The sequence below is a fragment of the Apodemus sylvaticus genome, chromosome 4 (genome assembly GCF_947179515.1).
Source record: "Apodemus sylvaticus chromosome 4, mApoSyl1.1, whole genome shotgun sequence".
Taxonomy (NCBI): Eukaryota; Metazoa; Chordata; class Mammalia; order Rodentia; family Muridae; genus Apodemus; species Apodemus sylvaticus.
This window is the reverse complement of record NC_067475.1, coordinates 15845655-15917743: the sequence shown is the minus strand read 5'-3', so window position 1 is coordinate 15917743 and position 72089 is coordinate 15845655. Positions and strand designations below refer to the sequence as shown.

The window sequence follows — 72089 nt, the reverse complement described above, 5'->3', positions numbered from 1 at the left end:
CAAGGAACAAAGGCCGGAGATAACCCAGTGGAAGAGTGGGGGCTGCCAGCTGGCTCAATGCTGAGGGGGAAAGGACCCAATCCCAATAGCTGTGGGGAGATGGGAGGGCTTTAGCAAAGCTAAACTATGGTTTGCATTAGTTACTGATCTTCCTGTTGTGGTAAGTAACCTGCGCTCTTTCCAGATAGCAGCGTGGGACAGGAGGATATGGAAGGCATATTTAGAATCTGTATAGACATTGAGGGATTGTCTCTGTGCCAGTTGAAAGGCACGGGTGAGAGCTATCAGCTCAGCCTGTTGATTAGTGGTGTGTACAGGAAGGGCCTGTGCCTCTACCACCTCGGTGTCTGACACTATGGCATAGCCAGCTTTTCTAGTCCCTTCATATAGAAAGGAGCTTCCACCTGTGTACCAAGTATAAATGGCTTAAGGCAATGTGCCCTCCTGTATGTGTGAAGGATGAAGTAATAGTTGCTCTAAAGTCTCAGTGCAGGAATGAGACAGGGAATGGTTGGTATTAGGTCGGGGAAGAAGAGTAGAAATATTAAGAGGTGGACATGATTGGAAGGTGAGCGTGGAATCCTCTATTAGCGCTACCTGGAGAGAAAGAACTCTGGAGGGAGGTAGAGTCTGCAGCCTTTGTAAGTTAGGAGCTGTGACAGGTTATGAGAAGAGAGCACAGTTATAGGAGACCCCAAGCTTAGTTTCTTTGATTCTCAAATAAGGAGTTCAGCAGCTGCTAAGGCACGAATACAAGGTGCCCATCCCTGGATGGTTAAATCTAGTCTTTCTGACAAGTATGCTACAGGTGCAAAAGAAGGTCCCAGTTGGTGACCTAAGACTCCAAGGGCAAATCCCTCCTTTTCAGTTACATAGAAGGAAAAAGGGCAAGTCAGGTCAGGGGGATGTAAAGCTGTGGCCTTAAGGAGAACCTGTTGGAGCCTCTGAAAGGACTTGGTAACAGATTTGAGAAGAGATTTGTGGGTGGGGCGTAACGCTGCCTCATATAAGGGTCGAGAAAGGAGGGAAAAGGAAGAAACCCAGGAACGTAAAAAGCTAGCCATTCCTAAGAATGATAAAATCTCTTCCTTTTTAGAAGGAACAGTTAAAGACTGAATCAGATTCTTTCTATCTAAGGTAATAGCATTGTGGGTTGGGGTAATTGTTAATCCCAAATAGGTAACCTGAGGAGTGGACAGTTGAACTTTAGAAGGTGAGACCCTGTAGCCTCGACTGGAAAGAAAATTTAGAAGAGCAGAGGTGCCTGCTTGGCTAATTTCTAGAGATGGGCTACAGACAAGACAGCATCTACATAAAGAAGAATTTTAGATCTAGCGAGAGATAAAGAGAGTAAGTCAGAAGCTAGAGCTTAGCGAAATAGGTGTGGGCTTTCTCAGAATCCCTGAGGCAGAACAGTCCAGGTAAGTAGGGTAGAAAAGTGGGTGTCAGGATCCATCCAGGTAAAGGCAAATATGTTCTGTGACTCGGTGTCAAGAGGAATAGAAAAAAAATGTGTCCTTTAGATCTAGGACTGAGAAATGAGAAGTTCCTGAGGGTATAGTAGAAAGAAGTGTGTAAGGATTAGCTACAACAGGATGGAGAGGAACCACTGCAGCATTAATGTGCCTGAGGTCTTGAACTAGGTGATAGGTACCATTAGGTTTCTTAACTGCTAGCATGGAACTGGTGGTACCTGAGCCTTGGAAGGCCAGGGGCCTGGGCTGGTAGCTGGAGCTGGTCAGAAAGCCTTTGCCAGCATGTGGTGTTTTTGTTTTCGGGCTTTTTCATCTCTCCCATGGTAAACCTTGAAGGCCAGCACCAAGACTTCCACCTGTGGCATTAGGAGCCAAGTGCCTAAGTTTAGCTCTTATGTCGGGGTAGCTCTGGGAAAAGAAATAAGTCATTAAAAGTTGTGTACTTTCCTGATTCTCAGGATCTAGATTGGTGTATTGTAACAAAGCCTTCGTGAGGCATTCTAAAAACTGAGATGGATTTTCCTGTTTGTCCTGAACAACTGCTTGGTGTTTTTCAAAATTTACTGGCTTTAAGGCTGCCTTTCTGAGACCAGCCAGAAGGCATGTAACAAACCTGTCTCTGGCTAAAATACCACCTGTGGAATTGTAATTCCATTGAGGGTCCTGATCAGGCACTGTCTCAGATCCAATTGGATAGGTTCTGTCTGGTGAATTTCGTCTGCATGTGTTCTTGACTCTTCCCAAACTCACCTGCGTTCATCAGGAAGTAAATTGTTAGTAAGAATCATCTGAATATCATGGAAAGTCAAGCTGTAAGATTGAGTAATGTACTGAAATTCTTTAATAAAGTTAGAGGAATTAGAAGTATAAGAACCCATTCTACTTTCTATTTGAGAAAGTTCACTCAATGAGAAAGGAACATGTACTCTAACCAGACCATCAATTCCAGCCACTTCCCTCAGAGGAAGGACTGGCGCTGGGTCAGGTGTCCTCGGAGGAGAAGAACTTGGGGGTTTGGCTGTAGCCTTAGAATGCATAATCGGAGGGCTAAAGGTTGGCACCAGTTCAGGGCATTTGGAGTGACCTGTAGCTGGCGCAGAGGGAGAGGAGGGATCTGAGGAGGTCGGATTGGTAGACTCGGGGACCTGGTGAGGAGAGACCAAGGCTGTAGTTTGGGATTTGGCAGTCCCAATAGACCTGCCGCAGTTGGGTGGTGGCTCATCAGCAGGATCAAAAGTAGCACCATCCAGCGGAGCATGGGTAGGTTTCATGGCTAGGAGAAGCTGGGATGGGGAGCAGGCAGCGCAGAGAGAAAATTTAGAGTGAAGATAGATAAAAGCTTGAACATATAGAACTTGGTCCCATTTACTAGATTGCTGACAGTATGTATTAAGATCCCTTAAAACAATTGGATCTAGGGTGCCATTAGGTGGCCATTTGGAATTATTGTCTAACTTATATTGAGTCCAGACCTTATTACAGAAGTTTATTAGTTTTGACCACCTCAAACTGGGCGTTAGTTTCAGAGATTTGAGATTTTCCCAGAAGACATCCCAGTGGAGTGCCTGGAGGAACGGCCGAAGACAATTTATTGCCCATTGCGTGGGTGGGAAAAAAGAAGTAAAAAAAAGAAAAAAGAAGTTGCTAGATATATTTCAGCATCCTGAAAGAAATTAGTAACAAAATGCAGCTAAGCTAAAGGGCCTAGGCCATCGCGAAGGCCTTTAGGAGCTGAAATGTTCTCAGAACATGGGAGGAAGTGCCCCGCCTGGGCTAGGACTTTGTCTACAGCTGTAAAAGCTAATGGGGGATTTTAGGGTCACTTCTGGATTGGGGTATACCCGGGGGTTTAAATGTCCTATCATGAGTGTTAGCTGGAGAGGCAAATCTTAGCTCCAGAAAAGGTTGGCCAGATCCCTTCTGCAGCTAAAATTCCCCCCAGCTAACAGCTAACAGCTAACAGAAGCTCCTTACCAATAAGCTGCTGCGTGTTTGTTAAAGATGTGCAATCTGATAGCTGGGAGTGTGGAACTCTTTGGTTGGGTGGCCTAGAGACAACCCATGTGGCAAGCCATAGCGCACAGCTCATGTGATGAAACCTGTGAGTCTCAGGCTGCAAAGTCCACTAGTAGCGGCAACAACGGCAGCTGTGGCGGTGGCATAGTGCAAGCGATGGTGTGTGTGTCGGGGGGACAGTTGTGGCAGCCAGTGTCTGTAGAGGCTGTAGGCAAAATCTCCTGGCTGGGCTCACCAAAATGTTGGTTTTTCTATGCAGGTTGTCTGCCTACACCACAGCACACCTGTCTGCCTGCCTCGTGGGCCATGGGGATGTGGTGGAGATGTAGGCCACAATGAGATACACCAGGCCAAACAGTTCCACGTGGGACTTTATTTAAGATGGGGAAAGGGGTAGCAGGCAGGAAGAAGGAAGGAAAAGAAAGAGAGGGGGGAGAAATGCTACCCAGTTATATACAGGTGATGACATAAATTACAGGTAAAGGTGGGCCATTGAGTTCTGGGTATATGGCGGCTGTTGCCTTGGCAACAGGCCTATACACTGTTCTAATTGTTGCCTATATGATATCACAGGCCTCGCAGGTCTCGGTACCAACACCTGCAGTTCTTTTGGACTTGAACAATTATGGGCCAGAGTTTTGAATGTGGGATGGCAACCCCATCCCTCACTTTCTTTCTGCTGGAGGTAGGCTTTAAAAGTTCCCTCTCCACACTGTAGGGCATTTCATCCCTTTGAGTCCTGAGTCCCTCATCTCCCAGGTCTCAGGACTTCCACCTCCTACCTCCCAATGTAGTCAGTTTCCATTCTTTCTGCTGGTTTTCAGGGCTTCAGTTTTTAGACCTAAAATATTCCATTCTAGGTGCTTCATTGGTATTTCATGTGAAGAACACCAAGTTCTTTTTTATGTTTATTTTTTCAAACAACATATTTCAAACTATATATTTGATCATATTTTCCCCCCATGCCTAGTTCCTTCCAGACTCTCCTCACCTCCCACACCTCCCTACTTTGTCTCTCCTCCCCTTTCTCAAAACCTGAAAATCAAAACAAAGGTTGTCAACACCTAAAACAGATCCTATGGTTTTTTTTTTTAACAAATAAAATTTATTTTAAAATATACAACTCAGTATTGACATTTTTTAAGTCATCAAAATAATTTATAATTGTTAAATGCCTCTTAAATATACATGATATATTCTGAAACTGTAATATGCCCTCAACCAGTTAGTAAATTCTATTTGGAACATTAAACATGATAGAAGTAGAAAAAAAATATCTTAGGAAGTCTTCTGTAGCCGCCCATGGCTACGTTCAAACTGGGTACCTGGAAAGAGAAGTTGAGGATAGACTCAAAGGCAGCAAAAAAGAGACAGACCAGGACAACCCAATTGCTGATCGAGGTCCAAAGTTTAATGGGTGACTGAGAATTTAAGGTTTGGGGGCAAGACCCTTCCCCGCAAGGTTTGAGAGTCTGCTCAGCGGGCATGGGCTCCAGTGGCACAAGGCAGGGTAGCCTGCTTAATTCAGGAAACTGTAGATCTGGTAGAACAATGGACTTCACCTTGGTCCAAGCGTTCCACCCTTAGGTTGGGGAGGGTTGTGGCTAACTGAGGTCTGGAAATCCCTGCTCAGAGGGCTGGGGAGGGGGAAGAGGGCACAATTCCTCCCTTTTGATTTATTAAAAAATGACTGGACAAGGGCAAAAGATTTACTTATGCTCCATACTTCAGCCTAGAAATTATGGTGGCTGGCAGCCCCGCCTGACTTAGGTCAGAATTCCAGACTTTCTCTTACCTGTCTTTGGAAACAGGTACAACTTGTTTGTATTTATTTGCACAAACACAGCCTATAGGATTTATTATAAATAAACATGAGCTATAAGCACAAGTTCCTGGCTTAGGTTGATGAAACTTGTATAGAATTCAGTTGACCATTACTGACTGACAGGCCTTCATAGCACACCTTTTCCCCAATACAGACCAAGCCACAAAAGGACCTAAAAATATGTACCCAGTCGATTTCTTCATAGCGCTGAAAAATTGTCATGATGATCTGCTGAGCTTTGCTTGAATGAAAACACTCAACCTGCTTGAAATACAAAATAAGAAATTAAGAGGAAAACCGAATTAACTTGTCTCTGGAAGGCCCAAGGTTTTCAATTTAGTTGCAAATTAGCAGCACTCAGACACAAAACCTGGCCTCCCAGTGTGGGGGAAGTGGCTTTGGGAATCAATAGATACTTTTTTTTCTTTTTCTTTCTTTTTCAGGTAAGTGCCTGATTAGCTGGCTGATAAAGTTTTTAGCCATCCTTTAGTGAATTGGAATCTTACTAGAAGATACAGGATCTGTGTCCAGTCGATGAACCAATCTTTCTTGCAGCCACTGGGCTCTGTCTTCTTTTTGTGAAAAAAATCAAACAGAACCTCTTCCCCAAATTAAAACAGGGGTTGGACCATTCCATGTATTAGTTAAAAGGTCATGTCATTTAACCATGGCATAAGAATTAGAAGTGACTGGATGCCAGTGGTGACTGCTGCAGACTGACTTTTAGCATCAGTTTGTAAAAAAAAAATCAAAACAAATGAGACAAAAGCAAGATGTGCTTTTGATCTTGGAGGGTATAATTCCCTGTCTTTTGTTTTTAAAAGTCAATTTTCAAGTGTGTGATGTACACGCTCAACAATTCCTTGGACCATTGGGCTATAAGGAATTCCAGTTTTATTTTCAATACCAAATTCTTTACAGAATGATATAAAGTTGTTGCCAGTATAAACTGTCCCATTATCTGTTTTAATGACTTTAGGCAATCTCATGGTATTGAAGGCTTGTAAACAATGATCAATTACATTTCTAGAGGCCTCTCGCATATGCAGAGAAGCAAAAAGGAATCTTGAATAAGTATCAATACTAACATGTATATATTTTAATTTTCCAAATTCTGCATAGTGAGTTACATCCATTTGCCAAACATGATTGGGCATAAGCCACGTGGATTAACCCCTAAATGAGGAACTGGAGATAAGGTAAGGCAGTTAGGGCATTGTTTTACAATCATTCTTGCTTGCTCCTTAGTGAACTTATTTCAGAGTCTTAAGGTGTGGCTAGAAAGATGAAACTTGTTATGATCATTTCTAGCCAATTCAACAGGATCTGAAACTAAAGCCACTCCTATTAGAGCTCTATCAATGCAATCATTGCCTTCAGCTAAAGGTCCAGGAAGACCAGAGTGAACTTGTATATGGCCAATATAAAAGGGATTTTTTTCTAGCAAAAATAATGTTTTGCAATTGTGAAAACAAAGATCCTGCTGGCATATTAAAATTAAATGTGCCACAAGTTTCCAATAGAGGAACAAACTCGGCAACATACAAACTATCAGTAAAAAAGATTAAAAGTACTATTTACAGATTGAAAATCATTTTATACTGCTGTCAGCTCTACTAAGTGAGCTGAGAGCCCAGGGGTCTCTATGACTACCTGTTGATTATTTATATCTAGCTCTTCCTTTAGAGGATCAGTCTGTGAAAATTAAAAGAGCATTATGCAGTCATATGCTGTCATCAACCTATCTCAAGGATAATGGTTATCTATAGCTCCTTCAAGTCCTATTTGAACAATCAACCAATCTGTACGATGCTGCTTCAGCCAAGTATCTTGATCTATGTTAAAAGGCTGAATAATGATATCTGGTTCTTTGCCAAGATAAGTCAGTGCGTGCTTCCGTTCAAATATAATCATCTGGCCTACTGTTTCATAATATGGCAGGATAATACATTTAGGAGATACCCTCAAATGAGTTCATATAAGAGGAGCCTTTTGCCATAATAATCCTGTAGGCACATGAGTTGTATTAAAAATCAAGAGATGTAAAGGCAAAGAATAATCTATATAGGTAACAAATTAGTTTTCAATAGCTCTTTCTACTTGCTGTAAGGCCAGCAGACCTTCTGGGGTTAAAGATCTAGGGGATGTAAGATCAGCATTTCCTTTTAGAATATCAAATAAAGGTCATAATTCCCTGGAGCAAGCTTTAAATAGGGGTGAAGCCAATTAATATCACCCAACAACCATTGAAAATCATTTAAAGTTTTTAAACTATCCCTGCAAATAATTATCTTCTGGGAAAAAATGGCTTGATCTGTAAGCCTGAAACCCAAATAATTATAAGGATCCTGAGTTTGTACTTTCTCTAGAGCCATTTGCAGTCCTTTTTCAGCTAAAGCCTGTTGTAAATCTAACATAACATAAAAGCAGATCCTGAGGGTCCCCCCCTCCCGCTATCAAGATATCATCTGTGTAATGGACAAGGTATAGCTCTGGCCATTGCTGTCTTACAGGCTGAATGGCCTGTGCCACAAACTTTTGACATAAGGTAGGACTGTTGGCCATGCCCTGAGGAAGAACTGTCCATTGGTATCTTTTCATAGGTTCCATGAAATTAATAGAAGGAACACTGAAAGCATATCTTTCGCAATCCTCAGGGTACAAAGGAATAGTAAAGAAACAATTTTTCAAATCCACCACTGTTTTATAATATCCCCTAGGAATAGCCACTGGAGATGGAAGCCCAAGTTGTAAACCTCCCATAGGTACCATGGTTTCATTAACCCCTCTTAGATCTTGTAACAATCTCCATTTACATGATGTTTTTTTCTTGATAACAAATATTGGTGTATTCCATGGGGACTGAGCGTCTCTTAAACGTCCTGCCTCTAATTGCTCCTGCACTAGCTAAAAGGCGGCTTCTATTTTTTTCTTTAGATAAAGATCTCTGATGAACCCACACTGGATTATCATTAAGCCATTGAATTTTATCAGCATAGGATGCAGGCAAGATAGTGGCTATTACGGAAAATGCCCCAAACCTCTAGTGTTAGGGTTAGGCTTAGGACTTTCAAACCTTTTAATGCCTTGCCTTTCTTTTCCTAGTCCCTGACCAGACAAAAATCCTTGTTCTAGCATTTGCCTAGCCACTATCTCATTAGGACTACACTTTATAAGATTCATCTGTGACAAGAGATCTCTTCCCCAAAGGGCAATGGGCAAATCTGGTGTAACATAAGCCTGAATTTGTCCTGAATTGCCCTCTTCATCTTTCCAAGTAAGAAGTTTAGCACTTTTCTTTGGATTATTGGCATAACTGATCCTTGGAGGTGAGTGAGTGTTTCTGAAAAGAGCCAAATTGAAGGCCAATCATGTCCTATAATAATTGTCACATCAGCTCCAGTATCTATCAATCCTTCAAAGCTTTTCCCCTCAATTGTTAATGTAAGGTTAGCTCTTTTACTAGTAATAGATTGAACCCAATACTCACCAGAGGAACCAAGGCCACTCTGTCCTCTCTTACTCGTAACAAATCTAGAAGGTAGCAGATGCAAGGGAACTAAGACAAGTTGAGCAATTCTTTGGTTAGCAGGTACAGTTATAACAGCACGAGGGGAAGCAGCCATAATTTTAATTTCTCCCTTGTAATCATTATCTATGATACCTGGATAAATCTACAGCCCTCTTACAATAGTACTGCTTCATCCTAAAAGCAACCCCCAAGTTTCTGCAGACAAAGGTCCAAAGACTCCTGTAGTCAGAGACTGAACTCCCATTTCTGGAGTTAATACAACATGGGAGGCACAACAGAGTCCTGTACTTCCTAGAGTTGCCTTGATAACTTCAAAAATGGATTTCCCTGGCCTGGCATCAGCTTCATGGCCCCATAAGCTGCTTACTGTGGGGATCTGGGGGCCTGAGGCTGGTCCCTCTGCCTGTTTTCTGACAAGGAATGGCCCTGAATGGTCTTAGATTTACAATCTGTAGCCCAGTGATTACCCTTCCTACATTTAGAACAGACTCCTGGGGTATAACTTGACTGCTCACTTACAGCACCTATGTTCTTAGGACAATCACATTTAAAGAAAGAGACAACTGGGTTCTGATGATGCCAAGTTGCCTTGGTTTCTGTTGCTTATGTTTTTGTACTTGCCTCTCACATCTGTATATCTCTGGTGTTAGCTGGTCTTGCTATCTCTGAGTGTGGCTTGTCCCTCCTTAAAGTCTATGTGTCAGAACTCCTGGGAGACCAGTTTTCTCTGGGAAGAATTTCAGCACAGGTTGAGCTCTAGAGTGCAGATAGAAATGGGAAGGATCCTGTCCCTGGTTATTCCTTGATTCCTGTGCTCTGATGACTCTGGTTGGGTTCCTCTTGGACCAGGGATTTGAACAGAAGTGGTGGTCTCCCCTGTGCTCTCAGGTGTGTCAGCACTCTTGGGAGACCAGCTCTTTCCTGGTAGGATTTGGGTATGGAGAGTTAACACAGGGTCAACTCTGGGGTCAGATGGAAATCTGAAGGTGGGACTACATTTCTATTCGAAGATTTTAGGGACAGACTGACATGGTATAATGGAAAGGAGGAGAACATGATCCTCTTAAGAAATACTTATTTTATGTGTAAGTGTGTGCCTAAGTGCGTGTGTGTGTGTGTGTGTGTGTGTGTGTGTGTGTGTGTATGTATATATATATATGCAGTGTGTGTGTGTATTTGTGTGTGTGTGTGTGTGTGAGTGTGTGTGTGTGTGTGTGTGTGTGCAGTAGCCCTTGGAAGAGGATGTGGAGGTAAGACTTGTTCAGTGACTGAATGTGAGAGGTGAAGAAATGGGCAGGAGAAAGGGTTGCCTGTGCTCTCTGACTTGAGTGGCAGGAGAGTGAGATGGCTTTCTTACACTGAGTCAGGAATTTATAAGGTATGGAAGAAGACAGTGAGTTCAGTGTTTTAGAATTATAGCATTTTGCCTCCAACATTAACAAACCAAACGAAATCACTACCCAAACAACTTTCTATAACGTATCCCTAAATTATGTGTCTACATTTGGTAGGAAAAAAACAACAAGCCAATCAATCATTTGCACATCACATTATGTTGTTCAATTATTTCTGGAACAGGTGGTTCTAATTTTATGGAACTAGGGTGAGAAAGGACAGCATGACTATGGAGTATGCTGTGGTGCCATGCTTTGCCAAGGCATAGCCAGGGACTTCTCCGTGAGGGGATGAGGGGATCTTGCTCTTGTTCATAAACACAGGGAGCAGAGAAGAAGCTGTGGCTCTTGTGACCTCAGGACCCCTCACCTCTCCCCCAGAGCCTTAGCTTCAGGAGCACAGAGATGGCCTCTGTATACAATGACACATTTGTTTACGATCTTAATGGGATGCATTTTAGTAAAGAAAGAATGAAGAGCAAGTAAACAGACACAATATGGGCATATAATTGTTCCAATCATTTTGATGATTGCAGCATAGACCAGTAGAGATTCAAAGTAAAATATGATTGATGGACGTTCAATTTGTAGAGGCAAGTATTACAGAAACATAGTATTTATATTATGTTATATTTATTATATTATATATTATATTACATTATTATAGTATTTTTAAATGCAATTTATGTTTGAGAAAAAACAGGGGAGAATTTGTCTTTATGATTCTGGGACACTTGCTGACATAGTAATTTCCAGCTCTATCCATTCTTCTGAAATGTCATGATTTTATTTGTCTTTATTGCTGGTTATATATAATTTGGTGTACAAATGCACCACATTTTCCTTACCTGCCCATCTGCGAATGGACATTAAGCCATTGCCAATAGTGCTGCAATTAACATGGCTGTACAAGAACCTCTAAGATAGGACATTTAGACTTTCTGGTGGCTGTAGACCCAGGAGTGATTCACCTGGGTCACATGGCCTTCATGGTTTAAATTCACCAATATGAATTCCCACAAAACATGAGTGATGGTCCCTCTGTCTTCACATCCTCACCAGCATTTGGTGTTGTGTAAAGTAAGCCATAATTGAGCTAATTTGGTCTCATGAAAGGATTGTAAGAATGACCTGCAGTGTGTAAATCTACTCTTCTCAACCTCCTTTCTTTCTCTCCTTAACTCCTTTCTATCAATATTGTTGAGATCACCTAGGTTGTCCCTCTGAGTGATGGATTCAAACATATCTTGCTTTTTTCTGAAAAAGTCAATAGTGTATTGCTTCAACAATTCTTTCTTAATATGATTGAAATGTTGGTTGGGATTGAAGAGAAAAGAGGTATTTATGTTAAATTGAAATATAAACAGGTGGTATCTGATCTTTTAAAAACAGTATTTTCCTGGGCCCAGAATGAAGACACTTGCTTCCAAGTATGACAAGAGGAGTTTGGTTCCTAGGACCCACATGATGGAAGGAGAGAACCCATTTCCACATGATTGCACATACATACATATATGCATATATACATGCACACATATATGTATGCATATATACACACACATACACGCATACATACATACACATGCACACACACAAAATAAATTAAAATAATTAAAATAGTAACTTCTGTATCCATGGATTAAAGCAAGTATGACCTTCATTATTATAATGTAGATTTAGGGCATTTGAATTACTATTATGCCATCAATTTATATTGATAATAACAAGACAAAATTCCTTTATTCTTGTTGATTTTCTCTTTTTTTCAATTGTATCTTAGCTACTTAAATAGACACTTTGAATTTCTTCAGGTAATTTGAAGTATCATTTCAGAGAACTTCTGCATCAAAGAAAAACACAACTAGAGATCAATATAAAATCAGTTTTATTAATCATATGTGAAATGAATAAAATTATAAACATTAATATTGGTAGGTTTTCACAGAATACTTAAAATACTCTTTTAAACCCTCTTGAAATTAATTTTGAGTTAAGGATCATATGGGATATACTTTAAAAACTCAGAAATATCTTTTTATTTATATGCTTTTCAAAATGTTGTTGCAGCTCCTGATGAGGACCTTTTGTTCTTTATGATACAAACAGTGGTACCTACATAATACAGACTAGCACAATGGAGCCCACCACAGACAGCACAATAGTGGAAGTACTAACTCCAAAGCGTGGACTTTCATCAGGGATGGGCTCAGCCTGAGGGGTGAACAGTGCCACTTGTGCGATGTTGGACAGTCTTGAGTGCTGGTTGCTTTTATCGACACTTTCAATGGCAATGAATATGTAGGTTGCATTTTCTTCTGAGATATTGTCTGGTTTAAAGGCAAAGGTTTCCTTGGAGTTGGCTTCTTGTGGTTTAAGGTTAGTTGTATCAACCAGAAGAGAATTATTAAAATTGTCTCTGAGGTCAATGATATTTTCGCTTGTTCTTATGATATACTGTTGAACTAAGAAATACGTTACAAGTGGGTTAGTTACTGCATCACACCATATCAAATGTCTTTTTAGTTGTCCTCACAAAATTTAGTCATGCTCACATCAAAAGTCTTATTCACTTTTCTGTAAAAGCTGAGTTCTGACATACATTTATTTATTTATTTATTTATTTATTTATTTATTTATCTATCTATTTATTATTTATTTATTTGGTTTTTTTAGGACAGGGTTTCTTTATATAGCTCTGGCTGTCCTGGAACCTACTCTATAGTCCAGGCTGACCTCAAACTCAGAAAACTGCCTGCCTCTGCCTCTCAAGTGCTGGGATTAAAGGCATGTGCCACCACTTCCAGGTTGAGTTCTGACTTTTAAAGATAGCCATGCATGAAAAACAAGACCTGTATCATAAACTGTAACACCTCAGATCCTCACACTCCGGCTTGGCTAAGGTGTCAGTCACCAGTGCTCTCCTCTGGCTGACTGTCTGCTCTTGCACCACCCTGGACATATCTCACTTCGGACAAACCCACAGGGCCCTTGTTCTTACCTGTTCCCACATCATAATCATCTCCTGGGGCCGTCCATGTCAGACTGATCTCTTCCCCTTCCAGTGTGGCCTGGAGGTCTGTGATTTGACTTGGTGGGTACAGATCAGGCAATGGGCCATTTGGAACATTGGACATCACAAAGGCGCCTCCAGATGCTGTCCTGCTGAAATTCTCCAGGACTGGCTGAGTAGCTTCAGTTGTTTCAGGTCTGGGTGGGTTGCCTTGAACTTGTCCTGCATTTAAAATTCTCTAGTTAAATCAGATGGAACTGTTTACTTTTTAGAACCCAGGCAGTCAGCTTCCTGACCCGTCTTGTCTTTCCTTTTTATTCTCTTTTCCTTCCTACAGTTGCATTTTTATGGTGTGCTTCAATTGCAATCCTTCTATTCGTGGGAAAATTCATCCTCCAGGATGATATCTAATCAAATTGCACAATCACTTGCTTTGAACTGAAAACTACACCAAATGAGGATGTTATGCAAATTGTTACATGAATTTACAAAGCAAAACAAATCTAAAATTAGAGGCAGGCATGAAACCTAGGCTAGCCTCAAATGGACTTTTGTAGCCAAGGATAACCTTGAAATCCTTATCCTCCTTCCTGTCTCTGTCCCCTAAGTGCTGGGATCTCAGGTGTGTGCCACCATGTCTCTTAAGAAAAGTATTGCTTCTACCCCTCCTGATAAGGAGTAAGGAAAGCAAAGTTTAAACATGGAAGCCTGTGTAACTCTGAGGACAGACTGCCCCACTGGCTGGCACTTCTGTTTCTAGCACAGTGCCATTTCCTTTGTCTGGAGATGAAAGGAAGACCCATTGTTGCTGACAGTCTAAGGATGTTCCACACTAAAAAATTCTAGCTGATAGCTTTTCAGCATCTATTGTTTGCCAGATTGGGTTAATGTAGAGACAACTGTATAAAGATCTGTGTCTAGAAATGGGGGGAATTGTATTTTGAACTGTAAAATGTGTGGAGCCGCTACCCTATGAAATCATGAATATAATTCACTGGGTTTCTGACACTCACCGTCTACTACCCAGCCTGGTATGTACGCCGCTCTGCTTGATGGATGCCGCAGACTTCTCCTGGCAGAGTTTGTTCCTCCATCTGCACGGACTTTTAAGCTATATGTCCCATTTGTTGAATAAGCTGTGAAGTACCTGGAGTAGACTCCATCATCCTTGAAAGCATCAGCCCCTTGTTAAAACATAAAGAAATGAATGACACTCATTGTAACAGATGAGAAGTTGGTGTGTGTTGTCACACATGCATGGCCTTATACACAGTCTGTTCCTGTGCTTACAATTTCATATTTGAATGGAGTATATATATCCATCAGTTTCTTCCCAAATAATAAGTTATTGAATCGTGTACTCTCAACTCACTTTAGCACGTATGTATTGGCACTCATATAACACATTTACTCACACAGATAATTGTGTATGTGTCATAAATATTTTATCTCTCTGTGCCGAAGCAACTTATGAAGAGGTAGTAAGACTCTTCTTACCATTTCTCTTTCAATTGAATGACTTCCAGTTCCCTACATTAATCCTCCTGCTTTTTCTTCTGTTTATATAAGTGAGGCACTTCCTGTCACAAATGTACCTTCATATAAGATTTAACTATCATTATTCCTTTTAGACAACTAAATTAACTTATTTTGATTTATAATCTTTTCTTTCCTTTCCCCTTCTTCCCCTTCCCCTTCTTCCCCTTCCCCTTCCCCTTCTTCCCCTTCCCCTTCCCCTTCTTCCCCTTTCCCTTCCCCTTCCCCTTCTTCCCCTTCCCCTTCTTCCCCTTCCCCTTCCCCTTCTTCCCCTTCCCCTTCTTCCCCTTCCCCCTTCTTCCCCTTCCCCTTCTTCCCCTCCCCCTTCTTCCCCTTCCCCTTCTTCCCCTTCCCCCTTCTTCCCCTTCCCCTTCTTCCCCTTCCCCCTTCTTCCCCTTCCCCCTTCTTCCCCTTCCCTTCCCCTTCCCCTTCTTCCCCTTCCCCTTCTTCCCCTTCCCCTTCCCCTTCTCCTTCTCCTTTTCCTTTTCCTTTTCCTTTTCCTTTCCCTTCCTTTCCATCTCTGTCTTCTGAATGAGCCCGCCTTAGCTGGAGTCAGGCAATGCCTGTCAAGATTAGAAGCATAATTTTGGCAGTAGTTGGCTTAAACAGAATGCTTACATCTGCAAGATGCTTATTAAGCTCTTGGACGTTACCAGATTGCATTTCCCAATGGTTTTGCTATTTTTTGCTAATCTGTGTTAACTCTTCATCCTGTTGTACCCACAGCGCCAGGAACACATGACACACTTGGAACTAGAAACAAATAGACTTATTCTTAAAAGTCTGTGAATTACCTGCACCGTTGTCCAGCAGGACCAGCTCTTCTGTCTTTCCACTGTTTGATTCTACTGTAGCTGTCACTCTGGCTCCAATGATGGGTGTGTACCCTTGTAGCACTTCTGCATACACAATCATTGGGCTGGGGTAACTGTTAGCGTCCCTGTTTACTTTCGCATTTACAGTGATTGGTGGCACAGAAGAACTTGCTGGCCGAGAGGTTACTGTAATTGTTAGTATCTCTTCCTTTATTTTGGCTTCCAGGTTGTAAGTCCAAACACCCACCTAAATTTTCAATGAAACATGCAGCAAGCATTTAGAGTCCAATGACATGTTTTTTTTCCACTATGTGATTTTAAAATACAGCAAGGAAGTAAAAAAAGAAGAAGAAGAAATTGGGTTGAGTGGTCTTGAAAGGACTTGATTCCTCAGGTACTGAAGCTGAGAAAGTTGGACCTGATGTTATGCATATTTGTATTTCTTGATATCTCAATTGGAAAACAAAGTTTTGATAAGTCTGCCTTTGTTTTGACCTTATTCTTTGGTCTCAGTGTCATAAATTCCATGACTCTGGCAGACAGAATTGGAAGAAATGGCACGCCAGGTCACCAGGACTCTCCACATTTCTTCCTCCCTGTTCTCAGATGCCTTCCCTTTTCTATCAACTGGAGGCTTCTTTTCCCCTTATCATGCACCACAGCTCTCAGGATCACACAGGGAAGGGAAGGTCAGCCATTTTACTTTCATTTTGAAGATGGTAGAATTGCTGTACTCACATTTATGATGTGCTTAGACACTCTTTGGAAAAATATCTTTAGGGGGAAATGAAAATGCTAGTGGCTTACCTGAGCTGTTCCTGGGATACTGAGATAGGCCATTTTGGAAGCCATGTCCATTGTGAAATTTGTGATTTCTGTTCCTTTGGGATCCCTGAGATAAATGTCAGGGGCTTGTTTACTCCAGGTGACAAGAAAGAATGTGTCCTTTCCCACAGTGCTGTCAATCGCTACAGTGTCATTCAGCCAGAGACTGTCATTCAGGATGGCCCCCTTGCTTTCAAGCTGTTTAAATGTAAAGAAACAGTAAAAAACAAGAAAAGCAGAAAAAAACGTAATGACTACAGAAGAAAACAGCTTTATTACTATTTTTTCTCTAGAAAATTCATCATATTTGATCTGAAAACAGTCTTACATATGCTGAACTGACTTAGCTCTCTCTCTTCCCTCCTTCCCTCCCCACCAATAGATTTGCCATCATCCTGAAGGCTTCTTGGAATGTGACAGTTGCCAGGTTGGTAATGCAGACTCTGAAGAAAGGACAGGGTATGACAGGAGCTTTAAAGTGGAAGCATCAGTTGAGGAGTTGGGTCTGTGACCCTGCTATACTTCAGTAGTTTTTTGGAAAATGCTGCTGCTGACTGTTGGCTGTAAAGGATGCTAAGACCCACAAATTAATGGGGGAGGGGGGAGGGAGGGAGAGTGTTTTAACTAGAATAGAGTAAAGGCTCCCACAGTGAAGCACAGACAGGCCTGTAGCTGGGACGCAGCTCAGTGGCAGTATGCTTGCCTAGTGTGTTAGAGCTCTAGCTTCAGTCCCTAGGGAGGCATGAAAGACAATCGATAACACCCTCTTGAGGAGATTGCAAGTGCAGAGTGTAGGTACCCAAGGCCTGCAAAGCTTGTGACGTCATACAAGCGACATACAAGCAATGTATAGGTCTGTTGCCAAGGCAACAGCTGCTGTTTACCCAGAATTCCATAGCCTATCTTTACCTGTAATTACATCACCACCTGTATATAACCAGGCAGCGCTCTTTCCCCCTCCTCTCTTTTTTCTCTTCCCTCTTTCTCCCCTTCCTTCCCGCCCGCTACTCCTTCCCTATCTTAAATAAAGTCCCGCATGGAATTATCTGGCCTAGAGTGTCTCATTGCACCTCATGGCTCCACCTCATCCCCGCGAGTGAGCACAGCGAGCAGACGCAGCGAGCAGACAGGACTTTTGAGCGCAGAAACCAACACAGTAATCTTACAGGATTAAGAGTGAAGCTTTGGATATGGAGTCCATTCCAAAAAGGGAAAACTGATGTTGAATGCGAGAATCCTGAGAAGAGAGAAAGCTAGCTATAGGGTCTCTTCTGGGAGGAGCCACAGAGTGGCTATTCATCTCTGCTGAGAGTTCTTAGCTGAGAAGAGTTAATATGCTAAATAATTTTTTAAAATTTACAAAATTGCATGTTTGTCATGTAACCATGATATTTTGAATCACTACAAATGGCCTAAATCAAACTAATTACACAAGGGTTTCCTCACTACTCATCTTTTTATGTTACAGCAGCCATACTTAAATCCACTTTCTCATCAATTACCTTAAATATGATAAAATGCTATTAAATTGTAGTTGTCACTATGTTTATGCAATACATCTCTGGGACTCGATTATTATTTAATTGAAAGTTTGTGTCTATAGCCTCTTTCTTGCACATCTTACCAGCTGATGCTAATTATGGCATTATAGTTTTATCTTTACTTGTGAGTACAGCTGTTTTGAATTTGAGGTTTACATGAGATCGTGAACCTGATCTTTCTGTGCTCAGTTTATTTCACCTAGCAGGAAGGCCAAGGCATTCCAGCTTTAATTATGTGGGTGCTTCCTGGGGGTGCCATTTTTAGGAGCACGGGAATGAATGGGATACATTTCTACTGTCCCCTAGATGTCAACCCTCCAAAGCCTTCAGTCCTGATAGGAACAAGGCAATTCTTTAAAGTATCACACTAAACTCACAGTCCTGGCTTAAGCTGGCAAGTGTCTCATTGGATGCAGGGAACTTTTGGATGGGAATAACACTTTTTGACACTTCATCAGCAAAGTCTCAGAAAAGAAGGTCACGTTGGTCCCACAACGGCATTAGGAGAAATAGTTGAGGGGAGTAGATTTTCCTTTGTATTCCAGATGCCATCCCTAAGCCCAGCTGCTTCTCTTCAATTCAGATGACTGGACCATGCTTCTAACTGGTCACTATTTAACTCCTAATTCCACCCATAAAGCATATGATTACAGATCAACTTTGAATATTTGTGTTTTTTCTCTCTATTTCAGAACTTACCATAAATAGCTCAAATGAGAAAAACAGAATTTATTTCGACTCCTTCTACTCATTAAAAACCAAACTGAAACATACAAGCCAACACTGATAGTCTTGATTATCTCTACATATAAATGTTTCATTTCTGGCTGGTTTTTTGTAATCTACTCTTACACCTTTCCTTGATTATGGTAAAAGCAACCACAAATCCTTCAAGGACAGGAAGATGCTGACCTGAAGTGACTTCTGGGTGACATCAGCATTTTCAGAAGCCAGGGCCCCAAAAGCATTAATGAGTCCATTGTTCTGGGCTTCATCTGAAGAACTGACAAACTTTCCACCTAAAATATGAATGAATAGGCTATGTTCTTTTGTAGGACAAAAGCACTTACCATAATTTAATGATTAACAAGGTAACAGTTAACATAAACTCAAAATTGCCATATGGACTAAATTAATTTGTCAGAAAGCCTTTAAGGTCATCATTACAATGTTAGTTTAGGTTAATTCATCATAACTACAAAGCAAAAACCACCTTATTATCTTAGTATGGTAACCTCAGTTGCATGAGGTACTTCATCTGGTCATAGATATGCAATGTACTACATTCTGCATATTTAAGTTCATGGATTTTTTTGTATAGCCCTTTAGGGGAATTATGAACTCTTATCGACATCATTTAGATTTTTTTCAGAAGAAAATAGCTTAGAGGCAGAAAACTGGAAAGATGAAAGAATTGTTTTATCAAGGTATCTTGACAATGCCTGCATATTGGGTAGAATATTTGTGACAGAAATAAACTGTAAAATGACATTTATTTGGAATAGTAGGAGCTTGGAACAGTAGGAGCTTGCATAGCTAGCCACAAAAAACAAACAAACAAAAACCCCAAACAAAAAACAAACATGCAAAAAAAAACCCCAGGTATATATATTTAGTAAAATGAAAGCCAAACTAATATAATTATTGACAGATGTATGTTATGTTTGAGAAGGCATGTAAATAGTTTTCATATCAGTATATTAAAATAAGTTACCATAGTAAATTAAGTTAAATAAGTCACCATAGTTAATGTTAAATAAGTTACCATAATTTGTATTTTCTCATTGTCCTTTAGTCCTGGAAAATCCAAGACTTAGTTCAAGGACTGTCTTGGGAGCCATTTGATTTTGTATACCTCCTTTTCCCTTCCTTCCTTCATACAACATTCTGGGTGTAAGTCTTAATTTTATTCTCTACTCTTCCTGTTATGAAGGAATGTGATCTCTGTGTTTGGATTGGCTGTTTTATATGCTTTTCCCAGTCAAATGGACAAAGAATGTGTTGAGAACAGAGGTTGGGTCTATTTGACTCTGCTCTCCAATCCCTGGCCTGGCTCTTGCAAAGTTGAGCTTAGAAGAAGCAGTTGAATGTCAGCTCTACAATTATATAGAACAATTGAAAGTCTCTAATGTATAGATCACGTTTTACCTGTTAAAGTCGTCATGCTTATTATAGCTAAATCATAGGAGGGTCCCAAGGCAATGAAGTGAACTACGGCCCCGCTGTCTTTCACCTCGTCAATACAGTTTCTGACTGTGCTGTCCTCCCCATCACTCAGCAGCAAGATCTCAGTCCCATCTGTCTGGTATCCTCCATCTTTAAACACCTGCAAGCATATTCATAATACTGTTATCATACTAGATCAGCTGTCCTGATGGAAAGTTACAAAACAGAAACTATACAAATGTGTAGGATAGAGATAATTACTATTTAAGAATTATAGAGTTTATGCTCATAATCTTTGAAGAATGTAAACTATTTTTCTGTCTCCCTCCCCAATACAGGGGATGTTTGTTCAATTGACAGATGGGTGGGATCAGGAATTAGAAAAAATCCACATGGACTAAATAACATCTGACCCCAGAAAACCCAGGCAAACAGATACCTAAAATATGGATTGCATTGTCTTCACTTGTTATTCTCTGACAAACCAATCAGTTTATACAAAGTCAGTTGTATATACAGCCAGTTGCAGTGAGCCACCACACCAGCAGTAACAGGTAATGGACTCCAAGTTAGAAAACCCTTGAATACTTAGATAACAGGGGGTTAATGGTCTAAGCATGTTGAAGTTGCAGATGAGACAGAGTCTCATTGATCTCATGGTGGCCTCAGATGGTCTAGCCAAAGATGATCTTGAAATTTTCATCCTTTTGGCTTTTCTAAGTGCTAATATATATATATGTATATATGTATATACATATACATACATATATGTGTTAAAGTTATTTTTTCCTGTGTGTATAGTCTAATTAGTTTTTTTTAAATTAGGAGACAAGTAAGAACAGTAGAACTTCATTTTGTCCTAAAAACACATCAAAGACCAAAATCCATGGCAGTGGGATTTTTCACCTGAAATGCAGTTCTGATTCCGGAGCAGATGGACGTCCCTCCACTGGCACTAGGAGGTAAGGTTTCCAAGAGCTGATTTCTGTCTGTGTCATTGTGGATCTGGATCAACTCACTCTTAACAGTGGCCTTGCTTTCGAAGTGTACCATCCCTACCCAGGACCTATTTTCAATTATCTGGCTTAGAAAGTATTTTGCAGCTTGGTTCATTCGATTAAGGCGATCATAAAGCTGAATGAAAAGTAATAAGAAAAGAAATGAGTGGTTTTCAACTGGAAGATGAGAGCAGATCTCATAAAACTGTGCTTGGGGCTTATTGACAAGACATGGACAACTATTATTTTGTACTATAGAAGAAACCAATTATAATGTTAACTGGCAAATTAACAAATGTGGTTATATGTAACATAGGACACATGAAGAAGTTCATAACTTTCTACCTGAGGCTGCTCCCAGAGGCTAAATAACCAAGTTAAAGGTGGGACTTGGATTGAAGCTAAGGCAAAGATTCACATCTTAGCACCACATTCGCCCCATAATCACTCCTGATAAGATAAAATCCTAGCTCAGGAGATTTGAGACCTCAACCAGCCTCTCTTTATCTCCAAACATGGCTGAGCTGTGTAGCTCAGCAAGGAGCCTGCTGAGCTCCTGTTAACTCTGAGAGGCCCGCCTACCCTGCCCCTTCTACTTCTAGCCTTTTCCCTGCTTCTCTATCAGTGGGGCAACTGACCTGACTTCCTGGTAACTCACTGGTAACCATGTCTCTTTTAACTAGATGACAGCTCAGGATGTACACATCACACATATATTTCCTCTAGATCCTCCCTGCATCCCCAAACTGGTTTGCAAACTTCTTGAACCAGCTCTGAACACTCCTACATATCTACAATTTTGCTCTGCCTGCTCATCTATCACTTTTTCTTATTTTTATTACAATTCTTTGGTATGGTGAGTGTGTGGGTGTACAAGGATACTTGTACCACAGCACACATGTCATGGTATATGTAGAGAGGTGAGAGGACAACTACAGGCACTCAGTGATTGCCTTGTACCATTTCAATTCCAGAGTTTGAACTCAAGGTGTTAGAGTTAGCAGAAAATGCCTTTGCATGTGACACAATCTCTTCTGCCTCTATCATCATCATCATCAATTATTATTATTATTATTATTATTATTATTTATTACTATTAGTGTGTGTGTGTGTGTGTGTGTGTGTGTGTGTGTGTGTGTGTCTGTGTGTGTTTGTCATGGTGTCCATCTGGATATAAGAAGATAGTTTTGAGGAGTCAGTTCTTTTCTGATTCTTGAACTCGTATTGATAGAATATTTTAACCTGCTGAGCCATCACACCAGTTCTACTTAGCCTTTATACATGGATCTCCCAGGACCCTCTCTGTGGTGGTCTATTCATCTCTCAACCTGCAGTCTCTTCTCTCCTCAGTGATATTTCTGAGGCTACCTGTGTGCAGTCCTTTTGAACGTTCTTCTGTCTCTCATGAAATTCCATGTCACTGTGGCTCACCTCCTCAGTCCCTCTCATCCTTTGCCCTTTCAATAAACACCTTCCCTTACTTGCTGACACTTTAGTTTCTGTCAGCACGTCTGTCCCACCCCACAGTTCTGTCACTGAGTGCTTTGTCATATTACTGGTGCTTGCTTCTGGCTCATATACATTTTAGCAGCTATATTGGTCACACATATATTATGAACTCTGGATCAGATGAGGTTCTAGTTCTGAGTAGAACTCAGTCTGGTTGGGGGAGGCACAGGCAGTATCAATAAAATATACAGAACAAGGGATACGCAACAGGCAGTTTTGGAATTGGCAAAGGGTGAGCTCCTATACTGCACTCCTAGAGCCCAGCCCTTCTCTTGGTGAAAATGAGTGTCTCTACTAAATTGTGGAGGACAGGAATGATTTACACAGGTAGGTGATGCTGAGACAGAGAGAAAAACATTTCTGGACTATAATGATATCTGCTTTCTTGGTTTGTCTCATGAGACAGTGTCTTACTATGCAACCCAACTGATTTTGAATGTTCCTAGTCTCCCAAATGCTAGGATTACAAGAACATACTTCCATTGCTCATCCTAAATAAACTATAAACTTCTCAAGTACATTTATAGACTCAAAAGCAAAACAAACAAATGAACACGAGCCCATGAACTCACAGTCATACTCCCAGACACATCGAGAACTAGGCACACAATTCGTTCCCCGATCCTCAGCAGGGAGAAGAAGGGTGGAGAGGGTGTCCCCTCCATGGGCGTGCTGTTCTTAAAATCCTCAGAACTGCTGATTACATCCCACGTGCTTCTGTAATCGCACTTCAAATTATGTAGAGTTGGAGCCTCTCGATTATGGTTTTCTTCTTTACAGAATTCAGTCACCTACAAGTGTAGTAAAGTGTAGAAAATTACTATTTCATGTATTAAAAAATGATCTGGAATGCAAAGTGAAAGTATGTCCAGTGTTAGAAAGTAGAAATAATTATGCTGGTGTAGCAAAGTGCCTGTAGTTAATACTTTGCTATGAATGTATGTAACAATAGTTATCAAAGAAAAAGTGGCTGTTGAGAGTCAGGGGCATGTGACTGGCCTGAAGGAGGTTATCTGGGAGGGTTTGATTTTAATGAACAACATATTTTTTTTAAAAAAATTAAAGGAAAATAAGTATAGTGCTTAGCAAATGTGCATGCTCGAGTAAAATACTGTTAGCACTAAAGTAAATTTATCATTATTATAGTTAACAATAATTATCCAGCTATTAATAGACAGTAATGTTAATAATATATAATAGAGGATTAATACTTACTGGGTGTCGATCAATGTTCAATGACCTCTACATTAACATATTTAATGCTCATGTCATGCTTAGCATCCACTATATCTCAGGTAGAGTGCTTGCCTAGCAATGTGTAGTTTCTTACTTTTATTTCCATCATCATTGTGGTCGTTATCATCATCATCATCATCATCATCATCATGATTATTTTAAAGTTAATGATATTAGACAAATCCTCTGATTATAGATTCTGAACACAGTGACTGGTATACTTACAGAATCGATACTTTGCATGAACATTATGGATGCCTTTTCTGATTGAACTTTATCAGGGAAGAACTGACAATCCTTTTCATATAACTTCGTGGTGGAGTTAGTTCTGCAACTTCTGGTTATACAGCTGCCACCTTGGCATGTCTGGACTCTGTTCACGCCCATGATACCTGTGGAGCACCTGCAAATATGGAAGTAAATCTAAGAGACAGCTCAGTCATTCATTTGAACAGTGCTCCTGTTCTCTCTGAGCTTTGTGGCGTGGTACTTCTTGTGTAGATGCCATGACCTTCCTGCACTGCTGGCAAAGGTCAAGAGGGCCAATCAAAGCAACCATTTGTTTTTCCGGAAACTGTAATGAAAGAAAAAGTTCAAGAGGTATCTCCAGTCACTCACAGTAGGACTCTCAGCTGGGATGAAAGCTGTGGGTGAGTCTTTTCCTTAGACATTCCCGCAGTTGGCCTTGTACTAACTCTCTGCAGGCACCTCTTTGACAGAGTCTGTGGTCTGCGGTGCAGTCTTCTTTATCAGGAAGACATCCTTGAAGATATCTCTTCAAGGATGAGATGCCCCATAACTACATGTGCTTTGACTATCTTTTCATCCAGAGGACAATGTGACTGGAATCAGAGAATGAGGGACTGCCAAGAAGGCAATGGAATAAAGAAGGATTGATGTGTGCTAGTCCATTGAGAGTCATAGCTGGCAGAGATCAGAACAGACTCACCAGGCTTTAGCCAGAATGCATCTCATGGGTTTTGCAGGTTCAATCCAATAAGCAAATTCTAAATGAGTTCTGGCATCTATGGGAGAATTGTGTACATACAAAGTGTCAAAATGGCCATCAAATAGTTGGCATTCAGGCTATGTATATTTTTATATGTATATATTTGTCTTCAAGGATAATGGTCTAAGACAAGCATAAAAGAGGCTAGTGATATTGCATCTGTTATCTGCCTTGGGAGAAAACATGGATGCTTGTCATTGGAAAGGACTATAAGGAAGTTAAAAGCTGGAGGTCATTTGAGGATACTTAGGGGTCATGCCATGCCTTGTTGCTTCGATTCTCTTTGAGGAAGCGCTGTAGAATGGCTGGTCTTCATTGTACTCATCAAATACTCCCCAGCGAAGGTGGGCCCATTCGTGGACCAACACTTTCCCTGTAAGACATTTTTCAAAGACATAATCATAATTCGATTGGTAAATTTTATATCTCAATCTTTCCAGGCCACTGAGATGCATCAGTGGGTAAAAGTGCTTGCCTCCAAACCTGAGAAACTGAGTTCAGTCCTTGAACCCCATGTGGTAAGCAGAAAGGTCCTGACTTTCAAGTTGTCCTCTGCCCACCACACCACCCCTTCAGAGAAAGACAGAGACAGACAGAGAGATAGAGAGGGGAGAGAGATGACAAGAGAGAGAAAGAGAGAGAAAGAGAGAGAGAGGAAAGCTAGAGAGCAAAGGGAGAGATTACATTTGGGTTGAGGTTTTCTGTAACTCTTAAAGTTTATATTTTGTTCACAGAGGTAAACAAGCAATTTTCACCTGAAGAATTTCGAATGGCTGAGAAGCACCTTATGAAATGTTCAATGTCATTAATCATTAGGGAAATTCAAATCAAAACAGCTCTGAGATTTCACCTCACACCAGTCAGAATGGCTAAGATTAAAAACTCAGGAGATAGCAGGTGTTGGCGAGGCTGTGGAGAAAGAGGAACACTCCTCCACTGCTGGTGGGGTTGCAAGTTGGTACAATGACTCTGGAAATCAGTCTGGCAGTTCCTCAGAAAACTGGGCAGGACCCTGCTATACCTGGCATATACTCCTGGGCATATACCCAGGGGATTCCCCAGCATGCAATAAGGAAGCATGCTCCACTATGTTCATAGCAGCCTTATTTATAATAGCCAGAAGCTGGAAAGAAACTGGGATTTGAATTTCAGTTCTTGTGGAGTCAAAGGTCTCACATATTAGTTTATGACTGCCAAGTATGAACCCTGTCAACAGCCTAATCAGATACACAGAACTCTGCTGTATAGATATTTTGATGGTGTAACTTTGGGGGGAAAAACAGACTAAAAATGTTCCTGAGGGGATTAATTGAAGAAAGATATTGATATGCTATTTAGATTATGTAGATTACATGGGATACTGTATCAAGAGTTTGGTGAATTTTGAGAAAATGTAAATGGCTTGGATAATAAATCATATGTTTAATGTCACAAAGCTAATAGAGCAATGAAGATTTGGACTGAAGGATTTCTTTTCCAATTTGCTTACTAAATATAGTATAGAGTTGCTTGTTGCAAACATGCAATGCTTTATCCAGAGTCCCCACCTGAATCTCCATATTCATTTTGATTTCTCCCAAGTACAAAGTCAGGGGTGAGGTGGATGTATTCTGCTTTCTCTTCACACTGTGTGAACTGCCTGGTGTAGGGCTCATCTCTGCCTTTGAGGACGGGAGGTGCAACTTTAACATCAGCCTGGGAATGTTTAAAAAGATAGTTAACACTTGAAGAACAGAAAAGGCAATAGACAAATTCTGAATTAATAAATTTGTAACAAAGCTAGTAAGCACCAGAAAACACTTTTGTTGTTGTTAGACAACAAAATATTGATACTTACATGGTTGTAACTCTCCTGTTTTGGCCTCCTATACTGGGAACTATTGGCCCAACTCTCAGGAATTAATATAGATACATTTTTGAAGAAAAATCTTTTTTCTGTAGCTTCAAAAAGGTATGTAGATGCTTTAGTCACCATTTCCTATTATCAAAGGGAAACAGATATGTAAAAATGATCATGAGAGAGGAATTATATCTCAGGCCCTCTTCTCTGGAGTACCCTATTAAGCTGATTACAAAACAGCCATTCATCAAGATCAGCAGCAGCAGGCTCTGCCCACCCTTCTAGCCAGACATCTTTTTGTCAATCCAAAACTCATTTCGCTCTGCACCTATAAAGGCTTCTGGGTCCTCTATCATCTCATCTCAAAAGACAGCTTGTGGCTTGTACTTGGTTATTACAATAATTGATTTATATACCTATATACCTGGAATTTAGAGTCATTTATTTGACTCTAAAATTTGAGTGAACACTTTGTCGTTGGCTTATGGAATGTCTGAAGTCTTACCCTTAGTAGACTAAAGACACTCCTAATTTTAAGAAATGAACCAAAAACAGCTCTAGCAGATGCAAACTAATGAGAAAATCCCATGGGAGCCTATATCAGGTTAGGACTTTCTTTCCATACTCCTGGAAAGGGTTGGAAGGTTGGACCCTTGGAGAGAATGGTAAAAGAAAATTATATAGCACATGTAAAAAAATGATCACAGAACCGTTACTCTGTTCTCAATGTAAAAATGTCCATTCTCCCCCAGGATCTTGAGTCAAAAGTTACTGCAATATATTAGAAGATTTCTCTTTCCACAGAGTCACTGTCTTATAAAGAGAAACACAGATGAAAAGCAATTAAGGTGACTGTTCCTTATAACCAGGTCTCTCAGAGGGAAGTAAAATATAAACAAATACAGAAGAAAATAAAATACACAAAAGCAAAGTCATCTTCATTTCATGGGAGCCGTCTGTTTCTCCTCTGCTGTGTCTATCAGGACAACCCCCCCCCCCCATGCTTCCAGCTTTAACATAAGCCCACTGCTCCTGAAAGCCTCCATCTCTCACCCTGCTGCCCTCTGAGAGTCCAGCACTCTGACTCTTTGTAAAGAGTCACCAAACTGATTAGGGAATGATCACAAGATTTGTCAGAGTGTCAGATCCAGAGAATGAAGGTCCCATGCAGGAAGGATGTGATGAACTCTAAAGAGGCTCGGAAGCTGTTTAGCACACATGGAAGGAGGATAAAATAATTCTCTTTCTTCCTGGATGCTTTTTTTTTTTCCAAAAGAGAGACAGTTAGGCTTCCATGTTCTTCAGGAAGAGAGTACTCTCTGTACATATGAGATAACAGAGTGGTGGTGGTTCAAACTGGGTTATGAACTGGACCAGTATGCTTATTGCATACAACAGTGTATGTTGTATATTGTATAACTCCAAGGACTGCATTTCCTTGAGAGTCTCCATGTCTCAACTGGCTGTCTTAGATAGTCGGCTGTTTGTAGGTCATGGAGAGCTAGCTATTAGAGACCCAGTATGTAACTTTAATCTTCAGGGATACCAAGGATACTGATAATGGGTTCTCAACATTTTTTTTAACAAGAGTCCTATGGTGGTATTCCTTCTAAATTCTTCCCTAGAATTCTTCTACACACACACACACACACACACACACACACACACACACACACACAATTTTAAAACCTGAAATATGAGTGTTTGCAGATGTGGTCACATTTCAAACCCAAAAGGTCTTGAACACAATAAACACAGAAACTTGAAAATGGAGAAAATGGAGGCCAACAATTATAAGAGATTTCCAAAATCATTGTGTATAAGTGGATAATAACAAGTTCCAATATTACCTGATGATAGAGGACTTTGTAAAAGGCTAAGTGTCAAAAACCCATAAAATGTAGATGTGCTGTCAAAGGATCGAATTTCTACTTGTAATGTTCAATAGAAGACTATGTTGAGAACTCGTTTTTGTCTCGAAAAATAGTCTAATCAAATATTCATTTTCTGAATTCAAAAAGTTTGAAGCCTATCATTTATTCCTGAACACCAAGAATCTATCATTCAGCGTCTGCTCTTCAGATTCTATGGAAAAAACATGTTCTGTCTTTTAGAGTTCAAAGGACACCAGGTAGTGTAACCTCTGGGCTGCTGGGTGGTTTACAGAGAACGTGTGACAAGTGGAAGGCAATGGAAATCACCAGGATAGTTCAGTCCATGCCCAGTAGGGAGCTCAGCAGTGAGTAATAGGCCCAGTGGGGGTAACCCCAAACCAAGTAGTAGAAGTGGCGGATGCTGCCCCTGTGGACATGAAACATGATCGTGTAGCAGAAATGCCAGTGTTTACATGGAATGTTGGAGTTGGAAGAGACTTTGGTGAAGCAAAGCCCTAGGTTTAGTGAGGGGGCCTCTTCCTCTGTTGCAACCACTGGGTGGGCTCCTGTCCTCCACATGCTGATCGTCTCTAACTTTTATCCAAGTAAACATTTACATCTCCCCATGCATTCAGATTTCTGTCCCTTCTACCTGGATGACAAAAAGCACCTCGATTTGAAACCAGCTTGTGCTAACTGCTCCTCCTCAGGTACAGCTCTTTCTTAGAGCTTCCTTTCCCAGCTGACAACAGTTCTTCTCTACAAGTAGTTAAGCCAGAGTTGTAAAGTTTGTCTTGCCTCTTAACTTTTGCTCTCTACCTTCTCCTTTCCACACAAGTGTAAATCAACAAGAGTGTTGTCTTTGAAACTTTCCAAGTAAGTTCAGCATCACTTGAATCACTGCTGACAGCTCCTTGTCCCAGTCAACACCCCTATCCATACCCACAGCCTGGCTCCTTCTGCACCCCTATGCTACATTCATACAGTGATGTGACATGAGTGATCCTTCTGTGGTTTCAGGTAGTCAGAGTGGTCCTGGAAGAGGCACCACAGTGTACACATCCTCCTCTTTCATGGAGTCTGATCACTCAGAGGGAAAGTAAAGATGCGCTCTCCAGTGGTCTGGGCTCTGCCCCTGTGCAGGAGCCTCTCCCAGCTTCAGTGTAAGGCAGGCATCCTTCCTCCATCTCAGTCACTGTTTCCTTGATTACACAGATGCTATTACCCACATAATTAATATGTTTCTTGCTGTCTCCTCACATGTCACATCATTATTTGGGGCTTCTCTGAGGGTTTCCCTGAAGGAAACAGTGACGCACACTCTTGCCTATCATAGCTGTACTCTGCTCTGTCTCACTCTCCTGAGGCAGCATGCCCCACAGTAACCTACTAACATCATATCTACTCTCCCAGTCACTGTGTTATTACTGATGACCATGAAAAAGAAGGCATATCTATAATTCCTTTTTCTTTTAATTCACTCCCCTTTCCTCAATTGTATGACAAGTATATGTGTATGCATGCACAATAAATAAGTAAATTACAAAACTAGAAAGAGAATCCAACTTCTAAATGACAGACAAGGAAGCTGAAGATCAGAGAGGCTCTGGTGAGACGGTGGCATCAGTTTCTAGAACCTGTAGAACCTTCATCTAAAATGTCTTAGAGCCTTCATCTCACTCAATGTCTCCCGAAACTGTCTACTCAGTTTTCAACCTTCTCATAACATTCAGAGGTTTCCATAGTAACTCTTACTATCACTATTAACCTTTTTATTCTTCATAACTCAAATAGGAGAAAGCCAGATTTTCTTACCTTTATGTGTTCAATTATTGTTACATCTTCTGGCACAGCAGGATCAATGGCAATGATGATGTCTTCATACCCATTCTCATTCAGTCTTACCAAGGAAGTGTCTGACCCCTGAAGCAGGTGCAGGAGGAGGAGGAAAACAACCTCCCTGGAGAATTCCATCATGTTGACCTGGTGATGACCCAGAGGCCTTTCTTTCTCTGTGTCTCTTGCCCGGTCTTTATATACTCCTAAAATCACCTGTTAGCTGATAGAGCATTGGTGGCTGTGTAAAGGTCAATATTCATGTACAGAAAACACACCTCCAGTTTATGTAACAGTGGTTTTATTTTATTTCTTGGTTTGGTAAAGGTTAAAGTGATCAGGAAATTATAAAGCACTCTCTCTTCCTGAGACATAAAACATTGCTTTCCATTTTCAGTTAATTTCCTAAGCATGCATATAGACTTTTATTTCTACAGAATAGGATCATAAAATAAAATCACAATAAATTGTACAGTCACTCTGAAGTCCTTCCTCCATTTGAAAGAGTAAATTTTTTATTATCCATACTCTCTGTTATCTGAACAACAATGATACAAATATAGCTAGGTAAGCTGAGCTTGAAATGCAAGACTGTAAAGCATCTGATACACTTAAGGAGATTTGGTGAAGTCAAGTCATTAGAATAAACAAGCAGACAAAGCGACAGACAGCCCATCCCTACTAAACAGGAATACAACTTTTTTCCTACATCGTACTTTGCTGGTCACTGTTCAGGAAAAATTAACAACAAATTTTCATTAACTGCTTTTGTTCTTTGAGAGGACATATATAACTGAGCATACATAATGCATTCTGTTTACTTTCACATTTCCATTCACCTCCTCCTACCTCCCTACAAGTCCAGTTGTCACATGCACGTCTTTTTGTTGCTTTGTGGCCTGCTAAGTTTAGGCATGACCATCTATGTGTCCATGGCTTGGGAACTATATGTTGGAGGCCAGTTAGCTCATCAGTGGTACACAACTGAAAACAGTGACAGCCTCTCCTTGAGAAAGCCTCAATAGACAGTGCTTAGCCTAGGAAGCATAGGCCCTTTGAGGCCCTCTCTGATCCCTGATTGACAGGCCTAGTCTTGTGAGACCCTGTGCAGGTAGCCCTATCTCCTGTTAGATCATGATTGCAAAGGCTGTGTCATGCTCTGAAGGCATGATCTCGTAACCAGCTGCTTCGTTCCTTATGTTCCCTTTTGTGATGTTCCTCGATCCTTTGAGGGGACAGTGTAAATATCTTATTTAGGTCTGAACCTTCAACTATCATGCATTCTCAAAACTTTAATTAGCCATGAGTCCCTGCAATCTCTCTTGTCACTGCAAAGAAAGGCTTCTCTGAGCTTGGCTGAGTGTGGCATTTGTCTAATGGTATGCATGGATATTTAGAAGGAAGCTTGATCTCTACCAATTTATCTTTAGTTTGTTAATAATTGCCTCTTCTGCTCACTTCATGACTCAGCCATTTTATTGGATTAACAATAATTTTCTTTGAAGAACCATAAAAGAAATGTATTTGTCCTTCCCTATGTCATAATTATCATGAAAAACTTCCTTATATTTTCCTTATAGAAAAATAAACATGCCAGGAACATACTGTAAGAGCTAAAGTTATCCTGTAAGCCACACCTGCCTAAGGGCAGACAACTTCCTGGTATGCTGGGGCTGTTGTCCATGTAAATTAACAAGTCACATATTTTCACCTCAGTATGCAATGTCAGTTGCCCCAACTGCATAGGGATATACTTGATCACATATATGTGGGATATACATAGGCAGGAAGGACATCAAGGTGTATGTTCCCCCCGCCCCCCATGGGAGATCAGCAGGAAATGCCATAACTTTGTGAGTTCTGCCTTTAACAGCATCTGACTAGCACAAATCTCTGGGAATTATAAGGATGGGCCTGGCCAGTGTTTATCTTCATGACCAGTATTAAATAAAACTTGCTTTAATTTGGCACTCGTGGTCTTGGCCTCTCTCCTTTCAATTTTCAGGTTTAACAATACCATTTTGATATTAGTTTTTATATACTTCTTTCTATATTTATTTGTTTGTTTATATTTTATTTTTATTTTTTCTTTTATTAGTATTATTTATAATTTCAGTTAATCTTTTTTTTACACTCCAGTTTTTATCCTCCCTCTCCCCCACCCCCACTGTCCAGTCCATCATCTGACTGTTTCCCATCCCATACCTTCTCCTAACAGGTGCCCTGGTCTCTACAAGGGTGTATTTACTCTTCTACCCCTGAACCCCACCAGACCTTTCCACTCCCTGGAGCCTCCAGTCTCTTGAGGGTTAGGTGCATCTTCTTTCTCTGAACCCAGACCTGGCAGTCCTCTGCTGTATATATGTATATATGTTGGGGGCTTATGCATGTTGCCTGGTTGGTGGTCCAGTGTCTGAGAAATTTCACAGCTTCAGGTTAATTGAGACTGCTGGTCATCCTACAGCATTGTCCTCTTCCTCAGCTTCTTCCAGCCTCTCCCTAGTTCAGCCACAGGGGTTAACAGCTTCTATCTATTGGTTGGGTGGAAATATCTACATCTGACTCTTTCAGCTGCTTTGTTGGGCCTCTGAGAGGGCAGTCATGTTAGGTCCCTTTTTGTGAGTACTTCATAGCCTCAGTAATAGCGTCAGGTCTTGTGGCCTCCCCTTGAGCTGGATCCCACTTTGGGCTTGTTGCTGGACCTTCTTTTCCTTGGACTCTTTTTTATTTTTGTCCCTGCAGTTCTTTTGGAGAGGACCAATTATGGGTCAGCGTTTTGATGGTGGTGTGGCAACCCCACCCCTCACTTGATGCCCTTTCTTTCTGCTGGAGGTAGGCTTTAAAATTTCCCTCTCCCCACTTATGCCATTTCATTCCTTTGAGTCCGGAGTCCCTCATCTCCCAGGTCTCGGGACCCCCCCCCCCACCTCCTTCCTCCTAAGGTTGTCCGTTTCTATTCTTTATGCTGGTTCTCAGGGCTTCAGTTTTTAGATCTTCTAAAATATTTCATTCTATGTGCTTTGTTGGTACTTCATGAGAACAACATCAAGTTCTTTTTTATATTTATTTTTTTCATACAACATATTTCAAACTATATATTCAATCATATTTCCCCCCCCCCAACCCCAGTTCCTTACAGAGTCTTCTCACCACCCACAACATCCTGTTTTGTCACTCTACCCCTTTCTCAAAAGCTGAATATCAAAAAAAAAAAAAAAAAGATAGTCAACACCTAAAACAGATCCTATGGTGTTTTTTTTTAATTAAAAACCAATATAAATATTAGATGTACAATTCAGTACTGACTTTTTTTAAAAATCATCAAAATAATTTATAATAGTTAAAAGCCTCTTAAATATACATGATATCTTCTGAAGCTAAAAGTAATATGCACTCAACCAGTTCTTAAAATCTATTCGGAACATTAAACATAATAGAAGTAGAAAAAAAAATCTCTTAAGAAGTCCTCTATGAACGGAAATTGTGACAAGTTCCTGATTAGACCAAAACATTTACATCTCAAAGCGAGAATATGCAGCAGAACTCTATCTTTATAGAATGAATTGGTAGTGTTCCTTCTATTTCTATTTTGTGGAATAGTTTGAAGAGTATTGGTCTTCTTTGAAAGGTCTGATAGAATTCTACACTAAACCCATCTGTTCCTGGGCTTTGTCTGGTTTGGAGAATTTTAATGACAGCTTCTATTTCTTTAGGGGTTATTGGACTGTTTAGATCATTTATCTGATCCTGATTTAGCTTTGACATTTGGTATCTTTCTAGGAAATTGCTCATTCCATGCATATTTTCCAGTTTTGTTGGATATAGGCCTTTGCAGTAGGATCTGATGAGCCACTTTGCGGTTTCTGGGATTTGAACTCAGTACCTTCAGAAGAGCTGTCAGTGCTCAACTGCTGAGTCATCTCACAAGCCTGGGATGGGGGAATTCTATATAGGCATTTGTCTGCAGCCAAGAGCTGCATCAGGCAAGAGGAGCAGGGTTTACAAAAAAGAAGTTAGAAAATTCTGAGCTCAAGTATATTTTTGCTATGCATGGTTCCCAGAAATAGGAATAGTAAATACACAAATGACACGAGAAAGAGAGTAAGAGTGAGAGTGAGAGAATAGGTCCGGGATGCATTAGCAAATAGAAGGAAAATGGTCAGAGCTCTTCTAGGGACAGGAGGAAATCAGGAGACATCTCTGGCTCCTACTGGAGACATCCTTAGTTCTGGGTGCATCACATTCTTTTCCCTCTCTGTCTCTTGTCTGTCTTTGGTGCACCAATCCGTCCACATGTTAATTTATGTCTGTTTTTGTTTTGTTGTTTGAATGATTGTTGTTGTGTGTTTAATGTTAAAAAAAAAAAAACTGCTGGCTATGCATTCTTCGATTTAGTTTAACTTGTTTAGAAGGCATTCCCATTTCTAGAGGCCTCTCGCATATGCAGAGAAGCAAAAAGGAATCTTGAATAAGTATCAATACAAATAGGTATATATTTTAATTTTCCAAATTCTGCATAGTGAGTTACATCCATTTGCCAAACATGACTAGGCATAAGCCACATGGATTAACCCCTAAATGAGGAACTGGAGATAAGGTAAGGCAGTTAGGGCATTGTTTTACAATCATTCTTGCTTGCTCCTTAGTGAACTTATTTCAGAGTCTTAAGATGTGGCTAGAAAGATGAAACTTATTATGATCATTTCTAGCCAATTCAACAGGATCTGAAACTAAAGCCACTCCTATTAGAGCTCTATCAATACAATCATTGCCTTCAGCTAAAGGTCCAGGAAGACCAGAGTAAACTTGTATATGGCCAATATAAAAGGGATTTTTTTTCTAGCAAAAATGATATTTTGCAATTGTGAAAACAAAGATCCTGCGGGCATATTAAAATTAAACATGCCACAAGTTTCCAATAGAGGAACAAATTCGGCAACATACAAACTAGCAGTAAAAAAGATTAAAAGTACTATTTACAGATTGAAGAACATTTTATACTGCTGTCAGCTCTACTAAGTGAGCCTAAAAGGTATAGTTAAACTGTCAGTGTTCCATTGGCTGCAGTTTGCAGTTCGATCACAAGCTCAACATTTTTAACTCACCCATATTTGTAATTAAGAAAAATCAAGCAAGTGGAGATGATTGTAAGAGTGATGAGGGAGTTGAAAACAGCTGTAGCACAGTATGTGCCTGCTCCACTTTTTACTCAAGCTTTATTGTACATTATGAAGCTTTGCTGTGTTAATGCAGAATTGTACGATAAAATCATGAAAGTATTTTGGAAAGAATGTCATAAGAACCCGATGAAGAAGAATCCTTATTCCAAAAAAGCAGTTAAATTGGCTATCGAAGAATATTGATATTTGGCCTATTGCATGTGTAAACATTTTAGGCAAATTTGATAACCATTATCCAAAAGACAAGTTGTTACAATTTGCCTCTATACATGCTTTTGTATTTCTTGTAATTTTGTGTATATAACCAACAAAGAAAGTGCATACTGTATTTACAAATGGCTCATCTAATGGGAAAGCAGCAGATGTAATGGGAAGACATGTTTATTCTCTTGTGTTTCCCTCCTCCACTCCAGCACAAATAATTGAATTTTGTGCCATTGCCACTGTTTTTGAAATGTTGAAAAATCAAGGTTTTAACTTGTATACTGATAGCCATTATATAGCTCATGGTTTTCAATTGCTTGAAATTGTTCCGTTTTTAGGTACTGCTAATTTTCTAATTTTGCAATTATTTATGCAAATACAACTCAATTTAAGATAATATAGTCTTCCTTATTTTATAGTACATTTAAAAGCTCATACTAGATTGACTGGACAAACGCCTTAGGGCAATGACACAGCAGATTTTTCTACCAGGCAGATTATAGGCCTTGCACAGGAACAATTGGACATACAATCTTATTCTTTACATCGTCAAAATAGTAATAGCTTGAAAGAATAATTTGGTATTTTTTAGAGAATGTCCACATCAAAATTGTGAAGAATTGTCCTCAATGTCCTCACTTTCTACCTGTACTACATAATGGTGTTAATCCTTGAAGACTCATATGTAATCAATCATTGCAAATGGATGGTATTCATATAGGTGTGACTTGACGCCTTTTCAGGCTTTCTAATTGCAACTCCTGTAACAGGAGAAGCAACTAAAAATGGAATTAGTCATTGCCTGCATTATTTTTCTATTCTTGGTGTTCCAAATCAGATTAAAACAGATAATGGAACTGGCTATTGCATTCAAGTATTTGAGATGTCTTGTAGACAATTTAATATTACCCACATTACTGGGATTCTTTATAATTCTCAAGGACAAGGTATTGTGAAACTTTAAAAAAACTTCATAAATTGCTTCAAGTTTCTCTCCATTTAGTTTGATGCTGGCTACCGGTTTGCTGTATATTGCTATCCCACTAAAATCAGGGACTAGACAGGGCTGCCCCCTTTCTCCTTATCTTTTCAATATTGTACTTGAGGTACTAGCTCGGGCAATTCGACAACATAAGGAGGTCAAAGGGATACAAATTGGAAAGGAAGAAGTCAAACTATCATTATTTGCAGATGACATGATAGTCTACCTAAGTGACCCAAAAAACTCCACTAGAGAACTCCTACAGCTGATAAACAACTTCAGCAAAGTGGCAGGTTATAAAATCAACTCAAAGAAATCAGTGGCCTTCCTATACTCAAAGGATAAGCAGGCTGAGAAAGAAATTAGGGAAATGATCCCCTTCACAATAGCCACAAACAGTATAAAGTACCTTGGGGTGACTCTTACCAAACATGTGAAAGATCTGTATGACAAGAACTTCAAGACTCTGAAGAAGGAATGGAAGAAGACCTCAAAAAATGGGAAAACCTCCCATGCTCATGGATCGGCAGGATCAATATAGTTAAAATGGCCATTTTGCCAAAAGCAATATACAGATTCAATGCAATACCCATCAAAATCCCAACTCAATTCTTCACAGAGTTAGAAAGAGCAATTATCAAATTCATCTGGAATAACAAAAAACCCAGGATAGCTAAAACTATTCTCAGCAACAAAAGAAATTCTGGGGGAATCAGTATCCCTGACGTCAAGCAATACTACAGAGCAATAGTGTTAAAAACTGCATGGTATTGGTACAGTGACCGGCAGGCAGATCAATGGAACAGGATTGAAGATCCAGAAATCAACCCACACACCTATGGCCACTTGATCCTCTACAAAGAGGGTTGAAAACATCCAATGGAAAAAAGATAGCCTTTTCAACAAATGGTACTGGTTCAACTGGAGGTCAGCATGCAGAAGAATTCGAATTGATCCATCCTTGTCTCCTTGTACTAAGCTCAAATCCAAATGGATCAAGGACCTCCACATAAAGCCAGACATTCTGAAGCTAATAGAAAAGAAACTGGGGAAGACCCTTGAGGACATCAGTATAGGGAGAAAGTTTCTGAACAGAACACCAATAGCATATGCTCTAAGATCAAGAATTGACAAATGGGACCTCATAAAATTACAAAGTTTCTATAAGGCAAAGGACACCATCAAAAGGACAAATCGGCAACCAACAAATTGGGAAAAGATCTTCACCAATCCTACATCAGATAGAGGGCTAATATCCAATATATATATATAAAGAACTCAAGGAGTTAGACTCCAGAAAACCAAACAACCCTATTAAAAATGGGGTACAGAGTTAAACAAAGAATTCTCACCTGAAGAATTTTGGATGGCAGAGAAACACCTTAAAAAATGCTCAACTTCATTAGTCATTAGGGAAATGCAAATCAAAACAACCCTGAGATTTCACCTTACACCAGTCAGAATGGCTAAGATTAAAAATTCAGGAGACAGCAGATGTTGGCGAGGATGTGGAGAAAGAGGAATACTCCTCCACTGCTGGTGGGGTTGCAAATTGGTACAACCACTCTGGAAATCAGTCTGGCGGTTCCTCAGAAAACTGGGCACCTCACTTCCAGAAGATCCTGCTATACCACTCCTGGGCATATACCCAGAGGATTCCCCACCATGTAATAAGGATACATGCTCTACTATGTTCATAGCAGCCCTATTTATAATTGCCAGATGCTGGAAAGAACCCAGGTATCCCTCAACAGAAGAGTGGATGCAAAAAATGTGGTATATCTACACAATGGAGTACTATTCAGCCATTAGAAACAATGAATTCATGAAATTCTTAGGCAAATGGATGGAGCTGGAGAACATCATACTAAGTGAGGTAACCCAGATTCAAAAGGTGAACCATGGTATGCACTCACTAATAAGTGGATATTAACCTAGAAAACTGGAATACCCAAAACATAATCCACACATCAAATGAGGTACAAGAAAGGAGGAGTGGACCCTTGTTCTGAAAAGACTCAGTGAAGCAGTATAGAGCAAAATCAGAACAGGGAAGTGGGAAGGGTTGGGTGGGAAACAGGGGGAGGGAAGGGGACTGATGGGACTTTCGGGGAGTGGGGGTCCAGAAAAGGGGAAATCATTTGAAATGTAAATAAATATATCAATAAAAAAAAACAACATAAAAAACAAAAAGGGGGAGTAGACAGGTGGCGGCAGCGGAAGCAGCAGCAGCAGCAGCAGCAGCGGCTGGTCCAGAGGAAGGGCCATCAGCAGTAGAACCAAGCGGACAGGGTCCAGGCAGACCCTGCGCCCACGACCACTGGCCATCACTGGCCAGCCAGGCTGCAAGCAGCGGCGGATTTACGGCGCCTTTCACCACACAGAAGCCACATCAGAACTCTGCCTCCCGCCAGTCAGTTACGAGGCCTCCATATTGGTTCTCGCTCGCCAGAGAAATCAGACTGAGGTACGCAAATATAACCCGAGACCAACATCGCGGGGGTCTAAGCCCGACGGGCGTTGGCCTGCACCCAGGCCCTGGGCTGATCGGGAGGCCACCGGGGTGCAAACCCGGCCAGGAGGTTTTTTTCCCCCCGGGCCGGTGCTTGCGCCACCACCATTTTGCCTAAGGGAAGCCAGAGAGTCCTAGCAGGCAAAACCAAACCCGGCTAACAGGCATAGCCCGAGGCAGACATAGCAGGGGTCTCAGACGGTCAGGCCCTGGACTGCCCCCAGGCCCTGGGCTACTCGGTGGGCCATCTGTGTGCCGACCTGGCCAGGAGGGCCGGTTTGCGCACCACCACCATTTTGCCTATGGGAAGCCAGAGAGACCTAGCAGGCAAAACCAAACCAGCTAACAGGCATAGCCCGAGGCGGACATAGCAGGGGTCTCAGACGGTCAGGCCCTGGACTGCCCCCAGGCCCTGGGCTGCTCGGTGGGCCATCTGTGTGCTGACCTGGCCAGGAGGTTGTTAACCCAGCAGACTCTCCCAGCACTCTCAGACACGCTACCATCCTAGCCACCTGACAGAGCCAATTAACACTCACAGCTGAGGGGATCTTTGCTCCGACATTGGCCTGCCAGGATTTGCCTAGACTCAGGGCCTGAGCAGCTAGGCTAGCCTTCTGTGCACCAACCCGGTTGGGAGTTCTGCTGCCCAGCAGAGAGATCAGCAAGCAGAAAAGGTCCCTGCAGCATACAGCCTCAGCACTCCCAGAAGGAGCAAACGGGCACCTTCTGGCTCACAGACACAATCTGGGGCAAAGAACACTAGGGTTGCAAAGGCACCCAAGAGGAGGAAAGCACATCAGCAATCTGCAACAGGGGAAACCCTGCCCTCCAGTGTTGCAGAAATAGCCCTAGAGCCTCTCAGGAGGCTGAAACACCAGCCGGAGACAAGACCAATTAGCTCCAGAGAACAAGATGGCAAAGGGCAAACGCAGGAACGCTACTAACAGAAATCTAGGCAATATGGCAGCATCTGAACCAAACTCTCCAACATCAGCAAGTCCTGGTTATGCCAACACACCAGAGAAACAAGATTTGGATTTAAAATCACTGTTCATGATGCTGCTAGAAGAACACAAAAAGGACATGAATGAATCTCTTAAAGAAATACAGGGGAACATGAATAAGCTAGAAACCCGTATAATGGAAACACACAAAAAAAACACTTAAAGAAATGCAGGAGAATAAGGCCCAAGAGATAGAAGCCAATAAAGAAGAAAGGCAAAAAAAACTTAAAGAAATGCAGGAGAACTTGAGTCAAGAGGCAGAAGTCATGAAAGAGGAAACACAAAAATCTCTTAAAGAATTACAGGAAAACACAGACAAACAAATGATGGAACTGAGCAAAACCATCCTGGACCTAAAAACAGAAGTAGAAACAACTAAGAAATCACAAAGGGAGACAACTTTGGAGATAGAAAACCTTGAGAAGAAATCAGGGTCCATAGATGCAAATATAAACAACAGAATACAAGAGATGGAAGAAAGAATCTCAGATACCGAAGATACCATAGAAACCATTGACACAACTGTCAAAGAAAATTCAAAATGCAAAAAGCTTGTATCCTAGAACATCCAGGAAATCCAGGATACAATGAGAAGACCAAACCTAACGATTATAGGTATAGATGAGAGTGAAGATTAACAACAGAAAGGGCCAGCAAATATCTTCAACAAAATTATAGAAGAAAACTTTCCTAACTTAAAGAGAGAGATGCCTATGAATATACAAGAAGCCTACAGAACTCCAAACAGACTGGACCTGAGCAGAAATACCTCCCGTCACATAATAATCAAAACCCCAAATGCACTAAACAAAGAAAGAATATTAAAGGCAGTAAGAGAGAAAGGCCAAGTAACGTATAAAGGAAGACCTATCAGAATCACACCAGACTTCTCACCAGAGACCATGAAAGCTAGAAGATCCTGGGCAGATCTCATGCAGACTCTAAGAGAACACAAATGTCAGCCAAGACTACTATACCCAGCAAAACTCTCATTCACCATAGATGGAGAAACCAAGATATTCCATGACAAAACCAAATTTACACAATATCTTTCCACAAACCCAGCTCTGCAAAGAATAATAGGAGGAAAACTCCAATACAAGGAGGGAAACTACATCCTGGAAAAAGCAAGATAGTTACCTTTCTTCATCAAACCCAAAAGAAGATAACCACTCAAATATAAATAGAACATCAAAAATGACAGGAAGTAATAATCACTATTCCCTAATATCTCTTAACATCAATGGTCTCAATTCCCCAATAAAAAGACATAGACTAACAGACTGGATAAGGAAACAGGACCCTACAATTTGCTGTATACAGGAGACACACCTCAGTGTCAAAGATAAAAACTACCTTAGAGTAAAAGGCTGGAAGACAATCTTACAAGCCAATGGTCACAGGAAACGAGCAGGAGTAGCCATTCTAATATCAGATAAAATTGACTTTCAACCTAAAGTCATCAAAAGAGACACAGAAGGACATTTCTTGCTGGTCAAAGGAAAAATCCACCAAGAAGAACTTTCAATTCTGAACATCTATGCGCCAAATGCAAGGGCACCCTCATTTGTAAAAGAAACTTTACTAAAGCTCAAAGCACACATTGCACCTAACACAATAATTGTGGGGGACTTCAACACTCCACTTTCCTCAATGGACCGATCGGGAAAACAGAAACTAAACAGGGACACAGTAAAACTAGTTGAAGCTTTGGACCAATTGGATTTGACTGATATTTATAGAACATTTCACCCTAAAGCAAAAAAATATACCTTTTTCTCAGCACCTCATGGTACCTTCTCCAAAATCGACCATATAATTGGACACAAGGCAGACCTCAACAAATATAAGATGATCAAACTAATCCCATGCCTCCTATCAGATCACTATGGTTTAAGAGTGATTTTCAATAGCAACAAAAACAACAGAAAGCCCACATACACATGGAGGCTGAATAATACTCTACTCAATGACACCTTGACCAAAGAAGAAATAAAGAAAGAAATCAGAGACTTTTTAGAATTTAATGAAAATCAAGGCACAACATACCCAAATCTTTGGGACACAATGAAAGCAGTGCTAAGAGGAAAACTCATAGCCCTGAATGTCTCCAAAAAGAAAATGGAGAGAGCATACACTAGCAGCTTAACGACACACCTGAAAGTCCTGGAACAAAAAGAAGCCAATTCACCCAGGAGGAGTAGAAGACAGGAAATCATCAAACTCAGGGCTGAAATCAATCAATTGGAAACAAAGCGAACCGTACAAAGAATTAACGAATCCAGGAGCTGGTTCTTTGAGAAAATCAACAAGATAGATAAACCCTTAGCCAGACTGACCAAAGGGCACAGAGAAAGTATCCAAATTAACAAACTTAGAAATGAAAAGGGAGATATAACAACGGAAACTGAGGAAATCCAAAAAATCATCAGATCCTACTACAAGAGACTGTACTCAACACAACTGGAGAATCTGGAGGAAATGGACAATTTCCTTGACAGATACCAAATACCAAAATTAAATCAGGACCAAATAGATCATCTAAACAGTCCCATAATGCCTAAAGAAATAGAAGGAGTCATAGAAAGTCTTCCAACCAAAAAAAGCACAGGACCAGATGGTTTCAATGCAGAATTCTATCAGACCTTCAAAGAAGACTTAACACCAATACTCTTCAAACTATTCCACAAAATAGAAACAGAAGGAACACTACCCAATTCCTTCTACGAAGCCACAATTATGCTGATAACAATACCACACAAAGATCCAACAAAGAAAGAGAACTTCAGACCAATTTCCCTTATGAACATCGATGCAAAACTACTCAATAAAATTCTTGCCAACCGAATCCAAGAACACATCAAAACGATCATCCACCATGATCAAGTAGGCTTTATCCCGGGAATGCTGGGTTGGTTTAATATACGGAAATCCATCAATGCAATCCACTACATAAACAAGCTCAGAGAACAAAACCACATGGTCATTTCATTGGATGCTGAAAAAGCATTTGACAAAATTCAGCATCCTTTCATGCTTAAAGTCTTGGAAAGAACAGGAATTCAAGGCCCATACCTAAACATAGTAAAAGCAATATACAGCAAACCGGGGGCCAGCATCAAACTAAATGGAGAGAAACTTGAAGCAATCCCACTAAAATCAGGGACTAGACAGGGCTACCCCCTCTCTCCTTATCTTTTCAATATTGTACTTGAGGTACTAGCTCGGGCAATTCCACAACATAAGGAGGTCAAAGAGATACAAATTGGAAAGGAAGAAGTCAAACTATCATTATTTGCAGATGACATGATAGTCTACCTAAGTGACCCAAAAAACTCCACTAGAGAACTCCTACAGCTGATAAACAACTTCAGCAAAGTGGCAGGTTATAAAATCAACACAAGCAAATCAGTGGCCTTCCTATACTCAAAGGATAAGCAGGCTGAGAAAGAAATTAGGGAAATGACTCCCTTCACAATAGCCACAAACAGTATAAAGTATCTTGGGTTGACTCTTACCAAACATGTGAAAGATCTTTATGACAAGAACTTCAAGACTCTGAAGAAGGAAATGGAAGAAGACCTCAAAAAATGGGAAAACCTCCCATGCTCATGGATCGGCAGGATCAATATAGTTAAAATGGCCATTTTGCCAAAAGCAATATACAGATTCAATGCAATACCCATCAAAATCCCAAATCAATTCTTCACAGAGTTAGAAAGAGCAATTATCAAATACATCTGGAATAACAAAAAAACCAGGATAGCTAAAACTATTCTCAGCAACAAAAGAAATTCTGGGGGAATCAGTATCCCTGACGTCAAGCAATACTACAGAGCAATAGTGTTAAAAACTGCATGGTATTGGTACAGTGACCGGCAGGCAGATCAATGGAACAGGATTGAAGATCCAGAAATCAACCCACACACCTATGGCCACTTGATCCTCGACAAAGGGGCTGAAAACATCCAATGGAAAAAAGATAGCCTTTTCAACAAATGGTACTGGTTCAACTGGAGGTCAGCATGCAGAAGAATTCGAATTGATCCATCCTTGTCTCCTTGTACTAAGCTCAAATCCAAATGGATCAAGGACCTCCACATAAAGCCAGACATTCTGAAGCTAATAGAAAAGAAACTGGGGAAGACCCTTGAGGACATCGGTATAGGGAGAAAGTTTCTGAACAGAACACCAATAGCATATGCTCTAAGATCAAGAATTGACAAATGGGACCTCATAAAATTACAAAGTTTCTGTAAGGCAAAGGACACCATCAAAAGGACAAATCGGCAACCAACAAATTGGGAAAAGATCTTCACCAATCCTACATCAGATAGAGGGCTAATATCCAATATATATATATATATATATATATATATATATATATATATATATATATATATATATATATATATATAAAGAACTCAAGGAGTTAGACTCCAGAAAACCAAACAACCCTATTAAAAATGGGGTACAGAGTTAAACAAAGAATTCTCACCTGAAGAACTTCGGATGGCAGAGAAACACCTTAAAAAATGCTCAACTTCATTAGTCATTAGGGAAAGGCAAATCAAAACAACCCTGAGATTTCACCTTACACCAGTCAGAATGGCTAAGATTAAAAATTCAGGACACAGCAGATGTTGGCGAAGATGTGGAGAAAGAGGAATACTCCTCCACTGCTGGTGGGGTTGCAAATTGGTACAACCACTCTGGAAATCAGTCTGGCGGTTCCTCAGAAAACTGGGCACCTCACTTCCAGAAGATCCTGCTATACCACTCCTGGGCATATACCCAGAGGATTCCCCACCATGTAATAAGGATACATGCTCTACTATGTTCATAGCAGCCCTATTTATAATTGCCAGATGCTGGAAAGAACCCAGGTATCCCTCAACAGAAGAGTGGATGCAAAAAATGTGGTATATCTACACAATGGAGTACTATTCAGCCATTAGAAACAATGAATTCATGAAATTCTTAGGCAAATGGATGGAGCTGGAGAATATCATACTAAGTGAGATAACCCAGACTCAAAATAAGTGGATATTAACCTAGAAAACTGGAATACCCCAAACATAATCCATACATCAAATGAGGTACAAGAAGAAAGGAGGAGTGGTCCCTTGTTCTGGAAAGACTCGGTCAAGCAGTATAGGGCAAAACCAGAATGGGGAAGTGGGAAGGGGTGGGTGGGAGGACAGGGCTAGAGAAGGGGGCTTATGGGACTTTCGGGGAGTGGGGGGCTAGAAAAGGGGAAATCATTTGAAATGTAAATAAAAAATATATCAAATAAAAAAAAGAAAAAAAAAGGGAAATTATATCCCCATACACATTATTTAAATCATGGTTTTTCTTCTCTAAGTCTTCTTGGATCATTGAATCCCCCATCAATCTTTTGGAGGAATCTCATTGTCACTGACAGGGGAATCTTTGTTCTTTTTTTCTTGATAAATCTTTGGATGAAGCAGAAGCAGGGCTCTCAGGGCTGAGAATTTCCCTGGAGTGATATATTTTATGTCTCTGGCCAGTATCTAGATTGGTCTTTTCTCATTTTGGGAGAACACACAGCTAAACCCTCTTCCAACTGTCAAGAACAGGTCTGGCCCTTGCCAAGCTCTGGTCAGTTGGTACCTGACCCATATTGAGCTACAGGAAATGGAAGAGGCCCAATGTTTTTGAAATGGGGACAGACATGCATCTTCTTTAGAAAAATTTAAAATATTTAAGGTAAATAGTGCCTTTTTCAATTGATCATGTGGGGGGTAGAGACTCCTTTTGTTTTTGTAATTGAGTCTTAAGGACTTGGTTGTAGAGTTCTACAATGGCTTGTTCCCTGGGATTATATGGAATCCCTGTTGAGTGCTTCATTTTCCACATCTCTAAAAGCCCTAAAAAGACTTGACTTATAAAGCAGGGGCCATTATCACTTTTTTTTTCTGATTAGGCAGTCCAAGAATAGCAAAGCATTGGAGCAAATGACTTACGGCATGTTTGGCTTTTCCTCCAGTATGGGAAGAAGCCCAGCAGGCATGGGAAAATGTATCAACAGATACAAAAACATATTTAAGCTTTTCAAAGGAGAGTAATAAGTAACATAACCACATATAAACTATCAGAAAACAAATTGAATGTATCGGGCATGGACTCCAATGTCATTACGACAGCAAAGAGCTCCTTAAATTGGACTGACCCCTCTATCTCATACACCTCAGAACTGGATCTAGATTTGTCATTTTCCCCAAAAGGGGAATAGATAACCACCTACGATCTCAGGTGCCCACCATCAGTAAAGACCGTGAGAGAATTATATATATACATGCAGTGTGTGTGTGTATGTGTGTGAGTGCAGTAGCCCTTGGAAGAGGATGTGGAGGTAAGACTTGTTCAGTGACTGAATGTGAGTGGTGAAGAAATGGGCAGGTGAAAGGGTTGCCTGTGCTCTCTGACTTGAGTGGCAGGAGAGTGAGATGCCTTTCTTACACTGAGTCAGGAATTTATAAGGTATGGATGAAGACAGTGAGTTCAGTGTTTTAGAATTATAGCATTTTGCCTCCAACATTAACAAACCAAACGAAATCACTACCCAAACAACTTTCTATAACGTATCCCTAAATTATGTGTCTACTTTTGGTAGGAAAAAAACAACAAGCCAATCAATCATTTGCACATCACATTATGTTGTTCAATTATTTCTGGGACATGTGGTTCTGATTTTATGGAACTAGGGTGAGAAAGGACAGCGTAACTATGGAGTATGCTGTGGTGCAGTGCTTTGCCAAGGCGTAGCCAGGGACTGCTCTGTGAGGGGTGAGGGGATCTTGCTCTTGTTCATAAACACAGGGAGCAGAGAAGAAGCTGTGGCTCTTGTGACCTCAGGACCCCTCACCTCTCCCTCAGAGCCTTAGCTTCAGGAGCACAGAGATGGCCTCTGAATACAACGACACATTTGTTTACGACCTTAATGGGATGCATTTTAGTAAAGAAAGAATGAAGAGCAAGTCAACAGAGATAATATGGGCATATAATTGTTCCAATCATTTTGATGATTGCAGCATAGACAAGTAGAGATTCAAAGTAAAATATGGTGGATGGACGTTCAATTTGAAGAGCCAAGAAGTATTTCAGGAACATATTATATTATATTAAAACAGAATTGACCTTTGAGAAAAATTTCTCTTTATGATTCTGGACACTTGCTTACATAGTTATTTCCAGCTCCATCTATCCTTCTGAAATGTCATGATTTTACTTTTCTTTATGGGTGTTATATATAATTTGTTGTACAAATGCTCCACAATTTCCTTGCCTGTTCATCTGCTGATGGACATCTAGGCCATTGCCATTAGTGCTGCAATGGCCATGGCTATACAAGGACCTCTGCGGTAGGACATTAAGGCTTTTGGGTGGCTGTATACCCAGGAGTGATTCACCTGGGTCACATGGCCTCCATGGTTTAAATTCACCGATGTCCACTCCCACCAAGCATGAGTAAAGATCTCTCTTCTTTCACATCCTCTCCAGCATTTGGAGTTGTGCAAAGTAAGTCATATTTATGCTAACTTGGTCTCATGGACAGATTGTAAGAATGACCTGCAATCTGTGAATCTACATCCTTTCTTTATCTCCTTACCTCTTTTTCATCAATATGCTTGAGAATGCCTAGGTTGTACCTCTGAATAATGGATGAAAACATATCTTGCTTTCTTTTCTCTGAAAAAAGTCAATAGTCTATAGCTTCAATAATTCTTTCTTAAGATACATAGAATGTACATAAGAGGCTTTCAAGAGAAAAGAGATGTTTAGGTTAAATTGAAATATAAACAGGTGGTATTTATTCTTTTAAAAAAAAATGGTATCTTCCTGGGCCCAGAATGAAGACACTTGCTTTCAAACATGACAACCTAGGAGTTTGGTTCCTAGAACTCACATGATGAAATCATTCCCATCAATTATCTTCTGATCTACATACTTATGTGATTGCACATACATACATATATTTTTACATACATGTACACATACACATGTGTATGCATATATGCTCATACACATATACATACACACATACATGCATATACAAATACACATGCACACACACACAAAATAAATAAAAGTAAAATAATTAAAATAGTATCTTCTATATCCATGAATTAAGGTAAGTATGACCTTCACAGTGATAATGTAGAGTTGGGGGTTTTGAGTTACTATTATGCCATTAACTTATATTCATTGTAGTAGTTATTCCTGGTTTTTAACTTAACTATATCTGAAATGAACTACATTCCAGAATTGGAAGGCTCACCTGTGATCCTAATCTGGAGGCTGAGAGATACAAGTTTCTGACCTGAATCATAGCATGGAGATCTTGAAGCATAGTGGCTATGAATTCCAGAAGATTAAGACAGGGAGATCTCTGAGTTCAAGGTCATCTGGGACTACAGGTGTGGTAGCACTCCTTTAATCGAGGATACACCCTCTGCTGGACACCTACATAAGGACATTGGAAGACTGAATATTCACTCTCTCTCTTCTTCGCCTGCTTGCCTTGTGGGACTGAGCAACTTCTAGATCCTTGGACCTCCATCCACAGCTGCTGCTGACCACTGTTGGGGAGTTGGACTACAGACTGAAAGTCATCAACAAATTCCCTTACTATGAAGAGGCTACCCATAAGTTCTGTTACTCTAGAGAACCCTGACTAATACATTCCTAATACCATGACCAATTTTTTCCCTCCTAATGCTGTTGATTTTCTCTTTTATGTTCTATCTTGGCTACTTAAATAGACACGTTGAATTTCTTCGGGCTACTTGAGGTATCATTTCAGAAAACTTTAGCATCAGAAAAAAAAAACACAACTAGAGATCAATATAAAACCAATTTATTTATGCTTATTAATATTGATAGGTTTTCACAGAATGGATGTACTTAAAGTATCCTTTAGGCCCAAGTGAAATTATTTTTGAGTTCATGATCCATGGGATATACTTTAAAAACTCAGAAATGTCTTTTTATTCATGTTGCTTTTCAAAATTTTGTTATAGTTCCTGATGATGACCTTTTTTTCTTTACGATACAAATAGTGGTACCTACAATAATACCAACTAGTACAACGGCGCCCACCACAGACAGCACAATAGTGGAAGTACTAACTCCGGAGCGTGGACTTTCATCAGGGATGGGCTCAGCCTGAGGGGTGAACAGTGCTACTTGTGCGATGTTGGACAGTCTTGAGTGCTGGTTGCTTTTGTCGACACTTTCGATGGCAATGAATATGTAGGTTGCATTTTCTTCTGAGATATTGTCTGGTTTAAATGCAAAGGTTTCCTTGGAGTTGGCTTCTTGTGGTTTAAGGTTAGTTGTATCAACCAGAAGAGCATTATTAAAATTGTCTCTGAGGTCAATGATATTTTCGCTTGTTCTTATGATATACTGTTGAACTAAGAAAAATGTTATATGTAGGTTAGTGACTTCATCACACCATATTAAATTTCTTTTTAGTTGTCCTCACAAATATTTATGATGTATGATCACATCAAAAGTCTTATTCACTTTTCTGTAAGAGCTGAGTTCTGACTTTTATTAATTTATTTGGTTTTTCAAGACAGGGTTTCTCTATATATCTCTGGCTGTCCTGGAACTCACTCTGTAGACCAAGCTAGCATTGAACTCAGAAATCTGCCTACCTCTGCCTTCCATTGCTGGGATTAAAGGCATGCATCACCACTGCCTGGCTGAGTTCTGCCTTTTAAAGACAGCCATGCATGAAAAGCAAGACCTGTGTCATAAACCATAACACCTCAGATCCTCACATTCCTGCTTTGTTGAGGTGTCAGTCACCAGTGCTCTCCTCTGGCTGACTGTTTGCTCTTGCACCACTCTGGATATCCCTCACTTCGGACAAACCCACAGGGCCCTTGTTCTTACCTGTTCCCACATCATAATCATCTCCTGGGGCCGTCCATGTCAGACTGATCTCTTCCCCTTCAAGTGTGGCCTGGAGGTCTGTGATTTGACTTGGTGGGTACAGATCAGGCAATGGGCCATTTGAAACATTGGACATCACAAAGGCGCCTCCAGATGCTGTCCTGCTGAAATTCTCCAAGACTGGCTGAGTAGTTTCCGTCATTTCGGGTCTGGGTGGGTTCCCTTGAATTTCTCCTGCATTTAAAATTCTCTAGTTAAAATGAATCTTCTTAAGGCATATATGCACCAAATGAGGATGTTATGTAATTTATTTTATGAATTAACAAAACAAAATAGATCCAAAAGGCAGGCTGCTGGTGGCGCACGCCTTTAATCCCAGCACTTGGGAGGCAGAGGCAGATGGATTTCTGAGTTTGAGGCCAGCCTGGTCTGTAGAGTGAGTTCCAGGACAGCCAGGGCTACACAGAAAATCCCTGTCTTGAAAAAATAAAAAAATTTAAAAAAAACCCAAACCAAATTAGATCCAAAAATCTAAGAGACAGGTATGCAACAATCTAGGCTAGCCTCAAATATACTTCTGTAGCCAAGGATAAACTTGAAATCCTTATCCTCCTTCTTTTTTTTTTTCCTTATCCTCCTTCCTGCCTCTGTCCCCTAAGTGGTGGGATCACAGGCGTGTGCCACCATTCCTCCCTATCATATATGCCTTAAGAAAAGTATTTCTTCATTTCTCAAGTTGTTTCTGACAAGAAATGTATCTGGGGAAACCAATGCCAGACTTAACATTCAGATGGTTTCCTTCCCTCTGTGCTAAAAGTGCTAAGAAATAACTCTCTCTATTCACTGCATTGCTTAGCTCCCCAGGCCTCCTCATGAGGAGTGAGGAAGCCAAAGTTTAAACATGGAAGCCCCTGTAACTCAGAGGACAGACTGCCCCACTGGCTGGCACTTCTGTTCCTAGCCCAGTGCGCCGTATTCTTTACCCTGAGCTGAAAGGAAGACCCATTGTTGCTGACAGTCTACGGATGTTCCACACTAACAAATACTAGCTGATAGGTTTTCAGCATCTATTGGTTGCCAGGCTTAGATTAGGTTAATGTAGAGACAACTGTATAAAGATCTCACTCTAGAAATGGGGGGAGTTATATTTTAAACTGTAAAATGTTTGCAGCCTCTACCATATGAAATCTTGAAAAAAAAATCACTGGGTTTCTGACACTCACCGTCCACTACCCAGCCTGGTATGTATGCCGCTCTGCTTGACGGATGCTGCAGACTTCTCCTGGCAGAGTGTGTTCCTCCATCTGCACGGACTTTTAAGCTGTACCTGCCATTTTCTGAATAAGCTGTGAAGTACCTGGAGTAGACGCCATCATCCTTGAAAGCATCAGCCCCTTGTTAAAAGCATAAAGACATGAATGGCACTCATTGTATCAGATGAGAAGTTGCTGTGCATTGTCACACACCCATGGCCTTATAGACATAGCCTGTTCCTGTGCTTACAGTTTCATGTTGGAATGGAGTACATCTCCATCAGTTTCTGCCCAAATAATACATTATTGAATCATGTACCCTTGACTCACTTTAGTATTCACTCATATAACATGATAATACACACTGATAATTATGTATGTATAGTAAATACTTTAGCACTTCAGCTCTCTGTGCCCTACCAACTCATGCAGAGGTCATAACACTTTCCTTACTGTTCCTCTTTCAATTGATTGACTTTCAGTTCCTTACATTAATCTTCCTATGTTATCTTCTGTTTATATATGTGAGGACCTTCCTGTGGTAAATTTATCTTTATTTAAGATTTAATTATCATCATTCCTCATAGACAACCAGATTAATTTATTTTGCTTTATAATCAACAACTTGTTTTTTTCCTTTTTTCCTTTTTTTGTTTTGTTTTTTTTTCTCCCAATCACTTATCTCTGATGTTCAAAAGAGAAGAAAACCATTTCACTCTTGGAATAATGGTGGATCTCAGAAATGTTGCAGCATGGGTCCACTCTTACAATGATGAGCAGAGGGGTCACCTGATAAATTAAAAAATGTATATCCCCATTCTACTCAGAAGAGACAGCAGTGTTCTTGCCTCAGCCACATCTGTGTCCCTCTAAAAGTCTGGAGATTTTCAGACATGCAGATTTCCCAGAGTACCTAGGGAAGCACCTGAGCAGTCCTTCAAGTGCCTCCTCTGTACACCAATGCATGCAGTGCTGGCCTTAGCTATTGACAGTATTTTTCTTTGTCTTCTTTTCCAGGAAAGGAATTTTAAATTAGTTTGTTCCCCCAATGAACTAAATGCTTATCTGGAAATCTAGAAAAATACCAAGATGCACTGTAGATGGACCTGGGAATAGTCGAGATGTAGTTGAGAAATTATTGTGGCCATGAAAGAAAACATGGAATTCATTCCAAGAATAGTCAAATATAGCTGATGATCATTTTGAAGAATGACATGAAATGATATCGCAAACTGCACTGAGAGGGGACTTTTCTCATTCATGTGTAGACCTGATTGGTTAATTTATTCACTGGCTTTCACACAAGGTTCCTCTCACAGAAGAACACGGAGTGCAGGGAAAGAGTTCCTGCACCACCTTCCTGCAGAGCAGCCATCACAGTTCCTAGCTTCCTGCCAGGCAGACCTGCACCTGATGCTGCAGTGTTCAGTCCCCCTCTCTGTCCTACCTGTAACTTCTCCGGGGTCCCAGCTCCCAAGACTCTGTCTGTGCTTTGTTCCAGCTGTGGGGAATAACTCACTCTTGTTCTTTCCCTTCAGCTGTCAGCATCCCAGGTTCTGTTACCCTCTCCCACTGGAGAGACAACTTGTGCGTCACCTGATGTGATCACACATTTTGGTGTGATTAACACTCCGCTAAGAAGCACATACCTAGAAGGAATGCTAGGGTTTTCTGTCTTCTGAATGAGTCCTGCCTTAGCTGGAGTCAGGCAATGCCTGTCCAGATTATAAAGATTATTTTGGCAGTAGCTGACACATACAGAATACTTACCAAGTGTAAGCTGCTTGCTATGCACATAGGTGATACCCTATTGCATTTCCTGCCTGTCTTGCTGTTCCTTCCTAATCTGTGTTAACTCTTCAGGTGCGCATCTTGTTGTACCCACTGCCTCAGGAACACATGACACATTTGGAACCATAAACATGCAGGCTTATTCATAAAAGTCTGTGATTTACCTGCACCATTGTCCAGGAGGTCTAGCTCTTCTGTCTTTCCACTGCCTGATTCTACGGTAGCTGTCACACGGGCTCCAATGATGGGTGTGTACCCTTGTAGCACTTCTGCATACACAATCATTGGGCTGGGGTAACTGTTAGTGTCTGTGTTTACTTTAGCATTTACAGTGATTGGTGGCACAGAAGAACTTGCTGCCCGAGAGGTTACTGTAATCGTTAGTATCTCTGAGTTTGCTTTGGCTTCCAGGTTGTAAGTCCAAATGCCCACCTAGAATTTTCAATGAAACATGCAGCAAGTATTTAGAGTCCAGTGACCTGTTTTTTTTTCCCATTATGTGATTTTAAAATAAAGCATGGAATTAAAAAAATAAGAAATTGGGTTGAGTGGTCTTAAAAAAGACTTGATTCATCAGGTACTGAAGCTGAGATAGTTAGACCGGGAGCCCAGCTAGTGTTATGCATGATATTTGTATTTTATGATATCTCAATTGGAAAATAATGTTTTGATAATTCTGCCTTTGCTTCTGGCCTCAGTGTCATATATTCCATGACTCTGGCAGGCAGAATGGGAACAGATGGGAGCAGTACTTTCCATATTTCTTCCTCCCTGTTCTCAGATGCCTTCCCTTTTCTATCAACCCGAGGCTTCTTTTCCCCTAACAGACACCACAGCGCTCAGGATCACACAGGGAAGGGAGGGGCAGACATTTTAATTTCATTTTGAAGATTGTAAAGTTATTGTACCTACATTTATGATGTGCTTAGACCCTCCTTGGAAATATGTGTTTAGGGGAAAATGAAAATGCTAGTGGCTTACCTGAGCTGTTCCTGGGATACTGAGATAGGCCATTTTGGATGGTACGTCTATTGTGAAATTCGTGATGTGTGTTCCTTTGGGATCCATGAGATAAATGTCAGGGGCTTGTTTACTCCAGGTGACAAGAAAGAATGTGTCCTTTCCCACAGTGCTGTCAATTATGATAGTGTCATTCAGCCAGAGTGTATCAGTCAGGATGGCCCCCTTGCTTTCGAGCTGTTTAAGTGTAAAAGAAATAGCAAAAAAACAAAAAACAAAAAACAAAAAAAAACAAAAAAATCCAAAATAAGGTTAATGACTACAGACAAAAAAAGTTATATTTTCTTTTCTTCTCTAGATAATTCCCTATATTTGATCTGAAAACAGTCTTACACATGCTAAACTGCCATAGCTTTCTCTCTTCCCTCCTTTCCTCCCCTCCCTTCCTACCAATAGATTTGCCATCATCCTGAAGGCTTCTTGGGATATGACAGTTGCCAGGTTGGTAATGCAGACTCTGAAGAAAGGACCGCGTATGATAGGAGCTTTAAAGTGGAAACATCAGTTGAGGAGTTGGGTCTGTGACCCTGCTATACTTAAGTAGTTTTCTGGAAAATGCTGCTGTTGACTGTTCACTGTAAAGGATCCTAAAACCCACAAATCCACAGAGAATTAGGAGAGAGAGAGAGAGAGAGAGAGAGAGAGAGAGAGAGAGAGAGAGAGAGAGAGAGAGAGAGAGAAAGAGAGAGAGAGAGAGAGTGTGTGTGTGTGTGTGTGTGTGTGTGTGATGCTCTTTATTCATCTCACGGATGACTGGAAAGATAATGCCTGGGGTGATTAGCACATTTTAACTGGAACAGAATAAAGGCTCCCACAGTGAAACAAAGACAGCTCTGTCACTGCTCAGTGGTAGCAAGCTTGCCCAGTGTGCTAGAGGCTCTTCCTAGGGTTCAGTCCCTAGGAAGGCATGAAAATCAACCAAGACAGACACTCTGTGGAATCTTTAAGTTTTCACACAGGATTGAGAGTGAAGATTTGGACATGGAGCCCATCCCAAAGAGGGAAAATTGATTTTGAAGGCAAGAATCCTGAGAAGAGAAAAAGCAAACTATAGGGTCTCTTCTGAGAGGAGCCATAGAGGAGCTATTTGTCTCAGTTGACAGTTCTTAGCTGAGAGGAATCAACATCTTAATTTTTTTTAAAGTTTCAAAACTGCATGTTTGTCATGTTAACTTGATGTATTGAAACAGTATAAATGGACTAAATCAAACTAATAAACAGAAGGCTTTCCTCACTACTCATCTTTTTATGTTACTGGGGAGATACTTAAATCCAGTTTCTCATCAATTGCCTCAAATATGATAAAATGCTATTAATTGTAGTTGTCACTATGTTTATATAATACATCTCTGGGCCTTGCTTATTATTAACTGAGTGTTTGTGTCTATATCCCCTTCCTCACACATCTTACCAGCTGATGCTAATTATTGCATTATAGTTTTATCTTTATTTGTAAATTCAGCTGTTTTAAATTTCAGTTGTACATGAGATCGTGAACCTTATCTTTCTGTGCTCAGTTTATTTCACCTATCAGGAAGCCCAAGGCATTCCAGCTTTATTCATGGGGTGCTTCCCGGAGCTGCTATTTTAGCAATAGTAGAATGAATTACTATTTCTACTGTATCTTAGGTGTCAAGCCCTCCCTCCAATGCATTCAGACCTAAAATCTCAGTCCTGGATTAAGCTGGCAAGTCTCTCAATTTATGTGGAGAACTTTTGAATGGAAACACCGCTTTTTGTGTCTTCATCAGCAAAGTCTCAGAAAACAAGGACACTTTGGTCCTACTGTTAGGATTCTGTCTAAGTTTCACCCCACAGTTACCTGACCACAGCTAGGTAGGTCTGGCCCACTATAAAAGGGGCTGCTTGCCCTCCTCTCCCTCTTGCCTCTCTTGCTTTCTTGGGCTCTTCTCTTCTCCCCTCCCCTCCCCTCTCTTTCCACGTGGTCATGGCCAGCCTCTGCTTCTCTACTCTCTCCTTCTCTCTGCCTTTCTCTGCTTCAACTACCCTCTTAACTCCCCTTCCTCATGTCCTGTATAAACTCTATTTTATGCTATACCACTGTGTGTGGTCTCTCAGGGGGAAGGGATGCCTCTGCATGGGCCCACTGAGGCACCCCCTTCCCCCACATGCTCATAGACCATATTCTTACACCGCTTTCTCTTCTTATAATCACAACACCCACCATGTCATTAAGAGAAATAGATGTGGGGAACAGATTTTCCTTAATATTCCAGATGCCATCCCTCAGCCCAACTTCTCTTCAACTCAGATGACTGGACCATGCTTCTAACTGGTCATTCTTTCTTTCCCTCTGATATTTCTACCCACCATGCATATGAATAGAGATCAACTTGGAATATTTATGTTTTCTTTTTGTTTTCACTCTATTTTAGAACTTACCCTAAGTATCTCAAATGAGAAAAACAGAATTTTATTTCTACTCCTTCTAACCATTAAAAACCAAACCAAACCAAAAACTCAAACCAACACCTTAAGTCTTGATTGTCTCTACTCTTAGGTGTTTCCTTTCTGCTGGTTTCATGTATTTTGCCCTTACACCTTTTCTTGGTTATGGCAAAAACAATCACAAAACCTCTTGGGACAGGAAAACACTGACCTGAAGTGACTTCTGGGTGACATCAGCATTTTCTGAAGCCAGGGTCCCAAAAGCATCAATGAGTCCATTGTTCTCGACTGCATCTGTAGCAAACAGATGATTTCCACCTAAAATATGAAAGAACAAGCTATGTTGTTTTGTAGAACAAAAGTTCTTACTGTAATTTAATGATTAACTATGTAAGAATTCAAATAAAGTCAAAATTTCTATATGGATTAGATTAAATTCTCAGAAAGCTCTCAAATGTTAGTTTATTTTAAAATATCATAACTGTGAAGCAAAAAACACCTTATTATTTTAGTATGGCAACCTCAGTTATATGAGGTGATTCATCTGGTTATAGATATGAAAGATACTCGATTCTGTATATTTAAGTTCACAGATTTTTGTATAGCCCTTTAGGGGAATTATAAACCCTTATTTACATTACCTAGATTTTTTTTTTTTTTTGGCAGACTAGCTGCTTATAACTTTTTTTTTTTATTTGATATAATTTATTTACCTTTCAAATGATTTCCCCTTTTCTAGCCCCCCCCCCCCCACCCCCCGAAAGTCCCGTCAGCCCCCTTCTCTTCCCCTGTCCTCCCTCCCACCCCTTCCCAGTTCCCCGTTCTGGTTTTGCCAAATACTGTTTCACTGAGTCTTTCCAGAACCAGAGACCACTCCTGCTTTCTTCTTGTATCTCATTTGATGTGTGGATTATGTTTTGGGTATTCCAGTTTTCTAGGTTAATAACCACTTATTAGTGAGTGCATACCATGATTCACCTTTTGAGTCTGGGTTACCTCACTTAGTATGATGTTCTCTAGCTCCATCCATTTGCCTAAGAATTTCATGAATTCATTGTTTCTAGTGGCTGAATAGTACTCCATTGTGTAGATATACCACATTTTTTGTATCCACTCTTCTGTTGAGGGATACCTGGGTTCTTTCCAGCATCTGGCAATTATAAATAGGGCTGCTATGAACATAGTAGAGCATGCATCCTTATTACATGGTGGGGAATCCTCTGGGTATATGCCCAGGAGTGGTATAGCAGGATCTTCTGGAAGTGAGGTGCCCAGTTTTCGGAGGAACCGCCAGACTGCTTTCCAGAGTGGTTGTACCAATTTGCAACCCCACCAGCAGTGGAGGAGTGTTCCTCTTTCTCCGCACCCTCTCCAACACCTGCTGTCTCCTGAATTTTTAATCTTAGCCATTCTGACTGGTGTAAGATGAAATCTTAGGGTTGTTTTGATTTGCATTTCTCTAATGACTAATGAAGTGGAGCATTTTTTAAGATGCTTCTCCGCCATCCGAAGTTCTTCAGGTGAGAATTCTTTGTTTAACTCTGTACCCCATTTTTTAATAGGGTTGTTCGGTTTTCTGGAGTCTAACTTCTTGAGTTCTTTATATATATTGGATATTAGCCCTCTATCTGATGTAGGATTGGTGAAGATCTTTTCCCAATTTGTTGGTTGCCGATCTGTCCTCTTGATGGTGTCCTAAAACCCAGGATAGCTAAAACTATTCTCAGCAACAAAAGAAAATCTGGGGGAATCAGTATCCCTGACCTCAAGCAATACTACAGAGCAATAGTGTTAAAAACTGCATGGTATTGGTACAGTGACAGGCAGGAGGATCAATGGAACAGGATTGAAGATCCAGAAATGAACCCACACACCTATGGCCACTTGATCCTCGACAAAGAGGCTGAAAACATCCAATGGAAAAAAGATAGCCTTTTCAACAAATGGTGCTGGTTCAACTGGAGGTCAGCATGCAGAAGAATGCGAATTGATCCATCCTTGTCTCCTTGTACTAAGCTCAAATCCAAATGGATCAAGGACCTCCACATAAAGCCAGACACTCTGAAGCTAATAGAAAAGAAACTGGGAAGACCCTTGAGGACATCGGTACAGGGAGAAAGTTTCTGAACAGAACACCAATAGCGTATGCTCTAAGAGCAAGAATTGACAAATGGGACCTCATAAGGTTACAGAGTTTCTGTAAGGCATTACCTAGATTTTTTTCACAATAAAATAGATTAGAACCAGAAAACTCAAAAGACAAAAAATTGCTGTATCAAGGTATCTTGACAATGCCTGGGTATTGGTTAGACTATCTGTGAGAGAAATAAATTGTAAAATGACCATAAAGTGTTTGGAATGGTAGGAGTTTGTACAGTCAGCTACAATCCCCCCAGGAACCATAAAAGCCAAAGTAGCATAATAATTGATATTTGTAGTATTGGTTTTGTTTTCTCTTCTATGTTTGAGAAGGTACTAGAAGCATGCAATCAGTTTTCATCACATCTGTATATTAAAATAAGTTATCATAGTTAATGTTAAATAAGTTACCATAGTCTGTATTTCCTCATTGTCTTTTAGTCCTTTAAAGTCCCAGACTTTGTTCAAGGCCTGTCTTGGGTGACATTTGATTTTGTGTACCTCCTTTCCCCTCCTTCCTCACTACAGCATTTTGGGAGCATGGAGAGCTTGTAAGTCTCAACTTAATTTTATTCTATATTCTTCCTTTTGTGAAGGAATGTGATCTCTGTGTTTGGATTGACTGTTTTGTGTGTCTTTTCCAGCCAACTGGACAAGGAATGTGATGAGAAGAGAGGTTGGGACTGCTTGACTCTTCTCTCCAATCCCTGGCCTGGATCTTGGTAAATTGAGCAAAGAAGAAGCAGTTGAATGTCAGCTCTACATTTTTACACAACAATGGAAAGTCTGTAATGCAGAGATCATGTTTTACCTGTTAAAATGCTCATGTTTGTTACAGCTAAGTCAGCCGATGGTCCCAAGGCAATGAAGTGAACTACGGCCCCACTCTCTTTCACCTCATCAATACAGTCTTTGGCTGTGCTGTCCTCCCCATCACTCAACAGCAAGATCTCAGTTCCATCTGTTTGGTATCCTCCATTTTTAAATACCTGCAAGCATAATTCAGAATACCAGTATAATACTAGATTAGCTATCCTCATGGAAAGTTACAAAAAAGAAACAATAGAAAATGTATAGGATAGAGATAATTTCTGTTTTAGAATCATAGAGTTTATGCTCAATAATTCTTGAAGAACATAAATAATTTTTCTGTCTCCTTCCTAATACAAGGGATATTTGATCAATTGAAAGATGGGTGAGATCAGGAATTAGGAAAAATTCACATGGCCTAAATGACATCTGACCCTTCAAAGCCTAGGCAAGTAGATACTTAAAATATGAAAAGCATTTTCTTTACCTGCTATCCTCTGACAAACCAGTCAGTTTATACAAAGTCAGTTGTATTTACACTGATTTTTGTATAATCACTGCAGTCAGGTGCAGTAAGTAACCACACCAGCACTAAAAGGTAATGGACTCCAAATTAGAAAACACTTAAATACTTAGATAACAGGGAGCTCATGGTCTAAACATGTTGAAGTTGCAGATGAGACAGAGTCTCGTTCATCCCATGCTGGCCTCAGATGGTCTAGCCAACATAGTCTTGAAGTTTTGATCCTTATGCCTCAATTTCCCAAGTGATAAGATAGCATATTATTTTTTCCCTGTTTGTTTTGAATAGAACTTTTTAAGATTAGTTACGCTAAGATCAAGTGGTCAGTAAGAACAGTAGAACTTCACTTTGTCCTAAAAGCAAAACAAAGACCAAAATACATGTGCAGTGGGATTTTCACCTGAAATGCAGCCCTGATTCCGGAGCAGATGGACGTCCCTCCACTGGCACTAGGAGGTAAGGTTTCCAAGAGCTGGTTTCTCTCTGTGTCACTGTTGATCTGGATCAACTCACTCTTAATAGTGGCCTGGCTTTCGAAGTGTACCATCCCTACCCAGGACATATTTTCAATTATCTGGCTTAGAAAGTATTTTGCAGCTTGGTTCATTCGATTGAGGCGATCATAACCCTGAATGAAAAGTAATAAGAAAAGAAATGAGTGGTTTTCAACTGGAAGATGAGAGCAGATCTCATAAAACTGTGCTTGGGGCCTATTGACAAGACATGGACAACTATTATTTTGTACTATAGAAGAAACCAATTATAGTTTTAACTGGCAAATTAACAAATGTGGTTATATGTATGATGGGGCACATGAAGAAGTTCATAGCTTTCTACCTGAGGCTGCTCCCAGAGGCTAAATAACCAAGTTAAAGGTGGGACTTGGATTGAAGCTAAGGCAAAGATTCACATCTTAGCACCACATTCACCCCATAATCACTCCTGATAAGATAAACTCCTAGCTCAGGAGACTTGAGACCTCGACCAGCCTCTCTTTATCTCCAAACATGGCTGAACTGTGTAGCTCAGCAAGGAGCCTGCTGAGCTCCTGTTAACTCTGAGATGCCTGCCTACCCTGCCCCTTCTACTTCTAGCCTTTTCCCTGATTCTTTATCAGTGAGGCAACTGACCTGTCTTCCTGGTAACTCACTGGTAACCATGTCTCTTTTAACTAGATGACAGCCTAGGACAAACATGTCACTAGACATATTTGTTTCCTCTAGATCCTCCCTGTATAGCTACACTGGTTTGCAAACTTCTCAAACTAAATCGCAATACTTCTACATATCTACAACTTTGCTTTGCCTGTTCGTCTATCACGTTCTCTCTTCTGAGTTTTATTTCAATTCTTTGGTATGGTGAATGTGTGGGTGTGCAAGGATACTTGTACCACAGCACACATGTCATGGTGTACATGGAGAGGTGAGAGGACAACTTCAGGGACTCAGTGCTTGCCTTCCACCATTTGAATTCCAGAGTTGTTAGGTTTGCCAAAAGCACTTTACCCACTGAGCTATGTCTTCTGCCTTTATCATAGGCATCATCATTATCATTGTTATCATCATCATTATCATCATCATTTATTTTTATTATTATTGGTATGTGTGTGTGTGTGAGAGAGAGGGGGGGGGGAGATTGTGTCCATGTGGATGTCAGAAGATAGTTTTGAGGAGTCAGTTCTCTTCTGATTTTTGAACTCTTATTGATAGAATATTTGATCTGCTGACCCCTACTTTGCCTTTAAACACAGATCTCCCAGGACCCGATCTGGGGTAGTCTATTCATCTCTCAATTGGTAGTCTTTTTCTCACTTCAGTGACGTTTCTCGGGCTACCTGTATGTAGTGATTTTGAACGTTCTTCTGTCTTCCATGAAATCACATGTCACTGTGGCTCACCTCCTCAGTTCCTCTCATTCTTTGCCCTTTCAATAACCACCTTCCCTTACTTGCTGAGCCTTTAATTTCTGCTTTAGCACATCTGTCCCACCCCACAGTGCAGTCACTGAGCGCTTTATCATATTATACCTGCTTGTTTGTGGCTCATAAGCATTTTAGCAGCTATATCGGTCACATATATATTATGAACTCTGGATCAGATGAGGTTCCTGTTCTGAGTGGAACTCTCAGTCTGACTGGGAGAGGTATAGGTAAAATTAATAAAACATACAGAACCAGGGATATGTAAAAGGTAGTTTTGGAATTGGCAAAGGGTGAGCTCCTATACAATACACCTAGAACCCAGTCCTTCTCTTGGTGAAAATGAGTGTCTCTACTAAATTGTGGAGGACAGGACTGATTTACACAGTTAGGTGATGCTGAGACAGAATATTTCTGGACTATAACGATATCTACTTTTTTGGTTTGTTTTATGAGACAGGATAAAATGCAATCCAACTGACTTTGAACTTTCCTAGTTCCCCAAATGCTAGGATTACAAGAACACACTTCTGTAGCTCATCCTAAATGAACTATAAACTCCTCAAGTACATGCAGGCCTGATTTCAAAGTCTAGCACACTGTTTGCTAGTCACTGCATGATGTCAGAAGGAAGGAATGACGGCAGGTAGCCATTTGTTCTTCATGGTGATGCTTTTCCTTCTATGTATGAGGAGAACACTTGAACACTTGAGAAATAAGATGTCATCATGTGAGCATTCTGCTAATCAACTCTGCTGCTGAACTAAAATGAGTTTAAGCATACACTGATATACCCTATTCTCATTTCTCTATGTGTTTGTTATGCAGGATTCATGGCTGAAATCAATCTCCTTTCAGTATCTTGTTCTGACTAAAGGCTATCAGAATTCTCCTCATTCAAGTATAAATTCTCTGGATCAAAAATGGATACCCTTAGGTTAGTTCTTCTTAGGTATGTTTTCTCTAGTATAGTAGGTTTTTTTCCCATATTTTTCAGGTCATGATCTCAGGAAGTAACAGTATTTTATGACATCATACAATTTAAAAAGCCACATAACAAGTGGTGTTTAGGGTGTGTGTTTGCTATTTGGTTATCCCTGTTTCTATACTCAAAACCAAAACAAACAAATAAACATGAGCCCCTGAACTCACAGTCATACTCCCAGACACATCGAGAACTAGGCACACAATTCTTTCACTGATCCTCAGCAGGGAGAAGAAGGGTGGAGAGGGTGGCCCCTCCATGGGCGCACTGTTCTTAAAATCCTCAGAACTGCTGATTACATCCCACGTGCTTCTGTAATCACACTTCATATTATGTAGAGTTGGAGCCTCTCGATTATGGTTTTCTTCTTTACAGAATTCAGTCACCTACAAGTGTAGTAAAGTGTAGAAACTCACTATTTCATGTATTAAAAATGATCTGGAATACAAAGCAAAAGTATGTCCAGTGATATAATGTAAAAACAATTATGCTGGTGTAGCAAAGTGATACTAGTTGATACTTTGTTATGAATGTATGTAACAATAGTTATCAAAGAAACTGTTGAGAGTCAGGGACACAAGACTGGCCTGAAGGAGGCTATATAGGAGGGTTCAACTTCAATTGAAAACATTTTTTTAAAAAAGTAAAAGGAAAATATGTATAGTATTTAAAAATATGCATTCTGAATATTGTTAATACTAAAGTTGACTTATCATTATCATAGTTAACAATAATTATCTAGCTATTAATAGATAATGGTGTTAATAATATATAATAGAGAATGAATACTTATTGGGTGTCAGTTAATGTTCAATGAATTGTACATTAACATATTTAATGCTCATGTCATGTTTAACATCCATTACATCTCAGGTAGAATGCTTGTCTAACAATGTGTATCTTCTTTTATTTCCATCATCATCGTCATCATCATCATGATTATTTTAAAGTTAATGATATTAGACAAATGCTTTGATTATAGATTCTGGACACAGTGACTGGTATACTTACAGAATCAATACTTTGCATGAACATTATGGATGCCTTTTCTGATTGAACTTTATCAGGGAAGAACTGACAATCCCTTTCATATAACTTCGTGGTGGAGTTAGTTCTGCAACTTCTGGTTATACAGCTGCCCCCTTGGCATGTCTGGACTCTGTTCACACCTGTGATACCTGTGGAGCACCTGAAAATATGGAAGTGAACCTAAGAGACAACTCAGTCATTCATTTGAACAGTGCTCCTGTTCCCTCTGAACTTTGTGGCGTGGTACTTCTTGTGTAGGTGCCATGACCTTCCTGCACTGCTGGCAAAGGTCAAGAGGGCCAATCAAAGCAACTATTTGTTTCTCAAGAAACTGTAATGAAAAAAAAAAGTCCAAGGCATATCTTCAGTCACACACAGTGGGGCTCTCAGCTGGGACGAAAGCTGTAGGTGAGTCTCCCTTAGACAGTCACACAGATGGCCTTGTACTAACTCTCTGTAGGCACCTTTTTGACAGAACCTGCCCTCTGCAGTGCAGTCTTCTTTTCTAGGAAGACATTTTTGATGATGTTTCTTCAAGGATGGGATGCCCCATAACTACATGGGCTTTGACTATCTTTTTATTCAGAGGTCAATGTGACTGGAATCAGAAAATGAGAGACGGCCAAGACAGACAATGGAATAAAGAAGGATTGATGTGTACTATTCCATCGAGAGTCATAGCCGGCAGAGATCAGAACAGACACACCAGGCTTTAGCCAGAACGCATCTCATTGGTTTTGCAGGTCCAATCCAGTAAGCAAATTCTAAATGAGTTCTGTTGTCTATGGGATAGTTGTGTAAATAAAAAGCATTAAAATATCAAACAAATGGTTGGCATTGAGGTTATGTATATTTTTGCACAGACAGTCATTGTCTTCAAGGAAAATGGTCTAAAATAAGCATAAAATATGCTTGTGATAATGCCTCTGTTATCTGTCTTGGGACAAAACACTGACACTTGTCATTGGAAAGGACAGTTAATAGGGCAGTTAAAAGCGGGAGGTCATTTAAGGGTACTTAGGGGTCATGCCATGCCTTGTTGCTTCAATTTTCCTTGAGGAAGCGCTGTAGAATGGCTGGTCTTCATTGTACTCATCAAACACTCCCCAGCGAAGGTGGGCCCATTCATGGACCAACACTTTTCCTGTAAGACAATTTTCAAAGACATAATCATAATTTGATTGGTAAATTTTATATCTCAAAGATTTCCAGGCCACTGTGATGGCTCATTGGGTAAAAGTTCTTGCCTCCAAACCTGACAACCCTGGAACCCTATTGGTAAGGGGCAAGAACTGACTCTTCAGTTGTCCTCTGCCCACCACACCACCCCTGAAGAGAGAGGCAGCGAGAGAGACAGAGAAAGAGAGGAGAGAGAGAGAAAAGAGAGAGAGAAAAAGAAGGTTTCCATTTGGCTTTATGTTTTCTGTAACTCTTAAACTTTATATTTTGTTTATTAAAAGGATTTTGTATTAAGTGGTACTCATTGCTGTACAGAATATTAATTTTTTTATCCCACAACATGCTAAACGTGATGGAGTGTATGCTACAGTCATTGTAAACTAGGATTTGATTTTCAGTTCTTGGAGAGTCAAAGGTCTCACATTTTAGTTTATGGCTTGCAAAGTATCAACCCTGTCAACAGTCTATTCAGATATATGGAACTCTGCTGTGTAGACATTTTGAGGGTGAAACTTTGGGGGGGGGGAAATAGACTAAAAATGCTCCTAAAGGAGTTGATATTGAAGAAAGATATAGATATGCTATTTAGAAGTAGATTTCGTCAGCTACTGTATCAAGAATTTGGCAAATTTTGAGAAAATTTAAATGGCTTGGAATACGCATCATACAATAAGTCACTTATTTAATGTCACAAAGCTAACAGAGGGATTAAGATTTGGACTCAAGGATTTCTACTCCAATCTGCTTACTTGATAGATTATAGAGTTGCTCGTTGCAAACATGCAATGTTTAACCAGATTCCCCACCTGAATCTCCATATTCATCTTGTTTTCTCCCCAGTACAAAGTCAGGGGTGAGGTGGATGTATTCTGCTTTCTCTTCACACTGTGTGAACTGCCTGGTGTAGGGCTCATCTCTGCCTTCGAGGGCAGGAGGTGCAACTTTAACATCAGCCTGGGAATGTTAAAAAGATAGTTAACACTTGAAGAACAGAAAAGACAATAGTTAGACAAACTCTGAATCAATTAATTTGTAGCAAAACTAGCAAGCATCAGAAAACACCTTTTTTGTTGTTGTTAGAGAAAAAATTGATACTTACATGGTTGTAACTCTCCTGTTTTGGCCTCCTGTACTGGGGACTATTTGCCCAACTCTCAGGAATTAATATAGATACATTTTTGAAGAAAAATCTTTTTTCTGTAGCTTCAAAAAGGTATGTAGATGCTTTAGTCACCATTTCCTATTATCAAAGGGAAACAGATATGTAAAAATGATCATGAGAGAGGAATCATGTCTCAGGCCCTCTTCTCTGGAGTACCCTATTAAGTTGACTACAAAAACAACGATTCATCAAGATCATCAGCAGCAGGTTCTGCCCACCCTTCTAGCCTGACTTCTGTCAATGCAAAACTGCCTTCACTCTGCACCTGGAAAGGCTTCCTGGGCCTCTATCATCTTATCTCAAAAGACAGCTTTCCGTTCATACTTGGTGATTACAATAACTGATTTATATATCTGGAATTTAGAGTCATTTATTTGGCTCTAATAGTTGTGTGAACACTTTTTGGTTGACTTATGGAATGCCTGAAGCCTGGTTACCTTACCTTTAGTAGACTAAAGACACCCCTAATTTCAAGCAGTAAACCAAAAACAGCTCTAGCAGATGCAAGCAAAGGATAATAGCCCATGAGAGTTGTTATCAGGATGGGACTTTCTTTCCATAATCCTGGAAAAGGTGGGAAAGTTGGAGCCTTGCGGCGCAAGATAATAGAAAATTTCCATAGCACATGTAAACAAAATGATCACAGAACTGTTACTCTGCCATCAATGTTAAAATACCCATTTTCTCCCAGTATCTTGAATTCAAAGCTACTGCAATTTATTAGAGGATATCTGTCTCCACAGAGTCACTGTCTAATAAAGAGAAACATGGATGAAAAGCAATTAAGGTGACTGTTCCTTATAACCAGGTCTCTCAGAGGGAAGTAAAATATAAACAAATATAAAAGAAAATAAATGAAAGCAAAATCATCTTCATTTTGCAGGAGCCATCTGTTTCTCCACTGCTGTGTCTATCAGGACAGAACCACTCCCCTACGATGTTTCCAGTTTTAACATAAGCCCACTGCTCCCAAAGGCCTCCGTCTCTCACCCTGCTGCCCTCTGAGAGTCCTGCACTCTGACTCACATGCATTGTAAAGATTCAGCAAACTGATTAGTATATAATCACAAGATTAGTCAGAGTGTCAGAGTCCAGAGAATGAAGGTCCAGCGCAGGAAGAACTCTAAAGAGGTTCAGAAGCTGTTTAGCACACACAGACAGAGGATAAAATAATTCTCTTTCTCCCTGGATGCCTTCTTTTAAAATGAGAGATATTTAGGCTTCCATGTTCTTCCAGAAGAGAGTACTCTCTGTACATATGAGATAACAGAATGGGGGTGGTCCAAACTGAGTTATGAATTGGACCAGTAGGTGTCGCAGGATTTTCCCTGTCCAATTACATTAGTGCAGGGGATGCCTGTGATTGGACAGGGAAAAGGGCGGTGCAGCTAAGAGTCGAGAGAGATGAGTGTGTCAAGGAGGGGAGGAAGAAGAGCCATGGCCTTGGACATGAACCTGAGTGGCAGTTACCAGCCACAAGTAAATATGATTTCATAAGATTAGAAATATTGGGTTAAAGCTTTATCAGTATCAACTGGCTCTAAAATTATTTATTGGCATCTTGTAAATATTGATTTTATTGATACATAAGTCTAATTGGTTAACTATATGCTTAAGAGTCTGGATTTATCCGGTTACTGGGTATTGTGTTAACAATCTGCAAGGATGGCGGATCTATTTGGTTACTGGAGTGTAGGACTGCTGGTTACAGGGGATTATAGCAGAGAGGGAACTAGTGTCTTGAGGAACCAGCAATCCAGATGCTGGGTGGCAGGGTTGGGGCTAGCAGTGGTGAGTTGGCAGGCCTGCAGGATCATGGAAGCATGGTCTGGCACTACTCAAAGTTGGCAGGTTTTTGTTGTTATTGTCGTTATTTTAAGATCTCCCACAAGTAGGCTTGCTGTTTACAAACTGGGTAGGTTGTGTATTGTATAACTCCAATGGACTGCATTTCCTTGATAGTCTCCATGTCTCAGCTGGCTTTCTTAGATAGCAGCAGGTTTGTAGGCCATGGAGTGCTAGCTATCAAAGACCTCATAGGTAACTTTCATCTTCAGAGATACTCAGGTGCCTAGTAATGGTTTCTCAAGTCTTCTAACCGGGAGTCCTATGCTATTCTTCTAAATTCCTCCCCAGAGTTCAATGTTTTAGATGAAAACACACACACACACACACACACACACACACACACACACACACCTGTAATATCAGTGTTTGCAGAAGTAGTCAAGTTTCAAACACAAAAGGACCCTGAACACAAAATAGAAAGGAAACTGGAAAATGGAAAATATCAGGTCAGCAATTATAAGTGTTTTCCAGAATCATTGTGTATCAGTAGATGATAGCAAGTCACAAAATTGCCTGATGATAGAAGGCTTTGTAAAAGGCTACGTGTCAAAAAACAAAACAAAACTAAATACAAAACAGCACTAAACTGTAGACATGTTGACAAAGGATTGAATTTCTACCTGTAATGTTCAATAGAAGACTATGCTGAGAATTCTGTTTTGTCTCTAAATAGTATTTTCAAATATTCATTTTCTGAATTCAAAAAACGTTTGAAGCCAATCATTTACTCCTGAACACCAAGAATCTATCATTCAGAGTCTGCTCTTCATATTCTCTGGGAAAAACATTTTTTTTTTTTGTCTTTTAGAGTTCAAAGGACACCAGGTAGCACCACCTCTGGGTTGTTGGGTGGTTTACAGAGTATGTGTGACAAAGGGAAGCCAATGGAAATCTCCAGGATAGTTCAGTCCATGCCCAGTAGAGAGCTCAGCAATGCGCATTAGGCCAGTGGGGATGACCCCAAATCAAGTAGTGGAAGTGGTGGATGCTGTCCCTGAGGACATGAAACATGACCATGTAGCAGAAATTCCAGGGTTTACATGGAATGTTGGAGATGGAAGATACTTTGGCAAATCAAATCCCTAGGTTTAATGAGAGGGCCTCTTCCTCCGTTGCAACCACTGGGTGGACTCGCATCCTCCACATGCTGATTGTCTCTAACTTTTATCCAAGTACACATTTTACCTCTCCCCATGAATTCAGATTTCTGTCCCTTCTACCTGGATGTCAAAAAACACCTCAATCTGAAACCAGTTTGTGCTAACTCCTCCTCCCCAGGTACAGCTCTTTCTTAGAATTTCCCTTCCCAGCTGACAACAGTTCTCTACAAGTAGTTAAACCAGAGTTGTAAAATTTGTCTTGTCTCTCAACACTTCCTCTCTACCTTCTCCTTTCCACACAAGTGTAAATCAACAAGAGTGCTGTCTTTGCTACTTTCCAATATGTTCAGCATCACTTGAATCACTGCTGACAGCTCCTTGTCCCTTCAACACCCCTATCCATACCCGCAGCCTGGCTCCTTCTGCACCCCTATGCTACCTTCATACAGTGATGTGACATGAGGGAGCCTTCTGTGGTTTCAGGTAGTCAGAGTGGTCCTGGAAGAGGCACCACAGGGTACACATCCTCCTCTTTCATGGAGTCCCATCACTCAGAGGGAAAGTAAAGATGCGCTCTCCAGTGGACTGGGCTCTGCCCCTGTGCAGGAGCCTCTCCCAGCTTCAGTGTAAGGCAGGCATCCTTCCTCCATCTCAGTCACTGTTTCCTTGATTACACAGATGCTATTACCCACTTAATGGTGTCTGCTCACATGTTACATCATGAGTGGGGGCTTCTCTGAGGGCTTTCCTGCAGGAAACAGTGACGCACACTCTTGCCTATTCCAGCTGTACTCCGCTCTGTCTCACTCTCCTGAGGCAGCATTCCCCACAGTAACCTACTAACATCATATCTGCTCTCCCACTCACTGTGTTGTTAACTGATGACCCTGAAAAAGAAGGCATACCTATAATTCCCTTTTCTTTTAATTTACTTCTCTTTCCTCAAAGATATCACAAGAATATGTGATATGCCTACACAATAAATAAATAAATTACAAAAACAGAACGAGTATCCAGCTTCTAAATGACAGGCGAGGAAGCCGAAGATCAGAGAGGCTCTCTGCTTCATCTTTGATATTATGGTGAGAAAGTAGCATCTCTTCTAGAACCCCTAAAACCTTCTTCTGGAATTCCTTGGAGCCTTCATCTCACTCTATGCCTTCCAAACCTGTCTGCTCTGTTTTCAACCTTCTCATAACATTCAGAGGTTTCCATAGTAACTCTTACTAAAACTATTAACCTTTTTATTCTTCATAACTCAAATAGGAGAAAGCCAAATTTTCTTACCTTTATGTGTTCAATTATTGTGACATCTTCTGGCACAGCAGGATCAATGGAAATGATGATGTCTTCATACCCATTCTCATTCAGCCTTACCAAGGAAGTGTCTGACCCCTGAAGCAGGTACAGAAGGAGGAGGAAAACAACCTCCCTGGAGAACCCCATCATTCTGGCCTGGTCTCCCAGAGGCCTTTCTTTCTCTGTGTCTCTTGCCAGGTCTATATATACTCCTAAAATCACCAGTTAGCTGATAGAGCATTGGTGACTGTGTAAAGGTCAACGTTCATGTATAGAAAACACATCATCGGGTTATATGAGCTTTTGTTTGGGAATGGCTAAAGTGATCTGAAAATTATGAAATACATTGTATCCTCTCTTCTTGAGACATAATACATTGCTTCCCATTTTTAGTTAATTTCTTAATCATACATACAGACTTTGTGATTTCTATATAATAGTGTCATAAAATAAAACCACAATGAAATGTATAGCTATTCTAAAGCCCTGCCTACATTTTAAAGAGCAAATCAATTATTATCCATACTCTTTATCATCTAAACAACAATGATATAAATAAAAAGCTAGGTAAAATGAGATTGAAATGCAAGATTGCAAAGCATTTGATACACTTAAGGAGATTTGATAAAGTCAAGTTATTAGAGTAAACAAGCAAACAAACAGACTTTCCCTCCTACACAGGAATAGAACTTGTTTTCCTATATCATACTTTGCTGGTCACTGTTTTGGAAGGATAAACAATATAAATTTTCAATAACTTAATTTATTCTTTGAAAGGACATACATTATAGAACATATAGAACATATATGTAACATATTCTCTTTCTTTCTTTCCTTCTTCTTCTTCTTCTTCTTCTTCTTCTTCTTCTTCTTCTTCTTCTTCTTCTTCTTCTTCTTCTTCTTCTTCTTCTTTTTTTTTGGTTTTTTGAGAGACAGGGTTTCTCTCTGTAGCCCTGCCTGTTCTGGAACTCTCTGTAGACCAGGCTGGCCTCGAACTCAGGAATCCACCTGCCTCTGCCTCCTACGTGCTGGGATTTAAGGCATGTGCCACCACTGCCTGGCTCCTTTGTTTACTTTCACCACATCTTCAGTCATCTCCCCCCTTCTCACCTCCCTACAAGTCCTGTTACCTTCCCCTCATCCCCCTGTCTCCATATGGATGCCCCCACCACACCAGATCTCTCTTCCTGGTGCCTCCAATCTCTTGAGGGTTAGATGCATCTTCTCTGTCTGAAACCAGACCTGGCTTTCCTCTGTGTATCTGCGTTAGGGGCTTCATATCTGCTCACGTGTGCTGCCTGGTTGGTGGTGAAGTGTCTGAGAGATCTAGGAGGTTCAGGTTAATTAAGATTAAGACTGTGGTTCACCTACAGGGTCA

At 40.5% G+C, this 72089-nt stretch overlaps 2 protein-coding genes across 2 annotated transcripts; both read right to left on the bottom strand.

Moving 5' to 3' along the window:
- Window positions 1–12354: 12354 nt before the first annotated feature.
- On the bottom strand, window positions 12355–30578 carry LOC127682061 (calcium-activated chloride channel regulator 4A-like). Its single transcript, XM_052178480.1, has 14 exons — window positions 30417–30578; window positions 26725–26865; window positions 26435–26582; window positions 25152–25260; window positions 24104–24281; window positions 23215–23433; window positions 21042–21269; window positions 20118–20295; window positions 18882–18988; window positions 16411–16626; window positions 15583–15850; window positions 14266–14436; window positions 13241–13474; window positions 12355–12704 (listed from the first exon to the last, which is right to left on the bottom strand). Exons 1-14 carry the CDS (start codon window positions 30576–30578, stop codon window positions 12355–12357), a joined length of 2709 nt encoding a protein of 902 aa, XP_052034440.1.
- An 18768-nt stretch (window positions 30579–49346) lies between these two features.
- Window positions 49347–70861, bottom strand: LOC127682060 (calcium-activated chloride channel regulator 4A-like). Its single transcript, XM_052178479.1, has 14 exons — window positions 70700–70861; window positions 66402–66542; window positions 66109–66256; window positions 65159–65267; window positions 64106–64283; window positions 63262–63480; window positions 60592–60819; window positions 59670–59847; window positions 56931–57037; window positions 54272–54487; window positions 53455–53722; window positions 51470–51640; window positions 50247–50480; window positions 49347–49759 (listed from the first exon to the last, which is right to left on the bottom strand). The coding sequence occupies exons 1-14, from the start codon at window positions 70859–70861 to the stop codon at window positions 49347–49349; spliced, it is 2772 nt and encodes a 923-aa protein (XP_052034439.1).
- Between the last annotated feature and the right edge of the window lie 1228 nt (window positions 70862–72089).

What these genes read in the sequence shown, in the direction of transcription:
- LOC127682061 (XM_052178480.1), bottom strand. Translation starts at nt 30,578, where the DNA reads ATGATGGAATTCTCCAGGGAGGTTGTTTTCCTCCTCCTCCTGCACCTG. An exon ending in AACAGGAGAGTTACAACCAT is followed by an intron (nt 26,583 to 26,724) that starts GTAAGTATCAAT and finishes AAACATTCCCAG; the next exon opens with GCTGATGTTAAAGTTGCACC. An exon ending in GTATCCCAGGAACAGCTCAG is followed by an intron (nt 15,851 to 16,410) that starts GTAAGCCACTAG and finishes TTGAAAATTTAG; the next exon opens with GTGGGTGTTTGGACTTACAA.
- LOC127682060 (XM_052178479.1), bottom strand. Translation starts at nt 70,861, where the DNA reads ATGATGGGGTTCTCCAGGGAGGTTGTTTTCCTCCTCCTTCTGTACCTG. An exon ending in ATGTGTCTGGGAGTATGACT is followed by an intron (nt 60,820 to 63,261) that starts GTGAGTTCAGGG and finishes CTTTTCATTCAG; the next exon opens with GGTTATGATCGCCTCAATCG. An exon ending in ACCAGGCTGGGTAGTGGACG is followed by an intron (nt 50,481 to 51,469) that starts GTGAGTGTCAGA and finishes TTTTAAATGCAG; the next exon opens with GAGAAATTCAAGGGAACCCA.